The sequence below is a fragment of the Hypomesus nipponensis genome, chromosome 9, assembly GCF_054491055.1.
Source record: "Hypomesus nipponensis isolate SF chromosome 9, ASM5449105v1, whole genome shotgun sequence".
Classification (NCBI taxonomy): domain Eukaryota; kingdom Metazoa; phylum Chordata; class Actinopteri; order Osmeriformes; family Osmeridae; genus Hypomesus; species Hypomesus nipponensis.
This window is the reverse complement of record NC_140369.1, coordinates 11,634,869-11,706,328: the sequence shown is the minus strand read 5'-3', so window position 1 is coordinate 11,706,328 and position 71,460 is coordinate 11,634,869. Positions and strand designations below refer to the sequence as shown.

Genomic DNA, 71,460 nt, shown 5'->3' with positions numbered 1-71,460 from the left:
GGTGGTTGTTTCGGTCTTTATTCTTAAAATCCTCAACTTCCAAAAGGGGAAGTAGAACAACAAACTGTTTTCATGACAGTTTTACTGTTCCATTTATAGGGCACGTATTACTCCTTCCCATGTTCCAGTGCCAAATATGTTATTCCTTACTATTGTCGCGTGTGCTTCATGCTTCCTTATTCTATTTCTTCAGGTTTACACAAGGCAAACAAACAACCGGCTCCATACCTGGTACATGGTGCCAAAATCATTAACGGAGCCTTCAGAGCTTGGACAAAAAAACAGGTAAGCTTTCCTGCTGCATTGCACACTCATTCTTTCTCTAACTTCTTAAGCCCAAACACACCCACCCAACTGTCAACCAACCGCTCCTGAATTTTTTAATAAGTGCCATAAAAATTGGGTGTTCAGTCTACCTCTGTGGTAGTTAACACTCTTTGAGCTTGGACACAAGTGGTGCTATGGAGCCAGCTGGCAAGTCAAGCTACAATTATTTTCTGTGAAAGTTGGGTTGGAGTTGTTTGGGCCATAGATTTTATGTCACTTAACGTTTTTATTTAACTGAATGGATTTTTACGAGTTGGTGCTGCAATAATACGCTTTTTAAAAATGTCCCCTGACAACAGGCTCTTTTGGAACACGAGGATGAGCTTCCAGAGAATATGAAGCCTACACAGCTCATAAAGGATCTTGCCAAAGAGATCAGAATTTCAGAGGTGCGGTCACTTTTCAGCGTTTTATTGTAAGACATATATAGTGTGTTACATTACAGTACGGTGTTGGCCTGCATCCATAGGGTTACTCAAAATGATTTTCCAACCAGGTATTGTCATACCATTGATAAACATGGAGTAGAAGAACAATTCCTCATGGTATAATCCACTTTGAACGTCACTATATACCATCTTCTCTTTAGAATGCAACAAAAGCCATCAAGAGTGAGCCTAGCGCCAAGGTGCCTGTGGAGGAGCCTCCTTCAGCCCACTCTGAGCCTGAGGAACCTGTTTCTCCAGCTCACGTTCCCTCACCCCCCATGGAGAAACCAACCAGGAAAAAAGCCTCCAAATTCCCGAAACCACCCAAACCCCCAAAGCCACCCAAGCCCCCCAAGATGTCTAAGGCTCCCAAGCCACCCAAGGTACCCAAAGTGAAGGAAGGAGGCAAGAAGAAAGGAAAGAAAGCTAAGGAGATTGCTCCCCCACCAAAGCCCTCCAGCTTTGCTGCTCTCGAATCTCATGCTAAGGACATTCTGAGCAAGATGGACCAGCCAAAGAAGGGGAAGGTAAGTAAACCAGGGTGTCAGATGGCTGAGCGGTGAGGGAGTCAGCGGGCTAGTAATCAGAAGGTTGCCGGATCGATTCCCCGCCGTGCCAAAATGATGTTGTGTCCTTGGGCAAGTCACTTCACCCTACTTGCCTCGGGGGGATGTCCCTGTACTGTGCAAGTCTGTGCAAGTCGCTCTGGATAAGAGCGTCTGCTAAATGACTAAATGTAAATGTAAACCCATAAAACAATGAATAGCCTTCCTCTACCATTAGTGTGTCATGAATTGCAAGAAAATGAATATAAAATAAGCAATTACATGTAACAAGAAATTGTTGTTTTACTTTTAGGCTGCTAAAAATGTTTTAAGCATGTCAGAGAAGGAAACATCTAAGCAGAATAATTTGGATAAGTTTGAAATTCGGGAACAGAACAAGAACAAAACTGAAGCCAAATGGAAATACAAGGTAAGTCACAGCACAGGCATTCCAGATTAGAGAACATTGTCAGCATAGTTGAAATATTTTAAGATCTGATACTTAAGTAAGCAGGTCAATTATCCGTAACATGTTAAATGTTCTTTCAAATGAAATGCTACAAAGGATGCTTCAGGAGTGAAGGAGTTGGATCCTCCAGAAGGGATTCACACACTTCACATCAAAGCAATCAGCATAACATAGCACTGTGGCTTCAGTCACTATTTGGGGCCTGGTGCTCATCAAAGCTCCTCAAGAACATTTTTTCCTTCCAAAGTTTATCTAATGGAATTACACTGTGTCATATCCAAATTTCACTTAAGTATTTACATATGCCCTTTTTCTTCAAAAAGAATGTTGTTCTGTCATTATTTCTGAAAAACATGAAATAGTTTTGTAGGAAAGCTTCATTTTCTTGAACGGAAGACATTAAAAGGCTTTAGTTTCATGGAAAATTCAATGCCAAACTGCTTTGGAATGTTTGTAGTCACTCCAAGGATCTTGATCCAAGTGTTCCTTAGCATCAGGCCAAACATTTGCAGATGGGATGGATTTTCTTATATTTACCAAGGCCATCACAGACCACATCTTCAATCTATCAGTTTTGATCATAGTTGACTTTGGTGAAGGTTTATAGTTCCTCTTTTAGTGTGAAAAGCAATTAAATGCTAGTCCAGATTTGACAAACCAAATGCACAATTCACTTTAAAACATTGTCCATTAATTGAATTCATATTTACCAATTTGTAAGATGCTATTGTGGTCTACTTATTTCAAACAATGTTTGCAATGATTTTACAGAATAGTAAACCAGATTCCCTGTTAAAGATGGAAGAAGAGCACAAATTTGAAAGAACACTACTGTCTGGCAACAAAGACAAGTTTGCTTTTACCATGTCTCACAAGAAATTACTCGGGTATGTATGGTTACAATTTTAACTGTGTGAAAATAATTTCATGATGATGTTTAGCGTTTCATTGTCTTTTGTCGGTTATTTCAACGTATATATAATGTAGGCCTGTTGTTATGTCCTTTTGTTTTCAGGTCTAAGACGCTAAAACCCCAGACCAACTCAAGTGTTTTTGGATCCTTACAAAACTTAAAAGAAGACAAAGCCAAGCCGGTGAGAGACGAGTATGAATATGTCTCAGACGAAGGAGAGCTGAAGATAGATGAGTTCCCCATCAGGAGGAAAAAAAACGCTGTGAAGAGAGACATATCCTGTAAGTTCTGTAAACAATTTAAACGTATTGCATATTTAGAAAATATCAGTATTGTTTAAGATATAGTTTTATTCGTCCCACAATGGGGAAATTCGGGTTACATGTGACCTCTGCTAAAGCAGTGGCTAAATTGTAGTTGTTTTGATGAAGAATTATGATTGAATTGAAATTGTCACTTCTTGTGATTGATTTTCACTGTCCAATTTCTTACAGTTTTGTCAAACATCAGAGAACCCATTCAGCCGGCCAAAAAAACAAAGCTCCAACCTTCAATTCAAAAGGTATTTACAGCACAGTACTGATTTATAATAGTTTTCTTGAAAACTATAGATCAAATTGAAGTTAGCCTCTTTTCTGTCTTGTTGGAAAGCTAACATCCATAACAAATTTCTGTAATTACAATGTGATACTTTCGTTACCTTGTCTGCAAAAAACGAAATGATAGATTATTAGAAATGTTGGACAAAAACTCTGAACAATATTATTCCATGAGGTCCATAATGAATTCCCTATGATTGCATTAAAAACAATATCACAAATGCAAAAGCTCTGCCCTCAGAACAGCATACTGGGAGTGTGCTGCAATTGTCCCATAATGTTCCCACTTAAAACAACATACAGTGTGAATCAAAAGGATAAAGCTCCAAGATTGGGCCAAGGAACACCACAAACTGATTAGGGCAAAAGTTGCGGTGTGAATCAAGTAAGAGTGAGAAGCAGAATTACACCAGATGTCCATATGGTTGCTAACTGAGTTCATAAGAAGCCATATAATGACCTTGGTATACTGTTTCATTGCCTATTTTCAGCATGCGCTTAACTCCCCACTTAACCAAGACAAAATCTAGTGTCAGTTCAGAAATATGTGTTAACTTGGAAAATTACAGTGTATCGATATCATGTTGCTTATTTTATTGAAAGTATGTCATGCTGATGATGTGTGTTGTTTCATTGTACTCTTGCTTATTTAGAATGCTGACTCTTCAGATGAAGAGTCCCTTCATATAGACACAGATGCAAAACCAGAGGTCAAAGGTCGGAACTCCAAGGTCAAAAAGAAGGGTGGCAGTGCAGCAGGAATTCTTGACCTGTTACAGGCAAGCAAACAAGTGGGTGGGATCGACTACAGTGCAAACAGGTATGGTAATAAAGCTTTGACATAACATGCTGAAAATCAATTTGATGGTAATGTAAACAGTCTTTGAACACACAGTACAGTATACATACACTGTGCATGGTTGGTTCTTCTGGTTACTAAGCTTTATGGGATGGATTATTGGCAATCAAATACAATTAATCATGATAACAAAAAGGGTTGCCTCGTTAAAGACTCTTGACCATTTCTGAAAACACCAAAACTCCAACTTGTTAACAAAGGTCTTACCCTTAGACTACATACTGTATCAACTACTGAGTTGCGTCAAGATTTACTCAAAGTTTGTCACCAGTTTATTTTTTTGTCAGTTTTGTTTGATCCTCCTTCACTCACTATTCATTTGTCAAAAGCAGTCTGGCCTCAGGCTATCACTCCTCGCTTTGCTTTTTGCTGTTTTGGTAAGCTCTTGATGGTCTATTACCACCACAATGAAAGCTACAAATGAGCAATGAAAGAGAAAAAGAAAAGATTACTAAAATGTAAATTTCTCAAATAATTTTCCTGCTTTGAAAAGGGAATTATTCACATACATATATCTTAATGAATGTAGGGAAGGAAATGACCATGTCCAATTAAAACTACATTAAATAGACACTTTTCACATTGTTTCAAATTACCGGTTAATGACTTAATAGGTGTTAAAAAGGACATTTCGTTTTTATGGCAGCTTTCCTAAATGGACAGTCCATAGAGATTATTTTTCACTTCAGTTTGGTAAAAGAAAGATATGCCCTTACAATGCATTATTAACTTTGTTGATAATGATTCGTTAACGTTAATGGAAAAGCCTATCGTTAAAATCACTCCTTACTTTCCTCTTTCGATCTATCTTCATTCCCATTGGCTAATTGACTGATGTGTAATGTCTGTGTATTGTGTATTTCTTATTGACGTACTTACAGTCAGCCACCTGCATCCCCCAGCACACAGGAAGCCATTCAGGGCATGTTGTCCATGGCAAACCTGTCATCTTCAGACAGCATGCAACAGACCTGGAGCAACAGCCAGTCCAAGAACAATAGCCAGTCAAAGAACAACTCTCACAGCGCACAGACTGGCAAGAAGACTGCAGGAACCAACGGCGGTGGCGGCAATAACAGCAAGCGGCCAAACAAACGTCTCCCGAAGAAAACCCGAAAGAGCAGCAGTATTGACAGTATGGAGTTTGACGATGATCAGGATCACATGGATGCATGCTTCAAGGACTCTGATTATGGTAAAACCAAACCATCCTGTTTGAATTCCTGTGTAAAGCTTTCTACTACATTTTGAAAAATGACAGATGTCTCCTTTAAACAATGATTGTCTTGCCTATTTTTCAGATTCCTTTAAAAAGAAAATGTTGTTTTAAGTGTGCTAAAAAAGTGATTATAACTATAAGATGTATATGCCTTTTTCCTATTGCTGTTAACAGGTGTCTTTAAAAACAAATTGACCTCTGTTATATCAGCATGTGGTCCCTTCATTCTAAATTTAACCAGGAAGTTTTCATTAGGAGAAGATGATAGGGTTTGTGTTTACTTTTTGTACGTCCTTTCCAAATCCACCCTTTAGTGTTACTCCAATTTGGTATTTTTCCCTGAAATGAGTTCCTTGTGAACTCCATCCAAAAACAGCAGGATTGACCCTCCCAGTCTGTTAATATCCCATTAACACAAGTTTAGAATTGTTGTTTTAAATGTTTTTTTGAAGGGAAAATCTAATGAGTCATTAGTGGTATAAAACATTCCAATTCTTGAATCACACCACCAGGCTTGCATTTTATCAAATCAGTCAGGCACTTCTGTAAACACAATTTTTTTTATCTTGATCATTTAATTATCGGAAAATGTAGTGCATGCACTTAAATGGTTGTGTTCAAAATTGGCAAGGTGCAAGCAGAGAGAAAGGCGGCAGTTAACAGATGTCTAACAGCTGTTGAATAGGCTCTTATTCTTGCAAGAAAGCAGTCAAATGCAAAAGGAATGCACACATCATGTGACACATATTGCTCTATTGAACTTTCCAGTGTGACATCATTTTTCAGACGGGAATGTCTTCATGCCTAATTTTGGTGTGTCATCTTGTTTCTTGGGCAGAAATTTTACAATGGGGAATGATAATGTGGGGTGATGCTATGACAGCCAGTAGTGTTAAATCGCATGCATGCTTTTACCAACTAACTAGATTAATTGTTTATTTTAGTTTACCCTTCTCTGGAGTCTGAAGAGGACAATCCTGTATTTAAATCCAGATCAAAGAAAAGGAAAAGTTCTGACGACACTCCTTACAGTCCAACAGGTACAGTAATGTGGACCGTAGAGGTTTGTATTATTGTAATACCGGCATGCAATCGGAACTTTATTTTGAATAGATGTTCTTTGACTGTGTGGATGGTTGCAGCGCGTGTAGGTCCTTCAGTCCCCAGACATGAGAGGCCTGCTCGGGAAGGAGCACGAGTGGCCTCCATAGAAACTGGACTTGCAGCTGCTGCAGCCAAACTCTCCCATCAGGTTGGTTGGCTTACATCTCACTATAATTATCTTTACCTTTAAGGTAATATGCACACTATCGCTTTAACAAAGCTCTTAATATTAAATGTAAAGCCAGGTTGCTTAAGTTTGTCGTGGAGACAGTAAGTTGCTGAAACTCAACCCAATGTATTGATCAGGAGGAGCAGCAGAAGACCAAGAAAAAGAAGAAGACCACCAAAAAAAAGACAATAGTGATTGAGGAACCCCAGAACATCTCTCAGGACAGCAGCTCCCCAGAGCCCACCCTGGACTCTCAAGACAGCCTGGTAGATCATGAGTACAGCACTGGAACAGGCAAAACACCACCTGGAGGTCCCCAACCCATGGCTCCAGGAGTCTTCCTCAACCAGAGACGGCCCTCTACGTCATCCCAAAACTCCACGACAAAAGGAGGAGATCGTGGGGTCTCAGCCGAAGCTAAAGGTCAGTAGGATCTGGATCTCGTCTTGTCTGTGGCAGAAACGCAGTTACATTTCATGGTTTTCAAGTAAATTATTAAACAGGAATATGTTTCTTAAATATTGAAGTACCCCACCACTAGTTTAAGGGTTATTTACTGTGAACTTAGACATGTTGAATGGATCCGTACTGGTGGCTATAATTAGGCAATTATTTAATAATGATAATTATTTCATTCATAGTGATTCATAATCATGCATAATAATCTATAATCAACCCACTCAATCAGTTCTGCTTATATGTCCTTAACCCGTTATTGTTGACCCTCTCATACAGCAAAGAGGCTAAAGAAAGGCATGGCAACGGCCAAACAGAGACTTGGAAAGATCTTAAAGATCCATCGGAATGGGAAGCTCCTTCTGTAACACAAACTGTGTAGGACTGGGATATACTCCTGATGTTTTGGGGTCATGAACTGGCCCTATCTTGCCACCCCCCCCCCCCTTCCTCCTCCCATTCCTCTTCCTCACTGATCAAAGCCAACAGCGAAAATTACGGAAACACAAGGGAGGACGAAACAAGTCACACATTTTTCAATTTCTAAGAAGAACATCATTCAAATAGGTTTTTGCCTCTACTTATTCTTTATAACTTTCAGATATTAAAGTGTACAGAATACCTGCTATAAATATTTTTTAAGAGAAAACGTGTCATTTTACTACAGCTGTTTATCAGGGGTTGCTACATGTGAAATAGAAGTACATTGCAGTCATTCCAAGATTCTGAAAGTATCCCTTGCATGTATTCAGTTGCATGTCTGCATAGAGGTTTGGTTAGGGGGATTTACAGTTATTTTAGGAAATTAATTCCTACTATTTGGATGTGGCTTATCATTGCCTCCCAATGTTCAATAATAGAGGGGAAGAGCATAAAAATGCTTGAATGTTTTAGTAACGCTACTGGGCCAGTCATCTTAAATTCTCCCTTTATCTTCCCCAATTTTAAGGCTTAATTGAAGCATTAACTTCCTGGAACTTTTTATTATTTACTTTGTTTGCTAAGCACTATCAGTGATATTTATTGATGTAATGGTGTGTCATGTGATAGATAGGAAAGGAAAGCCAAAAAGGCACTTATGGAACAACTATTAAGCACAAAAAATGAAGTTATTACCTGAGTAAAGTAAAATGTTAGGATGTGATGACAGTTACAATAAACTTTTCACTTAGTTTCATTGTTTATTAGAGACCCGAATGCTAAAATATGCAGTCTTTGTATTTAAAGTTTTTTTATATTTATCAAAACATATCAGTTATCGAGGCAAAGACAGTCTTCAACTACATTTTTTGTAAAATTCTAAAGGTAATACTGCTGTTATAAGAAACTTTGATCGAACAGCAAATAATTTTGTTTTTGAAAATGCCATTTCCTAGAGTATCACAGTGGAATATAAATAAACCTAATACATGGGATTATTTTTCACATTGTATCACAGTTATTTGTGTTTACGTGTTGATATTCCCAAGTATAACATGTAGGAGACTGCTAGTAAATTATATGTTTCTTTCTTTCTCACATACTTTGAGGACTTTTAAAAGATTAACACTAAATGGGACCTAAAGACCTGATGATAAGCCTCATCCATTTTAGTTGCTATGGCTACATGGGGATACTTTCTATCTTCTTTTGTTTCACAGGCATCACCATAAACGTAGACTGAAATATGCATAAATATTGCTTCACAGTACATTATGTAGAATGTAGCTTGTACAAAGCCTTTTAAATGACTCCTTTTTTGTATCTTTTTCCCTTCATACCACATTATACATTTTTACTAGTTTTTTGCTAATTATAAACAAATATAATGTATATGAATAAATAGAAATAGCCATTATGTTACATTTTATTCGAGACATGATAGTCAACATTATTTTTCTTTTTTGACTGAGGTGTTGCCTGGAAAACAACTGAAGAAATAACATTGTCATATGGCCTTACATACAAAGCTAACCGTATTGTGATTTTTTTGGGAATAAGAGAGGAAGCTTTGGAGAGAGAAAAAATACAAAAAGAAAAAAAGCTAAACAAAGTTTCTATGACCAGCCTCTTGTTCAAGTCCTAGTTCAAAATTATTTTACTAGCACCTTGTGAAGTGTTTTCTGTGTCAGTGATGTAATTTATTAATGTTTGTAGCTTTTTATACTTGTACAATTCTTAAGAATTATGTTTTTGAATATTTCATCAGCCTGTAAAATCCCCCCGAGCAAGAACTAGTTCGTTTTGATCTTTTCAGGCATCAAGAGGTCACTACTCTGTGTAAAACATTGGATCCTTTTTGTTTTCACTTTGTCAATGTTATCATTGTCAGCAGTCAAAATGTTGCATACTATTATTATTGATGTCATCGTTATTGTCTCTATTATTATTATTATTATTATTGTTTTCATTATTATTAAGCAGCTATGTTTAACATCCATCATGCCATTTTCCTTTGGTTGAAAGTATGTACATTTTTAACATGTTTCTATGTGCTAATCAATAGCCGTGTTTTAGTCACAGATGTAAATCATGTATCCACATTGCAAGGAAATACACTCAGATCAAACTTTGTCAATGGAACAAGTTCAGGTTTTATTTGTACAATAAGTGTGTTGCTTTGTTGTGGTTTATTTTTGTATGTCCAACCTATTAAATGCGTCCACTGTGCCAGGGCAGTGAATTATACCTGTTGTAGCTGTCTTCCCTTGTTTTTGCATACAATACAATGGACCAACAGCCCTCTTCAAAATATTTTGAATGTGTTCAGATCCTTCTGTTATAGAATATGGCATCACCTTTTAAGCAAGACTTAAAACTAAGATTACATTTTTGTTGATCATCAACCTTGCTTGAATACAGTTTATAGTTTTCTTTGAAAATCATTTTGTTATGTATGCTGTGCTATTGCTATTGGGACATCTTAATTCTGTGGTATACTGTAGTAATTACTGCTACTGTTCTGCTAAATGTTACCCTGGCCTTTGTCTACAATTCCCACCATACAATCAAAATGTCTATAGGGATTTCAGAAATACCTTTCACTTTTTTTAATGCCAAGGTTCAACCACATAACTGTTTTAGCCCTGGCCTGAGGCCTAACACCTAACATAGACCAGCAAAGTCATTAATTAAACCCAATTCAAGGTCAACACCATTAACCAGTATAAGAGGGATTATAAAATAGAAGTGATCCATTCATATATTAACATTGTCTTAGATTTACCAGATTTGTTGTGATGCAAAATTATTTTTATGTACAAGATACAAATTCAGTGCATTGAGGTGATGTAAATACTGACTATTGTGAAATGGCCTCACTCTTTTGAAGAAGATAACCCATATGGTTCAACAATTGCGTTTTCCCCGTCATTCAAAATAAAATTGAATTGAGGCTATACCCACAGAACGTGCTGGTAGACATGAGGCAATAGCAAGTATGCACCACTAGATGGAGATAAAAAAGACTATCTTCTCAGATTATATGCAAGGAATTCATATTAGAAGCAATTTGCTGTTTATATGTGTTAAGTTATATGTGCGTGGGAATAAAGATCTCGGTTATCTCATGAGAGTTTGAGTTATTCTTAGGTCACATTTCTGAAACTTTCTGGAAGAAAAAAACATTTTCTCATGCTTAATAATAATTAATATCTGACATGTCTACAACAGCAATATATCTCAATCTTTTAGTTTATTTGCTTTCAAGTTTGAGTTTTTAGTAAACAATTATTTCAGTTAAATAGTTAAACAGTTAACTAATGGCAAAATGCATCCCTTCAGAAAATGGCCTATGGCTGATAAAGAAGAAATATATCCTTTGGTAGGAACATCTAAGCTGTCAAACGTTTTGTTGTCATTACTGTGTTTTAATCAAGTGCCATTTTAGTTTTCATGATATTGAGATTTTGAACCCCAAGTCACTAGTGCATAAAGCCTCGGACCCTCTTCACTCTGGTTAGTGTCAAAGTGAGTTGTTATTGTTACTTAATTGTTAACACAAGTCTTGAAGTGTTTCAGTGTCACTAAATGAAACAATCACATCATTTGTGATCCTAAGGTCTTGGTACTCAACATGAAAGAAAAACTGAAAGGTTTATGAACTTGAACTTAACATTTTGACAAAAATGTACAAATACTAAGCATGTGTATAGGAAACAGGGATGTGAGGTTACATTTATTTAGGTTGAATTATATTGATACAAATAACGAAATTGACAAGCCTACATTATTGTTTATTACACGGTATATTGTAAATGACAAATGACATGGATAGTGCACAACATATCATATTTATATTTAGGTGCTTTCAATTATACCCCTTACCTTTTGTTAATATCCAATGTATTAATATCCATATTCATATTTAAGTTTGGTGAATATTTCTTAGCCAATATACTGTAAAATCAATATACTGTTTGTTTTTATTTCCTTACTGTACATTTATTTTAAAGACAATGGCCATTTAGTTGCTTGGTCTTCAGATTTTATACCTTTACACTACTACAACACGGCTATTCGATCAATGGCTAATTCTGCTGAATTGTGTTTGTCCCCTTGAGGGGGCAAGTGGGATCACAGTTTAAACGTCAATACATTAAAGCAAATGCCTGCTGAGTGTTATATTTAAACTGCATTCATGGTCACTGTGTGCTGAATAGTGATCACAGATGTGTGTAGCTTCCATTGCTTTGAAAATCTGGTGCTTTATGTGAATCCCCTGTGGTCATGTGAGAGATGTCTTAATTACAGTGGAATGTCAGGTTAGACTTTGCCTTTGTGTGGCCATTCAACAATGCAAGCATCACTGCTGCTCGAGGGCTTTTTTCCATTACTTTGTTGGTGTCCGGCCTTTTATTCATTACATTCTTCAGAGTTCAAGGCTGTCACCAGTGATATTACATTCTAATTCTACTGTGAACAGATTAGTAAAGATAGACTCATAACCAAGATTTGCCTTCCAAGCAGTGATCGTCTATTAATGAGTTTGGAGTTCCCCTGTTTGTGCTGGTGATGAAAACAGTGAGGAAGAGGTTTCTGTTTTCTGAAGGACTCTACAGGGCTGTTCAGAGCTCATCCTGTCTGCATGGATTACTGTCCTCAGCAAACAGGAGTATTCCCCCACTCTGTGGGGCAGTACTGGTGTTGGAGAAAACTGAAACTAGGTTTGTCTTTTGCCAAACACAGTGACACTATTTTATGGCATATAAATACCACTATTTGGTGGCATATTTGTTAAACCTTTGACAAACTTTGTATTGGAAAATTACACTTCACCCCTCATTTTTCCTGTCCTTCAAGGAAACAACTGCCGTGACAGGAGAAAGCCTAAATGGAGAACATTATCAAACTCTCCAGGCTTCAGCCACAATACTCACCACTCAGTGTGTTCTGGCTTCAGCATTGTAGCCAGTTGAAGAGGTAAAATCCACTTTTTATCCACTGTTGAGTGATAAAAAATGATGTCTAAAAAGGTTTAAAAATCTCTTAGCAATGAAAGCGATAAAATAACAATAAAGCTTGTGGATTCAAAAATGAAGTATACACTTTTCAACAGTGTTTTGATAACAGTGACACAACAAAGAACAGAAAATGACCGACAGAATAATGTTAACAACAGATGTAAAAGTGATAGAGTGAAGTGTTTTAAACTGAGGTTGGATCAAATCTTACCAAGATAAACACCAATGATCTTCAGAGCGTGCTAGATATTTAGAAACAGGATCAAGCAACAGATGCAACATATTTAGATTTGCAATTCAAAAACGCAAACATCTGTTTCCTTGGCACTTTTTTGCAGTGTCTATAGAATTGGACCCTGAAGACAAGGGCAAGTACTTTATACTCAAGGTAATTCTTTAAACATGATGATTATGATTATTGTCATGGTTAGATTAGATGTGAAATTAAAATCCTTCCTCTGTTTACATGCAGAAATATAGGATCTAAAGTATATTTTGTTCTTTAAATAAGTCAATTTATTAATTGTTTGCCAAATGTTTACCTGAGCGTTTTAGGGAGATTCACCACCATGCCACTTATCAGCAAATTTATTTGATCACAGTACAAATGGTTCATTTTTTGAATAATGGAAGCAAAAGCTCACCTAATCCTCCAGGGAGATTTCTATGACAACCATCAGTCAAACAATCGGATTGTACAAGACCAGCGAACTTTAACACGGCGCAAAATACACTTAAGCACCATGTAAATAAACAAATAACAAAAGGAACTGCCATATTTAGTGGATTAAATCCAGGACACAATTGCTTCTATAATATCTATTTGCCAACATATATCTGGAACCCAAGTGCTCATCGGTGGTAAAATTGACAAAATGTGTCCAAATATTCATATCTCGTTGATGTGCTGCATTGCTGAGAGCATCACCATCCTTTAAATCAAGTGGGTTTCTTTTTGAAAGGTACGCTCTCTGCCTTTCCTCCACAGCCAGATTGCCCAGTAAGATTGCCTTTCTCTTGGCTTTGTAACAGATACCGTCTAAATCATTAGGGCTCATTCATTGCCATGTGCCACCCCTGGGCTCAGGTTCCTGTGACCCCTGGGTCAAGCGGCTGAGAGCACCCTGACCTCGAGCACTTCCTCTGAATATTAACAGGGTAGTTATGTAGTCAAAAGCTCTGATATTGAACATTGATTCATTTAGATAATAGCCAATCAGGCCCTGCAGCGAGGAGTTCTCCAATCTCCTCAGGATGGTTGGGCCATAATGTGGCTTACTGATGGCATAATGACAGCAAACAGGGGAAGCTTAGGCCTCTCCTGTTGAAATTATGTGGTCACATGCCTGCCGGCTGTAATGCTTCCTTTAACACAGCTAAGTTCTTCTCTTACTTTACAGCGGAAAAATGCAACCAGTCCCTATTATGAAGACGAATGTTGCACATTTATCTGAGAGACATTCAGGTATAAAACAAGATCATTCTGTCCCTAATATGTGGGAGTTGTAAGCAGAACATGTAAAAGGGCCATTCAACCAACTGTCATAGCATGCAACCTCTGCACATGCCAATAAAGTAGTGAAAATAAATCATAGTTGCTGTATTTACAAAAATATTACTTCAAAACTGTTTTGTTGTGTAATCATTTTTATAAATTATTGTATCATTAATCCTCCTCGCATTTCAATTTTTCCACCCTGTCTGGAATATTTCTACAAGTGTATTTTTTTTTTTTACCAGCCACAGTACTGTAACAGGCAGCTAATTTACGGATAAAATAATATAGTCACTGATTGTAGTGCTGAATGGAATAACACCACGTACAATTTGTCACACATTTTGAAGGTAATTAATACTATAACAAACTTGACTTGCCACCGGAAGAGAGTACATTAATAATGGACACACAATAGGTTGAGGCTATTGTGGTTTTAGTCGTACAATTGTCATATAGAGTCTGTGTTACTGTGTGACTGTGCTCACCAAGCATGGTTCATCCCACCCACACTATCAGACCTCTCATCATGAAAACACCCCCGGGCGTTTGTTGAGCTGAAATGGTGCGTGACAGTCTCAGCAGGCACTCTGGGGACTGAGAAGAGTAGCATTGCTGCCCTTCGTGTGTTATTGTACAGATACTATCGCACAGAGGTGAGGGATGAGTATTCAATTATTGTCTGCAGTGGTCAAACACTTGATGATAAGTGGTGGAGGAAAACAACAGGCGGGCCCTGTGAGCATCTGCTGATGTAGGTCAACTAAGTTGACTGATTACTCTCTTTGGACTTCAGCAGAATCTGGGGAAATTGTGGGACTACACACACAGTCTAGGATTCACCATAAACCTGTGTCATAGCTGGTTTTCTCACAAATTGTCTTGGCATAACAGTCTACTTCTTACAGGAAGGCAATATGTTTTATTTATTCTATTGGGAAGTTGACAACTTCCCATTCTATTGGGAAGTTTTTTATTTGTTGTTTTACACTGTTCTCAGTTAGACATTAAACACCTTCTTGCAAAAAACAATACATGTCCATCATTCAACAAAAAAGTATTGTGTTTGGAGTAATTTCAATTTTTGCTGTTGGGCACTCCTTGACCCATGCATATTCTAGGAAATATCTTTACTTGGGCTAAGCTTGAATGCATGTCAATTATGGCAATGTTCTCAATGGCCTCTGTGAAAGGAGTAAATAAACAGTGTAAAACCAGGGGATAATCATCCTTGCCCCTTTTGTCTTTGTGTGGAATATGGATGACACACGGAATCCGTTTGCCAGGCCTTCACGCGGCTCTCATCTATAAATAGTCTGCAGCAATCAAACAAAATAAATGAACTGTCAGAGCACAAGTATTTACAAGCATGGTAAATTTAAGTAATTATAACAAAATTTGTTGCATTTCTGAGTAAGTGGTAGCAGATAGGGCTCTGACAGAGAACCAGTGGTGTGTGACAGGCTGATTTAGAGAGGTAAAGCTGCCTGGGTCTCAGTCTCTCTGAGAACCCTCAACTCCAGAACAAAGAGACCACTCCACTTGCCTCTTTGACCACTTTTCAAAGGAGAGGAACGGTAAAGACATCTGCAGGACCGTAACACACAGTTAGCACTCCTGGGAACAGTGCTGTTGTGTCGTTTATACTAAGCTCTCCTCAAAATGCTTTTTTGTTCAAATATATTTTCCCTGTAGAATCATTTTAAACTGTGTCAATTTTGCATATTTTGTTGACCTATTGAAAAGTATGGCTGGTTATTTATGCATACCGGGTCACAACGACACCACCAGCACAAATGTAAACAATAGGGCCTTTTGTTATCTCATGCAAACAACACTTGATTTTGTCCATTTGCATCTTCATCCCACTGGGTACAAACAATGCATCCTTTGGATTGCATTGTTTAGAGTTGTTGATGAAAACTCAAAATTCTTGGTTGACATGAAAAAGTAAATATGGAAAGGAAACTATTTCTAACTAGTGACACACAAATGCAATGATATTTAGAGAAAGAATACACTCTTAGTGGGAAAACGTATGTGTCATCTGTCAAACAGCATAACTTCTTGTTAATGACAGAGCTATCTGAGTTGGTACAAAGCAAAGCATACAGCATCACGGCTAACATTGATAAGCTCCTTGAAATCAGGAGCTATTTTGAAACATTTTCCCCCTCTGGATCTGTTATTTCCTCTGACTGTGGTGCCCTTTCTTGGACCATTCCAAACCAGGTGCTAGAAAAGATCTACTAAAGTGAAAATAACAGAGAATGTGTGCACTTGCAAAGATTTGTTACCTGCTCAGAGTTAGACTGTTTTGTTAAGTGTGCAGAGGGAACTTTCCAATTATAGGGCCATGTGGTGGTTTTCTCTGGAGCTACCCAATGGGACAATAAGCAAATGACAGATAAGGAATGATTTGCTAAAAGCAAAACCTTGAAAATAAACAAACCATTATGTTGCGCAGCACGAGAGCTAGCATAGTGGTCTGGGTTAGCCTTTCCAATTCAGGTGAATTGCAGACAAATTTCTCTGGCTGGCATACTTACAGCTGTGATAATAGTGAGAGGGCAGCTGAGTGGCTGGACTGCAGACTGGCCTGCACAGTGTCCAGACACGGACCAGGTAGTACTAATACACCGGCCAGGTCTGGCTATCCATGCAACACCTCACCTCTCACTGCAAACCTGCCCTTGGTGCAACAAGAGGAAACTCTGGCTATGGGGGCTCTGTGCAGAAGGGGACAAAAGTGTTTTCTTTTCTAGAAACAGTGTTTATTTTTTGTTTCTTTGGTTTCAAAGCGTGGGCACCAGACTGCAAAGGAAACCAGAATAATTAAAATTAAAGTGCTTTGACTGAATACTGTTTTTCCAGCCTCTGGCACAAACATTTTAGATTTCTCCTTTTATAGTCATTCTAACAGCTATTTAAAACATTTCACTCTAAATGATGAAAACAATTCTAAAGATATGTTTTAACACTTTACCCTCCACAGATTATCTACATGTAATATATGTCATGTTAACAACATTAAAATGTTTTTAAAGATGGCAAATCTGACAACAATTGTATTTTTTTTTATGTAGTCTTAAAATGCTCAGATTTTTGTTATTGGAATTAGTAATTACCACTGACAAGCAAGAATGTGAACATAACACAAAACAGTCATTTTTAAGCAGATAATAATTCCTCCAAACATTACTTATGTGACAAACATAAAAGCCCCCCTTCCCCAGTGCTGTTAGTCTCTGGTGAGGAAACCCAGCTCATATGTGGGTTTGAACTGGTGTGTGAGTGTGGAGGGCAAAGCAATGACACGGTCCTGAGCGCCTGATTGCAGGCATCTTGAAAAGATCTGGCTGGCCCAGCCTCACCACAGGTCTCCTTTCAGTGGGCTGTCATTACTGCAAAGGTAAGCTCTCACACACGGACCCACACACACAGACACACGTGCTCGGGCCAGAGGATGAATGAGTACACTGAGGCCTGGGCCTGATCAAGCGGCCGGCGGCCGGGGGTTGGTGTAAGGAAATCCTCTAGTGGGACTATCAGAGCACATTAGACTGACCATGCCTGGCCCGGGGACACACAGCTGCTGGAGAAGCACACTGGGGCAGTATTTCACCAGTCCTAAATGCCCCACTTTAATCCTAATATAAATATGTTAGCCAAATTGGAAAAAGAGGTCTCATTTTCTTTTTCACAAATATTCTATGTAACGAGGATTAATTACTTATGCAGATGTTAATCATCAAATAGCAATGTAAGAGCAAGCAAATGAGGTGCAGACAGATGTACCACCTACTACCATCAGGCCTAATAACAGGAATATGATAACAACTTTGAGAGATCTTTGGTTACTCTAGAATTCGACCTAAAGAATTTTGAAATGTTTAACATAAACAAATGGATGCAGGTTAATTAAAAGGGCTGCTTCTTTGTTCCACTAAAGTGATGATAAGATTGATGTTTTACATGCACTTTCTGTCAAAATCCTTATCTCATTTTGCACCACCTTAGAGGAAACCTTCTGTTGAGTCATCCACCATGTTACCAGGATCAGGCTGTTTGACAGGTGTGTGGTGGGCTAGTGGTACTCTCCCATGCAATCAGAGCCTGTTTGTAAACAGTCTGTCATTTCTCAAATGTGCCTCAGAGATTTGCTTGAGGAAGTCAAATTGCTGCAAAACGACCTAAATTGGGACTGGGCTTCAAGTTCCATGCTTGAGTGAGTATAATTGCTGTGGGACCCTTACATTCATTTAGCTATCTCTGGACATACCTTTCCCTAATAACTTCAGGCAAAACAGAATCCCTTCTCTGTTTGCTTCTGGGGGTGATTAGTCTGAGAAGTTGGATTAGTTTTATTGTAAATATATGATTAATTATGGGTGGATATCCATACATCCATTCAGCTTCTCTGTAATTGTGTGCAATTAGAGCATTATTTGAGAACAATTGAACTAAGGTTTCATGATTTGTTTCTTCAGTGTAACAATTTATCATTTGCTATTTCTACGACTTTCAGCCTTTGTTGAGGAAGAATTTTTGGATTTCACACTTGGTTTCCCTGAATGATGTCATTTTCTGACCCCTGACATAAACCACAGTATGAAAAACTGAACTAAACATAAAAGATTTGATTATGGTTGTCAGACTCCCATCATGATTGCCATCAATTCTTGTTCTCACTTGTTCATACTAATGGAGCAGCTGGTTTGTCTGAGAGGCGTGTGTGATGGGTACGTTAGCTGACCCGATGCTCCGAAATACAAAGATATGTGGTGGTGTCAGACTGCTTCCCGAGTTTCTAGCTGTCAGCACAAATGTTTTATGAGGGCACTTCCTCTGGTGCTCTGACAGCTGCTGTCACCTTTGCGTGCAGGAGAGTTCCATCTGCCTGCTAACGGCTGCTGCTGTCAACATCAGCTCTGCAGAAAGTTGGAGTGGGACAGTGTTGCACAGAGCCCAAGACACAGCGCCAGACACACCTCTACTAACACATCTAGCTGTCAGCTTTACACAGCAAAAAAAAAACACAATATCTACTATTCTGTTGACAGAAAGATTCTATCAGTAAACTCTCTGAACTCCTACATCAATTTCATTATACATTATATGTGTTTATTTAACATTGATAACTTTTCAACTGACCCTGCAAAAATTCATCAGTTTTAAGGGTCTACTGTGTAGCAAACAAAGAGAGCAGATGATTCATTTTGGCAACGTAAAGTTGGTAGTAGTGTGAGAGGGTAAGTTTTACCAGGCCACAGGACCACCCCTTGGGGGACGGCAGACAGAGTGTTTGTTGGGTGTGATAAATTGGCTGCATGCTTGAACCTAAAGGTTGGCAAATTAACAGTTAATTAGCCGTTGATAAATGACAGATCAGCAAAGCACTCTGCTTCCATAGCCCTCTTCCCCTATCTCAGTAAGGCAAGTGTTTATGTGCTGGTAACAAGTGTCGGAGCAGACTGTTAGGTCTGCATTTTGTCACAAAGCGCGATTGCTCTCAGATGTGCCCCGCTCCCACTACCCCCCCCCCCCCCCCACACACACACACACACACACTCCCTTTCAGAATTGCCCCCATTTACCCATGAACCGCCTCCTGTGGCCTGCCCCTCCCTCCCCTTCTTGCACCCTGGTCGACACACACTTAAACTTGTGTGCTGTCAACAAAATCTGTTTGTGTGTTTAAGACAATACCTTTTTTAAATCAATTTTAATAAAATAAAAGATTCTCAAAAAAGATTCTCAAAAAATGCTTTTATTTCAAAAAATCCATTATTTTAAAATGTAATTATTTCAAATTAAATTCAAACATTAAGTGAAAGAGCCTAACCTATTTCTTGTTATTTACTCAATTACACTTAAAGCATACCCTCTTACCAAAAATCAATCTAAACACAATAATTTCAGTTTAGTTGGTAGATCCTTGCCGAACCATAACCAGAGGAAGATTTGATTTAGCGTTTAACAAGGTCAACTGAGGCAGATCCTATGTGCTTGACACATAGTATGAGTATGGACAAAGAAATAGCAACCTCATCTAACACTAAAATAATAACACATTTCTTAAACAATGGTTGTAAACTACATTTTAAAAAGTATGTATTTACGGTGAATATGTCAAATAAATCTGAAACGGCATCACATAAGCCTAAGGGAAGTAATGGAATTCAGTTATGTGTTTACCATTGGCGACATTGCCCTCCAATCATTTCAGCAAAACATTAGGAATTGTTCATGTTCTCCCTCTAGTTGATCTTTCTGGGATGAAGAAATTATGTTTAGGATTATTTCCTGTTTTTTGTTCTTTTGTAATGACTTTTGTTTGCACCGAAAATATACGTATTTTTATCAAACGTTGTCACTATCCAGTAACCATTAAATGAGCCTAAGTAATGTTGTGTTTTTGGACTATGACATTTGATAAAGTGGTGCTAAGAACTGAAAACTGTTTATGAAAAATATCCTGGGCTACTTTTGCGAGTCATTCATGTTTCAGCAAAGGAGGCGGGCAGAGGGTGAATGGAGGGCAGCTCAGAGGAAAAAGGAGCATGCATGCACATTCATTACTGTACGTTTGGCTTGAGTGGAGAAATAATGTGTTTCAATTCACCAAGTGACTGCCAGAACAGCTCCCTCTTTCATCAGCTCCCCCTGCTTTGTGTACACAGCTTCTTTGCCTATGCAGCTATACTTACTTTATTATGAATTAACATTAGCACTGCATGTGGAAGCATGTTTTAACATACGGTGTGGTCCTCAACAATATCATTATGGAGGCTGAATTCACTTTGGATGAAACCTTCATTTGCAAGACTTCTCTGACAAAGCTTCTTGTTTCTGAAAATGTATCCCTGCTCCATTATTTACCTCATTTTAACTTTCACACCTTTCCTTTATCTTTGGTCCATTTCTTTTGAACCAGTTTAGTGAAAGAGTATCAATCATCAACTCAGAAAATACAATACATAAGAAAACAAAAAAATACTTTTGTGCAAATTGAAAAAACTGCGGACCTAGAAGGTGAACGTTATCTAAAGTTCAAACTCATGTCACTCAAACTCCTTGGCTGAGAGTCCTGCTCTGGCATGAACGGAACCTGGGAGCCAAGAACGGGGGACTAGCAAAGAAAAAAGGGCCAAGCATGGATTTATTCCAGCTGCTAATGTTGCCAGAGCTGCAGCATTCAGCTAGTTTTGGTGCTGCCCAGTGCAGATGGCTCTGGAAGGGACTAGGAGAATCTGAGGCCTGTCATTAACACACTGAGAACCTAGTGCTCTCTGCCTGGTCGCTATGCCTGGAGGCATTGCATCTGAAGCCAAATGTCCAAATGTTTGTATCCCTTACCCATTTGAGAAGGAAACAATTTGGTTTAGAGTCCTATCGGCATACATCTGAAGTCCAAAAACATTGTTATACGTATGTTCTGATGCCTGTGCGCCTCTTCTGTCGTTAACATTCAGAACCCGTGGCGGTCAGAGGAGGAGTTTAGCTAACATCAGAAATTAATCCTAAAAGTGGACTTTCATTAGTTATTCTCTTGGTTTAAATGGTTGAATGAGTGCATCAAGAAATATGAATGTGCAAGGGAAAAAAAGGGAGGGAGGGGGGTGACATCTGGAATCTGCCAAACTATTACTGACAGAGTCATGCCTCTCTTAGCCGTTTCCCTCAGCAACAGCAATCAGGCCAAATCAAAGCAGCTGCTCTATTTCTGAATTCTCCAATTGCTCTAATCAACACCGTTTAACAGGATCCGAGTAAGGGAGGCAGGCAGGCAGGCTGAACTGTAGAGAACCTACTGAACACAGACAGACTGGGTGGCTTGGGCCCAGGCCGCCATTCAAAAGCCAAGTCAGGAATAATAACACTTATTAGGCCTGCTGGACTTCTGCCAGCAATGTTAAGAATCTTACACATTCATAAATGTATGCTGGCTGGAGGGCTATGCAAGGAAATGGTGAGCTGTAAGACTGGTAGATCTCCACAGATACAGTCATTTAAAGCCTTGGAGAACTATTAAGTTGAAAAGGGAATCAAGATAAAAACAGCAAAACGCAATAGTGCAGTTGCAGAGGGAAATGTTCCATTATTCTCTTGGGTCTGTTACTCTGCAACAGCTGTTGTGTCTATTGTACATGACAATTCCAGTCTAAACAACATGGCACTAATCCACCAATATCCATTCACTCAGATGACAACTATTCAGGTTAAAATAGGGTGTTGAAAGCCACAAAGCAATGATCCAAACATACGTCTGTGGGAGCTGGAGAGTACGCCTACCCTTGGATATTCTGATAAAGAAAATAGACTTAATTGTTCTGACTTGCCTTATAATCCCAGTTGTTGGGGAACCCAACATTTTGTTTTTTCTTTCCTGAGTTTGCTTGTTTCTTGCTATACTGTCACCACCATTACAGAAATCCTAACGTTTAATACTGTAGAGGAAGTGAAAGCACACCAAAAAGTGGTTCAATGTGGTGTTGCTACTCAGCCTTGGCCCTGTGAGAGACTTCCTCTGTGAAGTATTTAGTGTTGGAAGCGTTTGCTTTCCAAACACAGAGCACCTGGGACAACAGCTTTGGTTCCAGAGCCCAGTGTTAATCAAAGGGGGGCAGGCCAGTCATCAGCACAGACCGCATGAACACAATTAATACTTTAGGCGGCTTTTTAAAGCCTGTACTGCCTCACTTGTAAAAACAAAATACTGCAGCATAAAACTGTTCTAACAGTGGAGTGAAACTCTGTGGCATGTTTAAAGAAAATCGTCTTGATTGCTCAAAGGATTTTAAAGAATTTGGAGCAGAAGATAAATAATTAACAGGCCCTAATGCATTATTTGGCTAAATGCAGTATTCCTTTCTATTTTACTCAGATTAAACCTATTCTTTGGAGTTTGATATTCATTGGTTATCGTCATTCATAAAGCATTGAGAGGTTCAAAACGTTTACATTCCATCTAGGAGAGTTTCGGGATAGCTAAAGGCCTATCATGTAAATGATGGGATAGATCCATTTTTTCACAATATTGCTGCCTGGCGTTACATTTCTTAATCTCAGTGTAATTTATACATTTCACTTTTGACAGTTATCAATTTTTATATTACAAATCATTTCACAATCTCAGGTGATTGGTGATATAGAAATACTGTACGTTTTCATCCAGCCACTCAAAAAGTAAGGGACTAGCCTGTTAAAGAATGCATCCAGGCAGCGAGAGGTCAGTATTGTCGTTAAGTTAATGCCCGTCCACAGTTTGGTCTAAACACAGTGCCTTTTATGGAATTATCGTAATTAGTCTGACCATTAGCCTTAATGGGGAGTAATGGCCAGTTAGATGTTATTTGGTAAAACAACACGCCAGGGGCTGGAGGTGTTTTATTACGTCTCTATATTAAGCTAATTTCTGGAAGGTTAGGAATGTTTCCAGATCGAGGGGAAAACTGGCTCGGCGCTAATTCAGTTTCCACATCAAGTAGAGGAGGGACCACCCACTAGGAAATACTGCGTAAGTCTGCTAGCTGTATGCTAATAACTGGGCAGCAATACACTCCGTGTTTAGGACTTCAACATTCAGGGAACAGTTAGCTGGTTGTATCGTTCAGTGCAATAGTTCCTTAGCCGACGCTTTAGAGTTACACACGGACTGCCATTATCTTGAAATAATGTAACTGTTCAACACATGTAACAATGTTAAACCCTTTTTATAATAACATCATGGGCAATTTTCTCATGAATTAGTTGGTTGGTTATTTTAGGTTACTAAAAAGATGGGCCATGCATCAGTGCCTGTGAACAAAACAACCTCTGGCATTGCTCACATAGTTTTTTCTTTCTTTGCATAGTTGATTTCCTTGCACAGACCTAATTGCAATGTTTATGTTTCCTTTTCTTTTTTATGGCTCACGGGATTGTACCAACTTGAAAATATTTTAAGGCTCAATGCTGCAGTATCGTAGTCTCACACTACAAAGGCAATACAATTCGAATTAGCTCTGCTAAACTAGGCTAGATGAGATCCACTTGTTCATTAAACGCATTCCATATCACACTGTAGGTTACAGTTACAATAATCAATAGTCTCAATGGGACTTTGACTTTTACACAGCATTTCTCAGTTCAGCCAATAATAGGCCTAAGTTTAATTGCATACATAGCCTATTGAATGACAAACAGCTCAATGCCTAGCAGCAGCACACCCAAGTGTGAAATGTGGATGGAGTGTCACCGTGTTGGGTGTCTTAGAGATTTATGATTCTCTACAAACTAGTTTTATGCCAGCGTTTGGTGTTTGGGTTTTGCCATGGGCCATTTACTTTGCACAAGAACCATCTTTCTTCATTTGACTGCACATTGTCAGTCTTTATGAATCACATCCAGTTAAAATTGTGTTTTCAAAAGATCTGTCCTCCCCTTAGATAAACCTGTCGTTTAGGTGATGAATAGGAAAATAATTACATTTCCATCAAAAAATGTCCACCCAAAATACTTTATAATGCTGCTTGCAGTTGAGGTTACAGGTTGAAAATATCCATTTACCTTCCCAGTGTGTCTCTCGGTATGCATCTCACGATGACTACCAACCATCATAATGCTGTATTTAAAATTGTCTTTAGACTTTTGATATTTAGAAAAATGTATTCAACAATGAATCAACAATCATCAACATTAATATGTTAGCTTTTGTATACAAGTAGGCCGAGGCAAATTTTTCAAACTGAGTCAGCATTTTATTAGGATAGTGTGATAAGGAAGAGCAATAAGCACATCCATCATATGATTAATGCCACAAGCAGGCCATAATCATGATACTGTGACATCTATTAGCTACGTCTTTTTTTCAAGTTGGCTGTCGAGTGGTTATTGAATAACTGAAGCAATGTTTGAAAAAAGTATCTAAAATCGTAGGGGAGACTGGGTATAGTTGTAACACCGGGAGAGTTGTAACACTACCAATTCCATGAATCAGGGATAAGATAGGAGTCACGTGACAGTTTCAGTTTCCTCAGGTTTCCTTTACGATCCCACATGGAGGTTTTCCAGTCTGTGTTGGTATCTCTCCTGAAGCTACAGCAGAAAATGTTATTCTGAGGTAAGAAAGTAAAAAAAAACGGTACTTCTACCATTGTAGATAATGTTGTATGAGTTATATCAGGTCAGACTGGAGTTTCTCTAGTAAAGAATGGTGTATCAACCTCCTGCTAATTTCAAAGCACCATGCTGATACAGCTAGCTAAACAATGGGTGACCATGGCAGGGATGGTTGTAACACGTGTTTTGAAAGTGTTACAACCAAAGAGACAGGTAGGAGTAGGAAGAAGAGGCGCTCGGAAATCCTCACTGATACACCAGTGAAGCTGGTATTGGAAGAGGAGGAGCGTCGAAAAGGGAAAAACATCAGATATATACATATGGATGTGCACAAGTGTGCATGCACAAACACACACAATATGCACCTACACTCCCATAATCACACATTTTATTGTTGCAGCCATTCATTTAAAATAAAACTGTTGTTGTGGCATATCACTTGTTTTTTGTGCATTTTGTCTACCTGTTACAACCTACCCCAGTATGTGTTACAACCTACCCTGGTAGTGGGCTTGGTTGTAACAAAGGACCACCTTGTATTTGTCATAATCTCACAAGTCTGTGATATAGTTGAAGAAAATGTAAATGGTTGCCATTTGTAGTAGACAACTATGGGTTGATACTCAATACTGTAGACTTGTGCAACAAACGTCTCACTAATCTCACACCCCACCCTGCCACCTCCACCGAACCCATAGACATGGTGGATATTTAGGCTATCAACGCAGAATTACAGTAGACTTTACTGTCGGATACAAGTTTCCATGGAAGCATGCTTTTGTGCACCTGACATGTGCTGGCTTATCAGTGGCAATCCGTCTGCCCTTTGAAACGCATGAGCAAAAATTCGACTTGAAAAGTATGCAGATGTTTAAAGTCAGACATGAAATCCTTTGTGATTGTCAGGCAGGCTGGTTAATTTACCATGACTAAAGTTTCTGCTGCCATCCCTGTGTTTTGACTCGAGTTAAGCTTGGAGTGAGGATTTGCTTTCTTTTTCAACGGCAAGTAAAGGGGCGTTCATGTTTGTGCAATGATGCAATTAACACCAAGCATCTACACTCTCCTAAGAGAGCATTTGTAGTGCATTGTAAACATTGTGTGCTCTCAAATTCATGTAGTATTTGCTTAAATCTGAAAGAGGATGCAGGCTTTGGACGTGTACACGGTTGTAGATAATCTCAAAGGCATTTTTTTTAATAAACCCACAACTTTTACTTAAATACTTTTTGTCAAATGTATATAAAATGTCATCCCTTCCCATTTAGGCCTATTGTCCCAAGGGTGAATATTTGCATTCTACTGCTGGGGCTTAGTGATTGCTAAACATTCAGATTATTTGACAGCCATTTTAAACAACAGACTGAAAGAATGCCGCAATGTCCCTTGTTGCTATGTTTAAGTCTGTTTGATAGACACTATTATAAGGACTGTTTGCACTGCAAATGGTTGATGTTGAAACAAATCATTACTTTTCCTTCCATGTTGTGTCATGAAAGACTCTACACTCATTAGATCCCTTGCATGGCTGCTGCCAAGGTGCCTGAAGGTATTCATTGCTTATATCTGATGAATGTCAGCCTATTTGCTGGTCCTAGCCATCATGTCATGGAGATGACCCATTATGACTGTTTGTTCCTTTTGTCATGTACTAATACTGCCGCTTGCTTAGAACAGTTGAGGTAATGCTCATGTGCACGTGCCACTGTGAGGGTGAGTTAGATCCCATCTGGGATCGGTAAGAGTCTCTCCAGTTCCCCTAGAGACTTTAAGATCTTCCATGATTACATGTGGCAGCCTCTAACCTGCAGCATAGACCCTTTCCTGCCATGGAAGATTGACGATTATCGATGCAGAAACCTTTGTTAATTCAGCGTAGAGGGTTAGTATGCTTTCTGCAATGAGCCAGGCAGATGGCTGGCTAACTGTTTTAGTTTCATCTGTAAGCTACATGTGATGAACTCAATGATGTTTTGAATAAAAATAACTCCTGAGCTGGTAAAAGTTGTACTTGGGCAGACATACAATTTTGTGTGGAACGCATTGGATATTATGTATCAGAATAAGCAGCCTGTCGACTTTCACAATTAACTGACGTGTTTGAAGCAACATGTACTGTAATTCATACATTAGTTCATACAGTGTAAGAGGGAACTGCAACTGTCCAACTTTGATTGAGTGAATCACCTGCTATGTATGGAAATTATAAACACTGACAAGGAATTTACATTAGGAGCTCAGAGGAAAAGTGCACCATAGAGAGGGCTTTGTCTGAACGATGGAGTAATAAAATCTCTTTTGTATACAAGACATATCTCATCAGGGTACCTGCACTTCCTCACACCCGCTCTTTAAGAGCGCTTCATGAAGACCAGGAAGGGCCAAGTGTGATCCAAACATTATATGCAACTGTAAATGACATGTTTTTGGTGCTTTGTGGGTTTCTGAAACAGAATACACTTATTTATACACTTACTGATTTGTTGTACACTTTTCTGCTTTTGCTTGATTGGAAAACTTGCTGTTTGGACATTTTGGTTGGGCAAACAACATGTGATTACTATATATACCATTTGTAATAATGAGATGTGTTCTTATACCAGGAATTGGTCCAGATTTAACTGAATCATTCTAGCCAAGCTTTAGAATGAGAAACAGTTTCTCATCTACTAGAGCAGTTACCGGGGCTTGTTGCAGCGCAGACATTTAAATCCACTCCCGCTGTCATTTTAAGTGCACTTGAGGCCTCATTTATTGTAGAGCACTTGTAAACTTTCCCATAAAAAAAACAAGTGTAGCCCTATTGAGGATGTTAAGTGTAGTTTTCCATTCATCACTGCTCAGGGTCCAGCCAGGCAGATGTGCAGAGAGACATGCTTTGCCAAACTCTTTCAGGAGACATTAACTGTGCACAGTGAGAGCACACTCATCCCTAAGAAATTCAATGACGCGATTAATTGCTAATCTGCTTATCATCTTAACTAGTTCCACACAGGACAATTTTGGAGTCCTTGAAGACATTAATTGTCCAGCGGAAGAGAATCAACAGCAAAAAAAAAATCTGTGGACATTTAATACAGGTAGCATATATTACTAGTAAATGTTGTATGTCATATATTACTAGTAGATGTGTTTTTTTTTGCATTGTTGAATTATTTGCATATGTACCAGTAATGATTACACACATCACATGAGGTTTAAAAAAAGGAGTACACTCCAGGTGGCTCAAAGCTGAGGAGGAGAAGGAATATCAGAGAGAAAGAGAGAGAGAGAGAGAGAGAGAGAGAAGAGAGAGAGAGAGAGAGAGAGAAGAGAGAGCGAGAGAGAAAATAGACAGACCACCGGTAGTTAGCACTGGGTTGCCTACATGTACTCTCTTTGGTGAGAGAACACATGGACTTGGATCTGCTTAACGTCAACATGAGTAAGTCATGTATCACTTAGTTTCCATGATTTCTACACAATTAAATCATTAAGTGTCATTAAGGAACTTGATGTAATAGCCCCATTGGTGATGTTGGAGCTTAAGCCCCAAGGTGCAGCCAGAGAAAAATTATATGCATTCATTAGTCTGACACAATATATGAATTAACAAAATGACAACATTTCTGCTGAAATATTATAACTACTAATGGGATGTCTTGGTCTCTAAAAAAGGGGGAAAGCTTAATATTCCGTGTCCTGTCTGATAAAAGCGGCTTGTGCTACAGGGCCAAGCTTCCAATGTGGAAAATGAAAGAACCATTATGAATGGAAATGCCATCATTTACATCATTACTTCACCCAGTAATGTACATACAGAGGGCAATGGTTCATTCCAAGAAGATTAGCCAGTTAAATCTTGGAAAACAAAGCCGAGGTAAACAGTGAATGTACACACGATGTCCAGAATTATCAAATTTGAAGGAGTGTAATTTTTCATGGTTTATGTTATAAACATGAAGAAATTGAAAGCTTTTGGTTTTTGCATTTTAGACAGAATATTGCTGTCGGCCAACTCTGGAGCATTCCGTCTACAGGAAATGTAAGCTATGTACTGTATGATCCTGGTATATTTTGACACTTAAGACATTAACTGTAACCATTACAAGCAGAACAGCATATCAAAACGTAATGCCTCATACCACTCTAATGAATAGAGATGTAATTACTTTAACAGGCAGTTTTCAATTACAACCTATTGGAAACAAATGTGTTTTACTCACTGGAATCCTTCTGGACCTTTATACAGCTCCATGCAAATACCTTGTGTACTTGCTGCTTTGGGTAACAAATTGCCATATCATGTGTTACAATTACCTCCTCACTTGGCCAGCCAATACATCTTTCCAATGAAAAAGTTTGAAAGCTATGAATTATGGCCATATTTCAGTCTAAAAGAAACAAACCACTAATTGCGAGGTGGCCTCTCAGTAATTTCAAGAGAGAGCTCAGAAAGCCACTCCAGCATTGGGGAAATCATTTACTTCTGCTCCTGCTTTATTTTGGTTTCAAATAACAGACACTACTAATTTGATGTAGGCCTGACCTCTGGCCCCCTCCTCCTCTCCCCTCCCGCGCCCCTGGGGAACACTCCAATCAGCCCACAGCTCAATACTTTTTTTCTTCTTTCGCAAGCGCTCTTTGCTACCAGCAAACTTGAGACCGACTTTCCGAAATGTTTCTGCTAATTCCCATTTCCTTTATAATCACAAGCTTTCATGTGAGTGGCTGACCGGGCTGCTTTTGGGGGGAAGGGTAATTACTCCAGGGTCTCAGGCATTAACCCTACCAGGTGTCACTGGATGGGCTGTTTACCTCTGTGATTAATGAATGAACTGCTAGTCTGTTAGCCCCCACCCCTCTTTCTTTTCTTGTATTTAACATGGAGCGTGCCACTGAATCAATTTGCCGAGCAGTGACAGATCTGAGCCACACAAGGCCTCAGAGACCCACCTTCCCACCACGGCCCTTTCTCTTCTTACAATACTGGCTGATCTGTTAGGGGTGCAAAGGTAATTAGGACCGATTTCCATGAATGGTGAAACAGCGTGTGCCCTATGATAACATTTGCGTAAAGCAGCGGGTCTCACCGATGACAGATATGGTGCTGATTTGTCCTCCCAAATCAAACACGTCTTTTTTTTAAGGGAAAGTCTGACATTGTTGATAACTTTAACTAACAATAAAACTATTATGTTTTCATGTTGAATTTTGTAGTGTTTTCCTATACTTATAGGCAAAGCCTATCTTTCTTACTTTTTTTCAAGATAATACCTCCCACCGAGGTTGTGCTGTAGTGCTGATGTTAAGGTGAAGCCTCATTGGCCATCACAGGTGCAGGATTCACAGCACTGCTACTAATAGGTCTGTGAGCTCTGCCTGGCTTGCATTAAAAGATTAACTTTTCATCCTTTACTTTTTCATGATGATAATAGACCTAGGCAGACCACACCTGATGGCTCTTTGTTGAGATGGTAAATATGTTTTACAAATACATCGGCTACAGAGCTGTTATTCATTTAGTGATGAAAAGGGGGTGTGAAAACAAAACTGTGTCATCCACTCATGTCTGTCACACTGTGTAGAGAGAGGGGGGAGGAAGCTTTGTGTACACAGGTGATTACCTGATCAGCATGTCCTCCCTAAGAGGGGCCAACAAAGGTTCATGTCAGTCAGCCAGTATAACCAAGCCTCTGGAAGCTAAATACACCACTATTGCTATGATACTGCAACAATAACAGAAGCCAATATGCCAAAAAGACAGGTTTTACACAAATAGTGTTCACTCCCCCCAATGTACAGAAGATTTACTCCTAAAGTTTATACCAGCATACACTTCCATAAATTGTTACAATCTAGAATAGTTAAAGATCAGTTGCCTCAGGCTTTGTTTTCAGTATTAAAATATACATTTACTGTGTGTATACTGTAGATTCTACTGAAGAGGCAAGACATGTCATTTCTGAATTCACTTAGTAACCTGTAGAAACATGAAAAATGGATTCCCCAGTCTTTAATTGCAGCATGTCACAACAAACCTGATTGCTCCATATCTATTCATGTTCAAGCAGAACACCATTACATCACTATTCAGACTTCAGTGAGCATTAAATCCATTAAAGCGCCTGATGACAAACAAACGGGTCTGTTATCCTTTTGGAGCTTTTAATGGATTGCATTTTGATTATGTCATCCAACACTTCAACAGTCTTTACACGATGGCTTAAATTCACCCGGACACTTCCAGCAGCTGTTTGTCAGGATTGTCTGTCAAAACAACACAGGGGCTTGAGAGCGAGGCGGAGGTGCATGTTGGGGGGCATCAGGTGTTGTGACTGCCACAGGTGGGGATCCGAATGAGGAGAGGCGTGATGAGTCACAATCGACGCCCCAGACCTGTCACTGTGGAATGCTGCTATGAAAACGACAGCCTATAACAACATCTGAAAACTGTGATTAGCGATGAACTGATAACTCATATCACAGCATTTAATCAAACAAAAACATGTCTTCTAGAAGGGATAATTACATTGCATTTAAAATACCCGTGACACCACTCACAAGTTCAGTTGGACATCTTTGGAATTCCACAGTGCCCATACCTGTATTTCAGATTGTGTGTTTACAACCTCCTCTTGAAGGTGAATGAACTATAGAGCATAGAAATTACATTAGTGTGCAAAGTTATTGTTTGTTCTGTCGTGTTCTGTTGACTGCGTAAAACACAAGGTGTGACCTGAGTACGGATGGAAATCTGTCCTTTAGTTTTTTGTTTAGGAGAATAGTTCCACAGCTTAATGTTGAGAGATTAGGCTCATGACATGAAAACCTTCATAACAAAAATACAAGAAATACTCAAGTCCCATCTAAATAAGTAAATTAATAAACATTCACATTTTATTCATCAATGTTTTATTTAGGATATAATTGTAAATGCAGTTGTACACTATATTATCCATTACAACAGAAAAGGATTGGACATTGTCCCGATGGTAGACTTTGACAGATAATGACAAATGTTTTACTGAAAGGTATGGTGGATGAAAAATGACTGGAAATTCTGCCAAAGTTGATGATGCAGAGCCAAAAGGAAAGAAAGGTGCGATCTTTAAACATATTGTATGAACATTAAAAATGTATTTACAGGCAAAAAGGCTCATGTTTGTCACAAAGGCAAGTAAGTTAGCTTCATGCCTTTTAAAGGGCTGATTCAGGTCTGTTTTACTGCTTCCAGTAATCTCCCCCATTTCCATTCTCCATTTCCATTTTTCCCTCTGCCCAGGCTTAACCAAACCTTAATGTTTTTCCTTGATAGGAAGCTATTGACTTGCTTGTAATATAAGCACTAAAAGCACCAATATAAGCACTATGAGGAATAGTGAGTAAACAATAGTGAGTAAGGGTGGTCGGGGTTCTCACGTCAAGATCATTCTATCCTGTGGTGTTCTGCCTGTAGTAATAGAGGAAATTGAGCATTTAATACAAATCAACAGTTATTAATTTCAGTGTGACAGAAAACGTAACATCTTTTCAGCACTGAAGCGCATGAAGTTGCAGTAACATTGCCTTCACACCCCAGACTGACGGGGCAGGAGGTTCACTAATCTGCTGATGATTGTCTGTCTGAGTAGGTCCAGAGACGAGTCCAATCACTGCTCTTATACACAAATACGCACCAAACAATCTCACAAGTTATCCATCAGACGTATCCTTTGTAGGTCCAGGTAGTTAGGCAGAAGGGTCATCGGTCAATGCCTGGTCTCCACCTCCCAGTGTTCCAATGGAGTGTGGCTGACAGAGAAGGTCAAGGTATTGATCAGGCTGGCGAGGGGAGCCCTTGACCTGAACCCCTATTTAAAAGCCATAGAGGAAGTTCTGCTATAACCTAATGTTTTCCAAAGGTGCCAGCATAGCTTGTGGACACCTGCACTATGTCAATCTGTTTAGACTGAGTTGAGTCTGATAGGTCCAGCTGGGCCTCTTTTATTAGATCTAGCCACAGACAATAACAGTGGAGAACATGGCATGAAAACACATTAGATTAAACCTAATTCATGTCTTCAGATCACACAAGAACAGTTCAGATTCAGACTTAAACATTAGCTGGCTAAATTGATGCAAAGCACTTACGGAGCTCATCCACTGTCTAGTGCAAAGATGCTTGTCTTATATAAATATTATTTTAAAGAAATATTTCAACTTGTCAAAACAAACCACTGCAATGCCTTTTAACATCCTTAATCTTTAGTTGATTGTTAAAAACTAATTTTTAAACTCACTACACTACACTATTTGATGAAGACAAAATGATTACTTTTTTGAATTTGTATTTTATTTAGCAATTTCTGCTTTGAAAAGGAATTTCTGGATTGCACAGGGGCTGTGGTGGGTACCATTATTCAATGTAAATAGTGACTAATTGCTGGGACAAGATATTTTTTCATTGCAAATGTATTTTGCCACTTCCATAAACTCTGACACCAAATCATATAATAAAAGTCCTGTGTTCACTTTGTCAGGGATTATGCCACCAAGATACAGGTTATACATAGGTGTGACATGTGAGCAGTACTGTATACTGAGACTGTTTGCAGATGTCATGGTGGATGTGAACTTCAGTGCAGGCTTTCATATAAAATGAAATGTGTCACAATAGTGAGTTTTAGTCAGTGCCAGAGTTCTATTGTAGAGGAGGTGGGGGGGTGGGGGTGGGGGGGGGGGGTAGTGAGAGAGAATGTCTGTGTGACCCAACAGCCTTGGGCAAGGTTAAGAGAAAGGCACCCATCTGGCAGCCGTACATTTGAATGACATATAGTTAAACAATGATGCAGTTTGACAAATTTCAAACAGAGCTTATGAAAAGATAACATAAACACAATAGTCGCTCTGGGTTGAGAGTCCACCTGTGTGTGTCGCCCCAAAGTGTGAGGTAAAGGCTACAGCTAATGAGAGGAGCTCTGCTGTGCTCGTGGATTAAGGTCTATGTAACATAAATCACTGTCAGATAAAGGCCTGTTGTTTATGGGTACCATTAATATTTTGATCAGCATGTTTAAGAGAGTCAGCTCCTTAATGCACACAGTCTTGTGCTTTGGTGGGATGCACTGGCATAACCAGGCTCACCGTAAACTATGTTAACATGTCATAAATCTTGTGCCAAATAGATCTTGGTTTCCTTTACAAATTGTTTTCTCTCTCTCTCTCTCTCTCTCTCTCTCTCTCTCTCTCTCTCTCTCTCTCTCTCTCTCTTTGTCTCTCTCTCTCTCTCTCTCTCTCTCATGTTTCGTCTAAGGCAAGGTAAGATATTCTTGGCAAAAGGTTTGTTATTACGTTCTTTTGGGGGGCACATTAATGTCCAATTATCCATTTTTAAATGGCCTGTAAGTAACTGTAATACTAAAATGTGTCACTTTGGACCGGGTGGCCATTTGGAACAAAAAAGGTTGTTTTAACCTTTTTTTCACTTCAGAAATCACTGCTCAATTCAGAACTGGCTCTTGAAGTGTGGTTTGGTTTTTGGCATATTAGCTGGAGAATTCTTCATGCTACATGGCTTCATTCGTTAATTCAGCAAAACATTTTGAATTGCTGTAAGATACTATACAAAGGGTAAATAATAGAGTAAATACAATTATATTAGCTTAGCAAACTAACAAACAAATGTGAGTTGGAATAGATTAATTCAGGTGTCTCTTTCTCACTGTCCACCCAACAGTAAGTGTTATGATACATTTTGTATTGGTCTTGTTTACGTCAATTCACTAGCCTAAAATAACAAAAGCTTGATGAAAAGAGAATTTGTTAAGAATAAACACACAAATTGTCTAACCCCATACAGTAGTAATACATGTCGGCTAGGCTTTAGTCAATGAACAATGAACATTGAGAGTATCAAACACCAGTTGACTATTAAACGTAGTAATTCTCATGTGTGTAAATGTATGCATTTACATAAAACGAGTCCATATGAAAACACTGACTCTAACTTCATTGTGCACTACAGCAATTATAACCGTCACCATTACTTATTGTCTGAAAACAGATCATAGAATTACTTGCGGCGGCTGTGCCAAGAGTTCCTGATTGTTTTCACTGAAATCCACAAATGTAGGAAACTTCCCCACGTTATCCAAGTCCCACGTGAGGAACATCTGGGACATGACTAAGCCTGGGGCTCAGACAAACACAAAGGACCTCTGCTATTTTAATCCACAATGAATATTTCTATAGCCTGCAATCAAACAAAATTAGAAAGGATTGGACACACTTCGGAAGTTCTATAAATTTAAAACAATTGCATGAAATTAGGGAACATGGTTGCTTCATGCTTTTCTAATCCCAGCTAATGACCGACCACCATGCTTCTTACAGTAGAGCTGGACAGTATGAAATAGCAAGCTATGTTTTTCATTTGTCTTTCTTGTTCTCGATACACATTTAATCATCAAAACATTGAAACATTTTTCAAAATTGTTAAAAGATGATGAATGCTTGGTCCTTGACATTTCTTATAACTTCAACATGGCATGGACTTGTCATGTTGACTGCTACATGGACACTTTGCTTAGCACTCCCATCAGTGTTTCCAACAGACTTGCCTTGTCTACAGATCAAATCATGTCAATATTTCTAAACAAAACACCAATTAAATCTACATTTCAAATATGTGTTCACAGCTCCTTTCCAGACCACTTCTGTTTCAAAACTCATGGGATCAGAATGAGTGGAAGTATAAAAGTAATTCAAGGATGTGAGATAGTATCTAAGTAAATATACTACAGTGCAGAAAAACAGTAATGTATTATTTCATTGGTTGGCCACTAATGATGGTAAGTCTCTGGACCCAAACCACAGTCATGCTGACCCACACTTTGCTCAAACAATTGAAATATTTGGCTAAAAACAGAGCAACAAATTGCAGTATATTTAGCACATTGCCACCTAAACACATATCAGTCACACACTTAATGTTTAATTCTGTCATGATTATATATTAGAACATTATACTATAAGGAAGGTATATGTATGTATAATAAGAATCAGGTTAGAAAAGTACAAGTAAAAGTAATTGAAGTAAAGTAATTAAGTAAAGTAATTAAGACCATCTAGTGCAAGTCCACTTTTTGGATGAATCCACAGCATCCACAGATGACTTGGGTATCTGTGTGTTCTGTGTATCCTTCTAATTACAATTTGTTCATCACCAGCAGCACTGGGATTGGCATGATTTAAAGCACTGGTGAGTAACATATTTTAACAATGAGGGTAAATTCCTTCAATTGCTTGCACATTTTATTGAAACTTAGGGAGTAGAGTTGCGTGATACAGATGTCGGCACATTCATATTTTATAATGGGAAGCAGTAACGTAAGATATGATGGCTTCTGTTAGATTCAGGAAGGATTAAACCTATAAGATCGTCTTGAGATAACCAAGAAGTGTGCATGAAATATTGGTAATAAACAGCAAACTCTACTTATTGAACTTTTACTTGTTAAAGACAAAAGGCTTCAGTATGTTAACAAAGCTGCACCAAATATTGGGGTAACAGTACACTATCCGTCTAATATAAAAAAATATACAAAACAAAACGGTCTTAAAGGCCTCTCACAAGGAAATCATTTAAGAAAAGATGCATGAAAGGTCTGAGGAATAAGCTTGTTGTAAAACAAAAGAGCTGAGTGGAATCACAGAAAACAACACAAAAGAATGATTGGGAAAATCCTTTTGCTATGCACCATAAGTTCATCTTGAACTTGTTACCAAAGATACAGAAAAGCAGACACAGAAAAGGCATATCCTTTGCTCCCTTGTCATGTCTTACTTCTTAAAAGCCGTAGAAAGTGGGATTGACTTTCAAGCTGGATTTTGAAAGGAAAGGGTTTTTGTGCAGTAATTGCTATATAATGAGGGTTTCAGTGACCTCCTGCCACATCTTGGCCATGTTTTTTTATTTACTCGTCTGGTAAAAGCCAATGGCTCAGTTAAAGAGATGGAAAAAATATGTCTTTCCAGCTCCTGCAGGAATTTGATTTCTCCCAACAGCTGTCTTGCTTTATACAAGCATGAAGTCAGGGAATCGCCCATCTCAAATCAATCACACTGGTTGACGTTTCCTTCAAACTGTGTTCACAAGGCTAACAGGGGGGTGGAGGGCTAAAAGGGAACATCACATTGGCAAACTATCAGACAGAGTGATGTGTTCTTGTTTATGTGCTCTAATGCCTTTTCCCATTAGTAGCATGACTTTGAGCAGTCATTTCATGGCTAGGAAATCACCTGACACCTGCAGGAGAGGAAATAACATTTTTCAATGAAGTCCATTAACCAGGAAAATGAGGGGCTGCTAGATTAATGATTTTTCATTCATGATAATTTTTTATTTAATATTTTTCTTGAACTTATAATATTCAGTCATTTTAATGTTTTATTATTATCAGTAATATTACTTGTAATTGTTATAACACTGAAATAATGCATGCATATATATATATATATATGCATATATTGTGTTAAAGAACATGAGCAATTATCATTTATTGTAATCATATCAAGAAAACTATGTATTTTGGTCTTCATAAGAAAAGGATATGGGTATATTTTGTTATGTGTATATTTTCGTTGAGCCTCACAGTCTCCTACAGTAGGTGGATATGAAAGGTACAATGTGCATTTGGGTCATTACAAATTATAAAGTGAAATTCTGACGTCTGGGGACACATACAAATGGTGTTTATTTTAAACTGCAGCCTTGGGTGAGTGCCCACTCACTGGTATGGGTTTACGTGAACAGAGAAACAGTCAGGACCTTATTCTACAACACTTGAAAACTCAAACATTTTCCTCAATAAGTCCTGTCCAGTTCACTGCCTCATAGAAGTGGTAAAAGTTCAACACCATTATGAATGGGACTTTCATTAAAGTGGATATTATGTGTAAAGCTATAAGATCAGCAGGACTGTGTACGTGTGTAAGTGTACCTGTCAATAGCAAGCAAGGTGGATGTATCTGTCAGAAAACATACAGGGAATTTGTAGTCTGGACTCAACAATCATTTGGAAATGGATTTGAATCAAAACCTCAGTAAAAATAACGATAATGGCTGTATGCCTTTTCTCTCCTGTGTTGGCCAATACAAACTGGATTTAGGAAATGTTTGTAGCCCTTGTCAACACTCTGCATGCATTCCCATCACTATAATACAGAGTAATGATAACATACCTTCCTTAATCTCAACATCATTCAGTTGGAATTACTGCTTGGAATTTCATTTACAACAGTTTGACAAAAACGGCATGTTGTCAGGGGACCTCCAAAGAAAACAACAGGAGAAATGGCAGTGCTAATATGGAACTGGGCCTGGTCAGAGTTGGGCTTCAATCTGTTTGGGATCATACACTGCAGTTATGGCACATTTGTTTCATTAATCAGGGAAGCTTTAATCTGAGTGAAATCCTCCTGTGTAGCTGGGTGGACGCTCAGTCACAGGCCCCCTGCCTGGGCTCTGTTTAAGCAGCCACCTTTTGACTCCATAAACACCCACCTCTAAAATTGGGGTCAACCCCTCTTGCTTGCACCAAATGCAATCATGCCACAACAAAGAGTAGTCCCTTTAGTGATTAAACTACAATGAGCATGGATGTTCCAAATCTGCAGATTTCTGAAGGCCAACTGTTCATCTGATTGTAACTTATGTGGGAAGTCAATGCTGTCACTCAGAATGGTCTAAAGCCATGAGAGAATATGTGCTTACGCATAATGCATATATTACCAATAATTTACTAGAAAGCGTGGACTTACACATTATATGAGATCTGTTGATATACAAGAGTTCAGGCAGGGAACTCTGGGAGCGCATTTTCAAATAATACTTCAGTACAGCTGTGTTCAGGCTCATAGGGCCTTACCCCATGGTGACAATAAAGAGCAGCACACACTCACACAGGGACGTGCAGAGAAATTTGGAGGGGCTATTGCTCTAACATGAACCCCCCCCCCCCCCCGCCACAGTCACTTTCTTTCTCATCCAAGCTCAAAAAGGCGATCAACATTATCTCCATGACTTCAAAAAGTCACGTGAAAGTGGAAGGGTTTTCCCTCTCCTTCACTCGCTGTGCACCGGCGTGAGAATACAAACAATGTCATGTGACTGGGGGCAGAGGGCAACTCTGACATTATGGTAAAATAAATTAACACAGAACTGGATGATATCGCAATTTAATTTAATTTTACTTTACTTTACTAAGTTAATTTAGGCTCTTTCTCCAGAGGGGCAGATCAGCCAATCAGGACAACGGGCTGTTACCCAGGCAACAATAGCCTGTACCTGTGCACCTCCCTGCACTCACACACAGTTCCATATGTTGCTATGTACTTGTATATTGTGTTAATTGCTGCCACCCTCCACTATTTCCTGCTCCTCCACACTTAGTCTATATTGTTCCTGTCCATCGGGGGAATTTATACCATGTGCTCTCTGCCTTGTTATTGTATGCACGTATGCATCACTAGCTGCTCCAAGGCAGTTCCACCTTAGTTTGAACCACTCCAACAAAGTCAAACCTATTTCCATTCCCAAAATTGTTTTTATGAATACGAGTGTCCTGACTCAAATGTGGTAGAGCTTTGTGATGCTTTCCGTCCTTTCCAGGAGGACCTTTACCATTCTTCAGTCTGATATCTGGTTTGACCTGTCATTAATCTGCATATGATTAGGCCGTGACATGATTTTGACATGCCGGTGAACATTAAGGACTGATTATCCATTTGCTAGAGATGGAGGAAGTTGAGGGAACTACAGATGTCCATGTCAGACAGAGCACTTCAGGGTGAAATTGAGAACTGTTACATCGGGACCACCAAGCTATTAGGAGGTGCTCTTTGAAAAATTTATATTTTGGATGATTAGCAGGAATTTCAAACATCCAATTTGAGATGATTGAGTATATTTTTAAGTTCTAGTGAATATAAATACAAGGATTTTAAATTGTTTAAATGAGGGGGGGTTCCATTGATGCACTAAGCAGAGAAGTAATAATTATGTTCATGTGTCTGTTAGATTTAACATGTATAGCACTGTATGACTACATATTGTGTGTTTACCACCCATGACATTTGATTAACAGGATTGACACTTTTGACAAATGTTTTTTTTCAGCTCTAAATGGTCAAGACAAGGCCATGTCTCCAAATAGGCCATGTATAAAATGTATTTCAACTCCTGTATATTGTTTTTGAAGCAGAAATAACTGAGCTGATCACAGTGTTAAATTGTGTTCATAAACATAGGCCATGGCAACGATAAGTAGCCTATATTAGTATTGAAATTAAGGTGACAGTTAATCTGGGTGCGGGGTATTATGCTATTTTATTTGGGAATTTAAGATTATTGTCGATAATCTTAAATGCCTAGTGGTTTAACGTGCGCTATAAAAAGTATCAATGAAGTCTTTCACAAATTAGAAACATGTATGCGAACTGAAAGCATCTGATGTAGAACAGTTAGAACAATATCCTACGTGTGATGTGCCTGGGTTAGGCTTAAATAAGGTTGAATGATGCTGATTTCCTCCACTCATCATCTGAGCTGTGAAACTATAAAACTACTTCGACTACGACGAAACTACAACTAGCCTTCTTAAATTTTGAAAGAGCCAAAGCTGAGCCTTTATGGCTCAAGAACCGAAAACGGATCAATAACCAAAAAATCTATAGTTTAACACACACTTTTGTGCGTAAATTACTGGGCGGTTAATTGCGTTGATAGGGCAATGTAGGCATACGAGACGCGCAATAATGGCCTTGTTAACTGACACCTGCTTGCGCATCTATTTCGTTCTCGGAAATATATCAATATACATTGAGTGTACATATGTATGTTTAGTCATTTTAAAATAGTATTTATGTTGACAGATATTTGATGTGGGAAATAGGTCTATGTCAACTATTATTGCACTTTGCGACTAAAAGGCGGTGGACAAAATGTGCATAGAAATTCCGTTTGCATGTAGTCTCATAAAATTCGGTCTATACTATTTAATGAAGCATCTTAATAGACTACCAAGCCTAAACATGGACAAAATAGGCTAACATAAAGTCTTAAGATGTTACATTAAGGCTTAAGGCTAGAAGACACGTGCTATGTAAAACTCACTGTTACACTCACATCAAGATTTTAAGATCCTCATGAATTACATTATTATTAGGCCATGAGGCTTGACGTTGGGTTTCGGAGAGATAGTTTTCAGATTAATCTGTGTCCCTTTGGGATCGAACAAAAATCAGACCACAGCCAACGCTGTTCCAACTCAGGCTACAATCGTTATAGAATATTTAAAGGCTGTATACCTATTTGTCATGCTCCCATTTTGTCGAAGGGCACATATGCATCAAAGCACAACATGCTTGTTAACACTGAGAAATCTTGATATATTGTTCTTTCAGCATGGACCCGGCGTCTTGCCATTGAAAATAATGCTTTCAGGGCTGGAACCGCAAATGCACACCAGTTTAGGGAGGCGTCGAAAACGACCATGGTCATCAAAGCCACATGATGGATTTTTAGCTTATTAGGTTATGTAATTATTTGAAGCAAATAGATGTTAAAGTTTTGGGTGGTTTCCAAACTCTTTGGGTTCACGTTTATATAAGTTATTCTGAACTTGGCCTAGCTCTGTGGACAAGGCTTTTTGGTCCACACACTGTCCTAACAGTAGGCCTACGTTTATCCCTCTCAGTCACAACGCATGACACCATATGGCCTATAACTGTCTATAAGACAATAAAAAAGACCACATTTTGTTTTCTTTGACTTAATTAAAAGCACACAATCCTTCCACGTAGGCACGATGATGGTCCATATGTTTTGACATATATTCATGTTTTGTTTAGAACAAAAATGTGTTAATGTAACTTAATTAACCTAAAGCAATTGTGTTTTTATAAGTGTCTAAATAAAACGATGCTCAACATATTGAGAATAAATACAATACTGGCATGACCTACAGTGACTTCTAACTTCTATTAAACCATCCAGCCACAACTAGAACACACCAAAATGTATGGGAAAGGATTATCTTCCTCCATGAGCGTTAATTCTGTTATTCCTCACAGAATATCGTTTCTGCTGTGCCTGACCATACTATTTAAGCATTCTGTCTGGTAACTTCTGTATATTTTTATATGATCCCCTTATAAAGGAATTACAAACATGTTATTTTTAAGAAGCGAATCCGGCTACATTGGGCCTATGCGAATGACTTGTGCCCTCTCTTCATTTGAAGTCTTATTCAAATAACAATATTATATTTGCAGGACATTATCGCGCTGTTTAAACTGAACATGAAGTTACGGTATAGATGTTAATTTGTATGAGGCTATTGTATAGGAGTATATATATATAAAGTATAGGACAGTGATCCAAGGCATTCGTCACTCATTCAGTATATCCCCACAAATGCCATAATTATTACACAGGCATGACTCATAGTTTAAATTCTGTGATGAGAAAGATTTTTGTAAATATTTATGCAAAGCTTTGAAAATACTGTGTTACCACATATTTACAGAACACTGTAAACATACCATTACAACATTCTAAGATAAAGTAAGCTCTCCCACAACCAACCAAAATTATTCGTCCAATGAGACATCCTTTGATGTGGCTAAAAGCAACTTCTATATTTCAAGAGTAATCAAGAGCTTATTTAGGTAGCTAGCTATAAACTGTACATGATTCAGTAAAGTCTATAATCACATAAAACTTGGCATGAGGGTTGCACGTTTACTAGCCAATAGCACCGGAAATCAGCACCTCGATGGCCTCCAATCAAGCATTAAAGTAATAAATAAGGCTATATTTAGACAACGGAGACTAATGTTTTTTTTTTTTTTTTTTGTAAATGCAGGCTGCCATTACAGTAGAAAGGAAATACCTGTGGGCTTTATTTATTTACAAATGAGCTGGTGAGAAAATTGTGACATAAACTCAAAATTGGGCTTAGACTAAAACGTTTTTCTTCGACGAAAATAAATTTAGGCTACAATAAACTGTTAGTGAAAAAATATTTAATAACTCCTCGATGTATTTGATAACATATAGCCCAACAAAGCAAACATACAGAGTCCATCAAATTCAATGTAATGAAAGATGAGTTGACCTACTGATCATTGTTTCTGTTCCTTCCTGTAGCCTACAACTCGACAGCGTTGGAGTCGTGACGCATTTGATGAACATGATAGCTATTCGGAAGACCAAGGCCAATAGGAGTTCACAATGTCAAAATGTCGAACTTCAGTCCATGGACGACAATTATGCATCCGAGAGTTTATGCCTAAAATAGTCGGACAGACAACATCTCAAAGAGCCACATTACTCCTCTTGATTATTGTCTGAATGTGAAGAAGTAGAACCGTCGGATTGTCGGTCAAGGTCGCGAGACCTTTCTTGTTCAGAGAGCTGATCACTTGAAGGAATGGAGTTCTTTTTAGGACGGCCTTTAGGTTTGGTTGGTGATTCCAATCCTCCTCCTTGTAACACCTGTATAGCATTGGCATTATTTAATCTATAAATCTAGCAAAATTGTATTTTTTATATCATTAATGTACAGTTTTAGGTCTGCCAACAAGATGTGCCATTGCAGGCTGCGTCAAGACTTACTATTTTTTTCCACTTCATTCTTCTGTTCTGGTACCACGTTTTTACTTGCAGTTGACTTAGGCCCAACGACTCAGCAAGGTCTATTCTGTGACACACACAACATTTTATTTGAATTTATTATTTATATGTCTGTCATGTTCCAATGTTTATACTTTGAGAACATCAACGAGGCCTATTTGATTTTTTTTTAAACATGGATTAGTCAACATAATAACTGCAGACTCAATCTATGGCCCATGGACAATTATATATACCTGTCTGGTGTAGAGAGATACTTCTGCTTTTCAAATCTCTTCTCCAAGCCCATTAACTGCAACTCAGTAAAGACTGTTCGACTCCTCCTGCCCTTTTTAGTCTTGCTGCCACTGTCTGCGCAATGCTCCAATTTATTGCGGAGGTGAAGATCTAGCGGCAGGTGATGAGACGCCGAGCCGACTTGCAGACCTGGAGCACCGGATAATAGGGAAGATCCTAAAGGCGCCCCCAGTGAGCATGAAAGTGGCGACATAGGGAACTTCAGGATGCCCGTCTGGTCGGCCTTCAAAACTGCAGGTATAGAGAATATTGCATGGAGGGTATCAATATTTTTGATAGGACAAACGATACACTCGATTGAAATTGCCCTGCGCTGATATTTGAATATAGCCTATGACTTCAACAAGAATTGGGCACAATAACGACTGAATTAGCAATGGCCTAAACACAAAGGTATTAGGCTTTATGATAGGCTTAATACATTATTATTACAAGTCATATGATCAATAATAAGTCAATAATTTACATTTAGCCTATTTATTTTGCAGACAGAAATGCACATAGAGGGATAATCAATTAATATAAGTTAAAAGTGTTCAATTTAACAGTGGACCTATGACAATTAGGAACAAGGCATAGTGCAACAAAAACATCCTTTCAAGTACAACATCACACAATTTCAATAATAATAATATAATTCTATACAATATGGATGATGCAAACAATATATATTAGGTCCATATCGTTGTATGCGTAATATGCGTAATATGATAACATGAACTTAATACAGGCCTCGACTAGCCAAAAGGGTCAAATATAGGCGAAATAGTGATGGTGAAACTACAGCCACGAAATAACATTTTAAGGGGAGTCACTTGGAAATCTCTTCACATCTGGCCTATCAGTTGTGATAGCGTAATGCTGAAAGACATTTAGGCCTAACTGGATGCGGCCAACATCCATTGTATTATATTGATACACAAGAAAACGTTGTGGCATGATAATAATTGTGTTTCACCTTTTTCTCTGAAATATACGTTTTTGTTGAACAGGCTATCAAGACGTAACGTAGAAATGCACACGTTGGCAAGGTCGGAAGCGCGTAAAAGAAAAATCTAGCCAAACAAGAAAGACGTAGTCTGATTTCACAAACCAAATAGGGTATTCTAATCCTTTTTGATGACCATCTACTTAGTTTCACACATAATTAATGGTACTTTAAGCAGTTTAACAATGTTTCAAATAATTGTACCTACATACTAATCGACATAATATCCTATTTCGGTTTCAGACAATCATTATTTGGAGAAATATCCTAGGTTCCTATTCGTGTCTAATATTTATAGCTTATAGCCTACCTTTTCAGTTCATTTGGAAACACATACTAGGCTAGGCTACAAAAGTTAGATTACAAAACATTATTCCAATTTGAAAGATGCAGTACAAAATGTTAACGCACCAAGACAGTCCTAAATCTTTTGAGATAAATATTGGATGCCCTTTCTGCAGACTAGAAACATAAAGCAAGGTAGTAAGTGTGATAATTAACATGTGACCGGAACATATCTAATAGTATAAATTGAGTTTGGCTGAATGCAGTTTCGGCCTATTGTTAAATCCGAAAGTTATATCAAAATGACCTAAACTTACCCAAATGGCTGTGGAACGGACGAGTCGATAACAGAGCATGTACTCCAAATTTGAGTAGCTCACCGGCCGGGGCAGATACCTTGTGATCCGGATGATCAGTCAGAATCTCCTCTATCATGAAACTTCTGTAGCGATGTGATCTATGGTCAGGATGTGCCTCCGGGGGATAGTAATGTGCTCCCATGTCCAAGTGATGCTGCATTGTATTTCAACTTCAGTGCAAAACAGGTTCAACGATTCTTATAGTCCGTTGTTGTGAAAAGCCCCCTGATGCGTTCACATCTGAAGGTTCTTTAATATTTTCAAATTGACTGGGTCTGCGTTATATCTGGGCTGAAGGGAAGCATGGTCAGGGTTGGTCAAATGAACTCATATTTAGTCTGAACGATGTCCTCTTCGTCTCGAGGTGTTCCAATGGCGTTTGATCAGGTACCAAACCTCCAAAAGTTTTCAGCAAGTAGACTACATGCGTATGCAGTGTAAAGAAACAGCCCAAATCAGTCCGTAAAGCGTCACCGTGCTTCTGAATTGAAGAATGAGATCATGTCTTTTATGAGTCTCGTCAGCCTATGCCCCTCCTTTTTCCGAGGCTAGCTACACGGCTCTCTCCCAGACAAAGTCAGATGCAAAACGTCTTATTTCTGCATGAATTTGTTTGTCTGAATACTTAATGACCTAAATTAGCCTAGATTATACCTGCTATTACTTAAAGAGCTCTGAAAAAAACACACAAAGAAAATCTGTGTTTTAATAGGCTAGTCTGGGCAAAATGTGTCAGAATAGGCTACGACGTTTTGTGATAAACTTAAGGGACTGTAGGTAAAACACCTGTAGCTAAACACACTTTTGATTGGAAATATGCCATTTTATTTCAAAACAGTAGGCCTACTCTATAGGCTAACTTATAAAGTAACAAGTTCATAAAAAGGTTACAAGTAGCCTATTAAAGACTAGGCTAAGACTACTCTTCTTCACAACCACTAGAATGCACTATTAGACCGCTCTTCGATATCTGCCGAGCCGACGTGCCCATGCAGTGTGCATGGCGAGGTAAAGGTGATGGAGCTACGAGAAGTGACTTTAGCGTTATTTTGGCATGAAAAACAGGTCTTTGTTTCATTCCATTAAAACATTGTTAGAATGTGAATGCAAGCCCAAGGGATAGGCTACGGCAAGTGGATCTATTTCCCATTAATAGGTTATAAAATGAACAGCCTAAGGTACTATGTGGTGTTGATATTTGCTGACATGTGAATAACCCAGTCGCTGCAGGAGCAGGACTACTAAATACAGAAACCTTATTTGTTGTGTCTCCTACTAACAGTTCAGGATGGATTGCGATGAATATAAATTCTTATTTCGCGCTGAAGGATGCTGACCAAACTGGGCGTAGCCACATCCATCGGGATCAGCCAATAAAAACGATGCATTTCATTTGACAACATGTCAGGTTGCTGGCTTAGTTTGCTAGCAACTATGGAATAGCTAAGAATACATTTTTTTAATTACAATTGTGATTAACACGTGTTGTATAAAACATGGCATTGTTGCAAATACAATGTCGCTAGATAAATCACCGCTGTCCAAAACGTCCCAGCGAAGGCAGTACAATCAGAAGAAGAGAAGAATAAAGGTACTGTACAGCTAAGCTATTGCACTAGCTACAGTCAGTATCTAACGCGGTACAGGAAACTGAATGCTAGCTAGACCGCTAGCCTGTAGCTGCCTCACAGAAGAGACATCATGCCAAATCTAGCAAGAAAACATCGGCATTTCTCTAGCTTTGTATGCCTTTATCATGCCTCTTTAGCTTTATAAACTGTTGACGCAACAAATTGGACAGCAATTCAAAGAACATATTATCACGAAATATAATTAAGACGTAGTATCTTAGTTACATAGATCGCTACATCTTCAATGTAGACATTGGGTTTAGTCTACAGCCACTTGTTGTAGCCTAGCTAGTCTAATACTATCTCGTGAGCGACATGGATGTTAGTTAGTTGCCATGGGTAGTCAGCTAAACTACATGATGAGTCACGGAAGTTTTTGTTGATTGTGAGTCGACACAATGGTGAGCTGTGCTGAATGGGCACCATATCATAAGAAGAGCCATAAAGCCAGTGTTGGCGTTAGCGGGCATTTCTTGCACAAGCTAATGAAGGTGCCTAGGATTAGGAAAACTATGTGCTCATTGTGCTGCATGCATGCTTGGATGCAGCTCTTGCTCTGACACAGCATCTAGCCAGGCTGGAAGACATAGCCTGTAAACTTTGGAGGGATGATTTAGATTTAAAATTGTCTGGCTTTTAAAAGATGCAATGGCCATAACATGTATTTTGCTGTGTAAATAATTATGTTAAACTAACTAAATCTTAGCATAACTTAAATCTAGTAAACCCAACTAGCACACGTGTTAGCCTCTGTTGCTTTGTTTTGAATAATAGATGAAGGGGTCAGCTCCAGTTCTTCAATTATTTCAAGGCATGATGTATGCCTACTCACAGATGAATGTATCATAGTGTAGTGCAAGTTGCAACACATTTTGTCATTCGCATTTGAATGCACAATAAAACATTTTCACTGCTGATACTGATTCTATACTGAAATTGAAGTATTCAAATGACTAAATAACTCTAAGACTTGCAAACTGTTAGACATCTTTAATGTAGGCCTATTCAGTAGAGCTCCGTTTTTATTTTATAGGTGGTAGTTTTGGTTGACCAGGGCTGTAAACTAAGATTGTTAGCCTAATTGTTCTTATATCAAAAGTAACCTAACTGATATTCTGCTCATGAATAGTGTAAATATAGTCGTATTGAGATTGTATGTTAATCCCCGGGCATAGAGTTATAAAATAGAGGCATAACAAAAGAGCATTGTGCAAAAAGCACTTATGGGGCATGTTTATTAAGCCCGGTGGTGATAGCACTCACCTCCCACGCTTTATTTGACTCATTGGCAACTTCTCACCAGAAAATCTCTTCACAATATCCTTCACAAAGTCTCTCACATGCACATTTAACTTCACAATGTACAGTAACAACATATTGGGCAAACAGAGCATGTGTAAAGCATGCTTTTGGATGGTGATGTGGTAGTCCATGAGTAAGACTTTATTGTGGAAGAAGAAAATAATGGCTTCATTATTATCAAGGACAATTTGGTGTCGAATTTCCACTTGGAAAGACTGACAGTATTTTAAACAGATTGAATGTTCTGAAGTGGTGTTCAACCACTGTCCATCTCAATGAACTGAAGTATCAGTTATCCGTATTAGTGTATGTTACAATGTAAATGAGGTCTGAAAACTCTGCTCTACACCCTTAGCGTTCTAGCTTTACAGCATGAATTAACCATTTGCTATCCAATGCTTGTTTCAATAATAATAAGTAGGCTAAACCTCAACCAGCTCTTGACATGTGAAACTTTGATTCAAGGCTTTAGCATAGCTGTCAGGTTGATGTAGATTGTATGTGGGCGTAAAGTAAAAATGCATTGGCATGTTTGACTAGAATAGGCCACGGCTACATCATGCACCTGCTTCCCACTCATCTAAATTGTTGCCTATAATCTTAGTCCATGAATCTCAGCCTGTGCTTTTTTTCCCAAGGAACTATCCTCAGCAGCAAAGTTACATTTGCAGCATTTTACTTGTGTAGCAACAACTGTCAGTACAAACAACAGGTGTATGGTAACATCTGTCCATTGATATAAAGAGATTGCTGTTATCCTAGACAGTAAACATATGTCACATAGTTTCCAGCTGATGGCCTATTTTGGATATCTATGTAAAGGCAAAAAGTGTATGTAAAAATAGAGGATGGATAGTGTGGAGACATTAACACTTGATTAGCGTAGCGTCTTCTTAACTTAAGAAATTAGAATTGAACTTAGAATTGTCTATTGGTGAACATAAGTGGGAACTTATGTATGGCTTCACCAGTAAACTGGTGTGTGGTTTTGTAACACAGCACTTCAACCTCACATCCACTCCTCGCTCCCACCGCCCTGCCATGCCCCACCCTCCTCCAGTCCCAGAGGTGCATTGGGACAGGCTGTGACACATGAGCCTATGACATGGTACCTCACTTAACACATTTCTCTTTCCCCTGGGTCTTCCTGCCAAGCAACAGCCTTCATGATCCTTACAACTCATTTGTGTGCATCCTTCATTGTTTGCTGTTATCACCAGTAAGCTCCTTCTTGCTTCAATTTCTTTGTTGGCTTCTTTTGACACCATGTTTATTCACACTTTCAGAGCCTGCCATGGCAGCTGGAGTCAGCCTGCTGAGTGACCTGCCTTACTCTTCCAGTGGAGCCTACAGTGGAGAGCTCAACATTGAAATGGAACCAGGTAACACAACTTTGATTCTAAACTATCTGTCTATCCATATTATTGATGTGTTATAATGCTATATTACACTTGATGCCTTGTTAAATATAAACAAAAGCTAGACTGAGCAATTAAAGATAAGATATTAGCTCAAATAGACCAGCCTTATTTAGGTTATGCCGTGTTTCAGTGAGCTAGACTACACAATTATTATTCATTTTCACCGAAAAAACTAGTTGTTATGCCTCTGAACTCTTGAAGTTTTTAGATATCTGTCTGAACTGCATGTCATTGTGCTCTTTGAGTTACATAAAGCACTTGATCTAATTGTTGATCAGATGGAATACTGAGGAAAAAAGGCTTAGGTCTAATTAGATGCCCATTTTGTGTTTAGTCAGAGTGTTATATAACTACATGCCCTTTAGAGAAATGGATCTCAGTGTTATATCCCCTCATAATGAGCCCATCAGGGTGTGTATGCACGACAAGGTCCCACACAGCCACCCACTGATGACTTAGAAGTTGGTTGTCATGGAGACACTTCAAAAGCAACTGCTGGACCGATGGACTGTATTCGCCTCTTGTGCTTCTTTTGTGGCAATAGGCTATTGTCTCTGATGATTCACTGCTGAAAGAGTGCTCTTGGAACTAGTAGATAGATTCGGCGCTGTCACAGTCAGAGGTAGGACTGGAGCTCAAGAGAAATGCAGCAACCGGGCAGAGGCTCTTCAACTGGAGTTGTGTTGAGCAGCATCAGGAAGAGCCGGAGACACTCTGCGTCAGATGTCCTGCTGAAGGTCCTGCAGCGCAGACGGAGCTCGGCGGTGGAGATCCTGTCCTCGTCCTCTCAGAGGGTGATGGTGGCCGTCAGCATAGCCGGGGCTCGCACAGACCCCAAGGGCAGGAGACGTAATGATGACATGACATGGAGCTAATTTTCTGTCCTTTTAATCTATTTAGATTAAAAGGACGTGAAGGTGGACAGGTCCTATAGGAATATTGGAAAAATGTGTTGCGGTTGTTTGTGGTAACATGCGCTATGCTTTTGTTTTTGTTCTTCAGTCAGCACAAGGGTGCCCACAGCCAAGTACACCAAGGTGGGAGAAACCCTGAGACACGTTATCCCTGGTCATATGCAGTGCTCAATGGCATGTGGAGGGAAAGCCTGTAAATATGAGAACCCCTCTCGCTGGAGCGATGAGGAGCAAGCCATTAAGGGCTTGTACTCATCCTGGTAAGATGCACTCTTCATATCCTGTATAGATGTTATTCTCTGTTTGGCATGTGTTTGTTTTATGTGATTGTTTTACATTGCTGTGCTTACTATACTGCACTTGTATAGCAGCCCGGGTGTCGGGGCTCATATGTACACTGAAGCCCTGATCAATAAGTAAACAGAAAAAAGTCAATACCTGCCTGACAAAAACCTAATTAGTAAAATAATGTGTCTCTAATTAAATCTAAGCTACTTTGTTTATCATGTTACCACTGTCTTTTGTTATAACAAGGACTTGAAACATTCCTATGTTATGCTTCCAAATGCACATCTTTAACCATGTTGTTTCTTTCACTTCAGGATTACTGACAACTTGCTTGCAATGGCAAGGCCTTCCTCTGAAATAATAGAAAAATACAGCATCATTGAACAGTTCCAAAGGTATTTTCACCCATCTTGTTATATCTAATATCTAAATAACTGTTCTCTGTGAAAACTCAGATATAAACCCAGTTAATATATATATATATATATATATATATATATATATTACAGTGTGCTGAGTATTTTGGCCCCTGGATTGTTCTGGATTTAGCCAGTGACTATCATGCTGACATTGACATTTATCTGTGCTCAGGTGTAGCTTGAGGACGGTAATTAACCTCCAGCGCCCAGGAGAGCACGCCAGCTGTGGTAACCCCTTAGAGCAGGAGAGCGGCTTCACCTACAGACCTGAGACCTTTATGGAGGCTGGCAGTGAGTAGCTCTCTCGCTTTCATTCAGTTTATTTTTCTCTCTTTCTTTCTCTCACCGATACAGTTTCAAACATTTTATTTTTTATTATTTCTCAAGGTTCACACTGAGTACTTCTTTTATTTGACACACCTAGGAATTATGCATGTGCTTGTTAGTCCTTTGTGGCATCCTTGATATGCATCCTTTGCTTGACAAGCTCTTTTGAGACCTGGTGAATGACCTAACTATACCTACTTTAACGAGGCTTCTTGTCACTCTTGAAGGTTAAATATATTTTCCTTGGATGGATTACTATTCATAATCCCTCTTCAATCAATTCATCATAAATTCCTGGACCATTATGAAACACTTATGGGTAATCTTTGTAATTTACAGTTTATTTTTACAACTTTGGATGGAAGGACTATGGAGTGGCATCTCTCACTACAATCCTAGACATGGTAAAGGTGATGTCCTTTGCCATCCAGGAAGGTAAAATGGCTGTCCACTGTCATGCTGGGCTTGGAAGGACAGGTTTGTAAAATCCAGCGCAATATTGTAATTGTTTTAAATGAGAAATGATAGTCTTTTGATAATGGTTATGTGTAGTGAATGATGGTATGGACCTTGTTGTAGGTGTCCTGCTTGCCTGTTACTTGGTCTTCACGTCCAGAATGAGTGCTGATCAGGCCATCCTATTTGTTCGAGCCAAGAGGCCAAACTCCATTCAGACCCGTGGTCAGCTGCTTTGTGTCAGGGAGTTTGCCCAGTTCCTTGTTCCCCTCAGAAGTGTTTTCTCCTGTGCCGAGCCCAAAGCCAATGCTGTCACTCTATCCCAGTACCTTACTCGCCAGCGCCACCTGCTGCACGGTTATGAGGCACGGCAGATGAAGAACTTGCCAAAGATTGTGCAGTTGGTCTGCAAACTCCTCCTGGACATTGCAGCTAACCGGCAGGTGGTGGAGGAGGAGGTGTTGGAGATCCCAGACCTAACGGCTGAGGTGGAGAAGACGGTGTCCCAGCAGGCCATCCAGCAGCTGGGGAAGGAGATGAGAGGGAAGGGCATCCCAGTGCCTTCACCCCGCCCATGTGGCCCACTTGCCCTCCATGCACTACACCCCGAAGCCCTCCATGATCAACCTCTATTGAGTGACAATGATCTGGACCCGCTGTGGAGGAAGCAGAACATAGGCAGGGCCCTGACACCTCTTCAACCCAGTAAAAGAAGCCTTAGTTACAGCGACTCAGCACTGTACAAACAAGGCCCCAGACGGAACCGGTCTGGGAGCCCTCTGACTATCCAGAAGGCATCAGCCAATCTCACAAACAAGCGCTATCTATCTCAGAATAACCTGCCATCTGTTGACTCATCCATATGTCCTGTGCAGCCCCTTTACAAAATCCCAAACCAGGATCCTCTATATCTATCCACTGGCTCTGTCACTGATGAGCAGAATTGCAAAGTCTCCCAGACCACCACATCCCCCATTCAGCGTAAAAAATGTCTTCGCAAAGGACAGTGCAGTCTGTCCTTGGGTTTCTCAGAGGAAGGCCGAAATGCCAACTGTAATGCTGTACTGTCCGCCTTAAGAGCGGAGGGTAGTGTGGAGGCCAATGGGAAGACCTCTGGTGTGGATTCATCTGTGGTCAGAGCTGATGATGAAGAGGACAGACCGAGGCCAGCAGAAGTGCCTCTCTTCACACTTCAAGCAGAGTTATCCCTGGAAACAAGACGTCTACTGGTGGCCAAAGCTCTAGCAATGGACTTGACTGATGACGACCTCAGTAACAAGGTTGCAATGTGGCAGGTAGGGTAATTGTACCAAAGAAAATCCCAGTCTCTAAAGATTTACTTTGTGTAGTAGGTGTACTGTAATGTCCATTTATCATCTTGCAGACTGAACTTAACAGCAGAGAGGGGGCATGGGAGAGAATGTGCATGGAAAGAGATCCCCTGGTGCTCTCCAGCCTGATGTGGTCTTGGCTTGAACAGCTTAAAGAACCCATTATCACCAGCGAAGATGTCCAGGCCCTCAGCGACAAACACTACAACCCCCTTAATTCGCTTGAAAAGGTAGACAACGCCATGTGCACTATAAATGCATGTTGATTGTCTTGATTTTCGACATTTGACATCACATTTTTGGGTGTCCAGGTCCACAGACTGACCCTGCTGTGTATCCTGGACTGTATGGCCCATCTACTGACAATACCAGAGGACGTTGAAGCTGGTTTTCTTAACCGTACAATTAAAGTGTTTACTAAGGTGGGTTTGACAAAACACATCTTACAAACTAGCATCTGAATATAATTGTGGGAGTCATATCCATTGATAGATGTTGATTTTGCTCTCTTTCTCCAAACAGATGCACACTGCCTCAGTGAATGACCAGGCCTTATATAAGACACTGAAAGAAATTCTGGTGCCAGTCCTGAACGAGCTGCGAGTGAAAGCCAAGGAGGAGATGGAATCTTTAAGCCACTGCACTAAAGTGTCCTGATCTTCCCTAATTGGTTTATTGCCACAGGAGGGACATAGTTAAAAAAGAGATTTTACTGTCTGGATGTTCAGAAAAACTTCTTAAAAGAGTTTGGTTATGACTAGATAATGATGGGCATTATTGTTAATCAACAGATTTCTCCGACATTACTGTGCTGTTTTTATGCTTTATGTTTTAAAAAGTAGTGATTTCTCCATCACGCTGTGTATTTGTCTTTGTTTACCTAAGAACTGCCATAATGTTTACTGTGCCACAATACTTACTTCATAATTGTATTTGTCATGTCTCCTGATCCAATATGTATTGTGGGATGGAATGTTACACTTAATATACTTTTGTTTTTCATAAAGTTTGATTGGAAAGAAAATCTGAAGGAATATGGAATAAGATTGGGGAAAAAATTGTATTCTGAAACTAAGTATACATCTAATTTATTTATTTTTAAAACGTTAATACGTTTTCTGTTTCATTGTGTATGAGTTGTCTTATTTATTGATCTCTTTTCACTTGAAACATGTGACAAATGCAAGGTTTGCATTGTTTTGATAGTCAGTGAATTTGATTTTGCTCGATTAAAATGCAAACATGACACACATGCTACTGTAATGCAAATAAGATGGCCAATTTTATCTGTAAAACAATTCCGACTAAGCTTACTATACACCAAAAAAGGAAAATATCAGATTGAAAAGATGGAACTATGTTTATAACATCAGCCTGCCTCCACTAAAGCATTTTCCTAAATGCTTTCTGCCTCTACTTTAATGGCCTGATAAACTAATATAATGTACTGCTGTCTGTTTAATAATGTGTTAATTATTAGTAACTGTTGTCATAACTGTAGTGTATGAACACTGTAGCCTTGAAGACTCAGTTACCCTATTCTGACCTCATTTTATCTCTGGACAACACAATGTCATGTAGGGCTGTTGACACTGCTAATGTGCAGAAATAACCTAACAGGATCAACTTAAACAAAGAATTCATTCGAGTTCCATGTCCTATGGAACTTTTCAAGAAGAACTATTTTTTCATTGTTACATTATGTAAATAATTTACAGACAAAATAAATGTCCTTGATGTGCTATGTGTGGTTTGACATTTTCTTTTACATTTATTATGTCACCATTAAAAAACATTTAACATTTCATTCATGTACTTTTTGTATTTTATTTATTCAAAACAATTTCTGAAAAAAAACAGTTTAATTTTAAGATGGAAAAAACCCTGAAGAGGTCACCATGTCCACTTTCAACTACAGAGAACTGCAAAGTCATTCAGCTTAATATACAATTCAAGATATCTTTCATTAAACTTTGACTAATCAGAAACAGTTAATTCTGTGTACACCAGAGGGTACACATATTCATAAGAGATATCACACATTTGAGGTGGTTTGGGGAATTTGATCGGTATAGTAATTAAATAAGCAGAGACAAGTAACAAAATAAGCAGAGACAAGTAACAAAATATGCTGCTTATGTATTGAATGTGTTATTGAAAAGTAAGTGACAAATTTGTTATTTTCTTTATATATCCTCCTCGTCAGAGGAGCTCTGGATCTCCCAACTCAAACTGCAGTCTTCATCACAGTTAGAGTCAGACTCAAGAGAGGTGGTTTTAATGAGCATTATATCCAGACTCCTGTAGGCAGTTAAGTCAAAGTTGGTGCGGCCAGATTTCCATGCTTTCAGATCTTGAGATATTTTCCTAATAAAGCTGCTGCTTTTCACAGTGCCCATCTTCTTGAAATCTATGCCCTTCAGGAGGTCTTCCACATACCTGCCAGGGGAAATATTTTCTCTGTAGTTGGCTGACAGATCTTTAGGATCAAGAATCTTCGCAGCCTCATAGAAGAGTCTTCTCTCTTGTTTCATGAAGTCAGTGGGGCATTTGTTGACATCTAGGTGCTTCTTCATTTCTGCATAGATCTCCCGAGGAGCACTAAGCTCTTCCTTGCCATCCTCCAAACTTTTGCATCTTATTGAGTACTCGTTGTGAACCTTGAGAATCATATTAGCCACTTTGTTCTGGATCTCCTTGATCATGCTATTGCCAAGTTTTTTAAGAAATCCCTCAATATCCTTGGTGTTTGAATGCAAATCCGCTTTTTGCTGCTCCAAATTCTGAAAATACGTTTCATTATCAATTAAACATGAAATAAATACTGACCATCTTACATACATTTACATTTAGTCATTTAGCAGACGCTCTTATCCAGAGCGACTTACAGTAAGTACAGGGACATTCCCCCGAGACAGATATAGGGTGAAGTGCCTTGCCCAAAGACACAATGTAATTTGGCACAGCCGGGAATTGAACTGGCACTCTTCAGATTACTAGCCCGATTCCATAACTCAGCCACCTGACGCCTGACGTACACATACGGGGAAGGAAGGGGGGGGGGGGGTAATTAATAGCGCATTACACAGTATCTTTTTGTACCTCAATGTGTTTTGCATTGACATTCAGTTTGTCTTCCAGACTCTTCATCAACTGAATAAAGCCCTTCTTTCTCTGTTCATACACATCAGATATTCTGGACACTGTGTGAGTGCTGTGATCTCCAAAAAGCTTGCAGGAGCTGCAAATAAGTGTATTTTCCTCAAGACATATCTGGAATTAAAGAACACATGACGATACAATGTAGCTGTTTGATGGTGTACTCCAAATCTGTATAACAACTGTTAAACTACCAACATGTTGAGATGAAGTGTAGCGTATCCAAAACCTACTAGTGACATCTTTTCATTATGCTCAGGGCACATTTGTGTCTTTGGCACATTTGCCTCCTTATTTTCCAGAATCTTTCCCTCTTTAACTTTATCCAGAACATTCTCAGCAAACATATTCCTTTTCATTCCATTGATTCCTTTTTGATCCAGAGCAAATGCCTAAAAGTCAGTACATTATCAGAATTGACGTATAGGTATTTGTAGAATAATTCCATAATAAAATGCATAATCATGTTACTTACCTTTCTGCACATTGGACAGGGAAATTTGTGGTTTGGTTCAGTAGATTTTTGAGCGACAACTGTCTCTTTTAAGCACTTTTTGCAGTAATTATGTCCGCACGGCAACTCTATGACTGGTGGGGTGAAGAGGTCCAAGCACACCGGACAGGAAAGTTCCTTGCAGAGAGCTTCCATTTTCTGTTCCTTTCTGTCATCCATAAACATCTGAGTAAACAATGTACACCTTATAATCAAGTGCCTTAGGATCCAGAATATTTTTGAGTAATTTCAAAAAGCATTCTTTACCATAGCAATGTAATGTTCAAATCTAAATGTTTTACTACATTCGTAATCAGCCATATGCTCCGCCCATATTAAACACATATGATGGAAACATGTTATATGGTAGCTATACAAGTAGTTTGGCTTTTGTGTGACTAAATAACGTCTAATTTTGCCTTCAACTTTAAAGCGAATAATTACCCAACCTGTTTAATTCCAAATACCGTAGGCTATTTCTTTGAATAAACTCCGCCCTCGAATAAACGCCGCAAAAAAAGTAAACGTTTTGTAATAAACGCTGCCCTCGAACAAACTGCACCAAAACGGTTATTTAATTGTTTAAATTCAACCCTAGTATTTATTACACATGTACATAACTTTCGGCACAGCTTTCTGTTTGAAAGCTAATGTGTATTAACGTTCCAGCATGCTGGTTCAGATTTCTACACAATGTAGAACACTTGTATCTGAGATAGTTGTAGCCTAAATAACTCAGCGCACACCGAATTGATAGCCAATGAGAAAGGGAGTTGTCGAACTCAACGACGAGAATAGGAGGTCAGCAGCGGTAGTATTAGTAGTAAATGAAACATACGTTTTTAGCTGCATAATTAATTTATCACAATGCCAGCAACAAAGTTGTATATGGGGCTGCACTGCAGCTACAATTCACAAAATCTCTCTTACTAATTAAACGCCGCCCTCGAATAAACGCTGCACCAAAAATGAACGTTATTTAATGAACGCCGCGACGTTTATTCGAAGAAACTAAATCGCCACAAAAATCAGTAAGTGCGACTGCGAACGTTCACTTACTAGCTAGTCCAGATGTTAGCACCTACGCTAGCGCATAAAACATGCTAGCTCACGGTTAGCACAGTACTGTAGATTAGCTAGTACCAAAGAGTAGCATTGGAGTACGTAGATGACTTTGCGTCCTACAAACTGATACTGGGCTGTCGACATTTACTTGGGTCTGCTTTACTAGGGCTGCCAGGAGCTGGTCAATAATTATGGGCCGGCTCTTCGCCAAAAAACAACACAGTCCCAGTGCAGCTCTTTTGGCGGGATTTAATTACAGCCCCAAAGTGGAATCCTACAGTGCCAAACTGGGTGTGTTTGCTGGGTCATCAATACAGTAAACAACTTATTGTATACGTGTGCCTATAACATTGCACATCTAAAATATGTGTTAAACATGTGGTTAAAATAATGCAATGCCATAAAATAGATCGATAAATCGCTAACGTGCGTTGTCATGCATGTAATGGACAGCTCTAATAGGGGGAGATAACATCACACACCTGGCAACCCTGCTGATGTTTGACTGGGACGAGATTGTTTTTCTGGGAGCTAGCTAGTTTTTTTTTAACCAGGTAAGCAAACAGGAAAACAAACAGTAATTTCTTTGCTGGGTAACATGCTAAATAGTCTATTGACCTTGCGTTGCATCATAATTATAATCTGTACTCTCCGCAGATACAATTATCCTATCTTTGTTGTTTTCTTTATTAAAGCACACGTGAGCTAGCCAGCTAATAACATTAGCACGTTAGCAGGCTATCCAGCTACATGTATTGGAATGCGATTGTGAAGTGAACTAGCCCGATTACAGTTCCAGCTAGCTAGTGCATAGAATGCACGCTTAACTAGCTATGCCGCGTAGCGTGCCAAGTTTGCTTCAACATCATTGTAGTTTGGCGGAGGATACCATAAAGCTACTAAACTTTATGCATTCTGGTATGTAATCCCAGTTCAGAGACACTTTAAAATCAGTATCAGAACTTTGAGATATCTTAATCTGCCTGCAAAATTCGCTTTTTTTTTCGCGCGCCACATGCTGCTCATCTAGGAATCCTGTGTGGGAAACGGCCAGGTGTCTGCCAGTTAGCCAGCCCACCTAATTTAGCTAATTTAACAGTCAAGCAGTAGCACACATGTATAACTAGCTCAGTCCTAGGCACTGCTAGTATAAACCATCTTGCTCTTAAAGTTAAGTACCTAACATTCGCGCTGTCGCAGTATCGTTCGGATGCAGTTAACTAAATATAGCTAAACTAATTAAAATGTGTGTTTGTAGGCTAACGTTGGCAGCCAATGGCAAGTCGTTTGTAGATAAATTACTAGTAGTGACTTTGATAGCCTGTAGTTGCAATGCGCAGAAAATTACCTATTGTGTTATGTCGATTAGAGATCTGTAGATTACAGATCAGCATACGTCTTCGTTTTATGTGATTGCAGCTCAGCATAGACATCACCAGGTATGATAACGATTAATGGGAATTATTTGTCACATTTTAACATGTCTTATTTTTCTCTACTCACAGATTATGACCCCAGTCCTTGTTTTGTAATGTGGACAGACTTGAAGACCTAGTGGACTTGGGCCTTTAACAAAGGATGGGGTTGTTGCACTGTGGGATGAGGTAGTAGGTTGTATAGTTTTAGGGTCACACCCACACTGGGAGATAACTATACAATCTACTGTCTTTCTCAACGTGACACTGATGCTTCTGTCTCCAACTTGCTTATAGTACCTTTGATTTAGAATAAGGATGTCCAACGATGAACTTTCAAATTATATTACATCCCTTGTTCAACCTTCATTTTTATGAGAAAAGATTTTTGTGACAAAATAGATTTTGTTCACCTCTGAGAAAGTGATGTGGTGTATCGTCTGCTTACAAGTCAGTTATTGCTTAAGCAGTGTGAGGTAGTAGATTGTATAGTTCAAGGGTAGGGATTTTACCCTTTTTAGATGATAACTATACAATCTATTGCCTTCCCTGAGAAGCAGAACATCATCTTTTCCAAACCATTTGAATGACTGCTTTTGTTCTCAAAGTTGTATTCAGACAGACATGTTTATATTACAATACCATAAATGCATCTCTTGCTGGTCAATGCTGATCTGCAACAGTGCATGTAAATTGGATAATTGTAATTTATAAATTGCTTGCATGCTAACCATTATGCCTGTAATGAGACACATTTCAGATGGCCTAAAATTGGTAGTTGTAGCTGATTTTATAGTTGGAGGAACAACCTGAAAACCGAATGCCTTACTGTGAAAATGTACTGAGTCAATACAATATAAAGAAATGCTGATCTTTGAAAATACTTTCTGCTTTGTTTGCCGTCATTGCATTTGTTCATGCTTTTTTAAGTAGGCATTTTTTTTAAATACAGTTTACTTCATAAAATACAGCTGATTAATTAAGTACATTTTTTTATGTATGAACTCAGACCAATGCAGTAGGTCATTACCACCTGCAGATGGTGCAATTGTAAAATATATGGGACTGCACAAACAATTTAAAGTCTTGTTTGGACGTTCCACAAATATAAAATAATAATACACTCACAACAGGTGGCTAAAATAACACAAAGTTACTATAATGCATTTGAGTGCAATTTGATTAACTGCGGTGTAGACCATATGTCTTACGATGTGAATATATGCCACATGTAAGAATTGACACACTGATACAATAATCATTTTGATTAATGATATAAACAAACCTCTTCAACTCAATACAGATGCCGTTGACCTTTTGTAAAAAAAATTAAGGTCCTGATGGGCAAAAGTTTGTCTTTTCAGGCGAGCCTATCAAAAGTCAAATTGATTATTTTACTCGGGAGTGGGAGGGGCCTTGGTGAGATGGAGAATAAATAAACGGTCTAGATCGGCGGAGTTATGTCCTGGTAGATGGATGCGTATTTTTTTTTCTCTTCCAAAGCAACATATCCAAACAGATATTTTGAAGTACATTTTGATATATACATGTATGAATTCATACCTTTTAAGAATCCATACTATTATATTGATATGGGTGTCTAGCCTACACTTTTCAATGGGGGGATTCTGCGAATCTTTCTACCACTTATTCTTAAACAGGTAAATGCACCTCCAAGAAAGGCATATTTATTTGGGGAACACGCCCCAAAGACAAGGTAGATAGACACCAAGAACCTGCAGAAGTGCAGGCGAAAGCGCGCAGGTTTACCTGAGACAGACATCCAATGCCACATGAACTCGAACTCAAGACCAACTCAAGGATATTTCGCGTCTATTTCAAAGGAACTTTTATTTGTCTCAAGGAATGTGGTCGTTCCGCTAATATTTTATACTGGAATTCCTGCGTGTGTGACGAGCAAGATACCGGTGGAGCATTGCTTAATAGAGCAAAGCATAATTATTGCAATCATATTCAAATCTAGTGGCTGAACACCATGAGTAGAAAAACACGCCGCTGGATTTTTCACATTTTTCTTTGCTTGGGAATTGTATATTTGAAAATTGGGTGAGTAGCCCGCATATTCGTACATGTTCAGACCTGATAGTGTGTAGAGCAAGAAGGTAGAAGTTAGATGGAAAACTTATTTTTGTGAAGACATTGGTAAAGGTTGGCCTCACCTTTAAATCACGTTTAGGCTTATCATACCCATACCCTGCAAGGTCTGTATAGGAGGATATGTTTTTTTAAATATATAATAAATATATATAGGCTATATCAAAATGATAGACGAATGATAACCTCATTAATTTGCGTATGATCTTATTCATCAGTGATCCATTATAATGTATTTATTTTACAGGGGCTTTTCGTCTGTGGTTGCATTGGGAGCGAGTATAATCTGTAACAAAATTCCAGGTTTGGCTCCTCGTCAAAGGACTATCTGTCAAAGCCGACCCGATGCTATCATAGTCATCGGAGAGGGGGCTCAAATGGGGATAAACGAGTGCCAATTTCAGTTCAAACATGGGAGATGGAACTGCTCTGCCCTGGGCGAGAGAACTGTCTTTGGAAAAGAGCTGAAAGTGGGTATGTTACAGATTAATTTACGATAACCGTACATCAAATAATTACACCAATTAATTGATACACGTAGCTTGTATTTCCAACCTATATTTAATAAGTTACTGAAACATTTGAAGACCTAATTACATTGTATGCCACCTGAGTCAACTCAAAACCAAAATGCATAGGCTATATTTCTATGAATGATCATTCTTTGTTGGACATTGTTACTATCTACAAAGAGTTACAGAGTTGTAAATACTTAATCTTAACAAATGAATCAAGCAGTAAAGAGGCCAAGCTATAAATGGGATCCTTATTAGAACTTGGTGGAATTTGTTACACTTACTGCCTCTTGGTTTTCTGTAAAACATGACTTGGGGGAATGGTTTCTCAAATTACCAGATTGTCCCAGAAATAAACAAGAATTTTTCTCTTTATGCAGTGCAATATTCATCATTGTCATCACTGTAGTCATTTTACATGGCACAAAGAAATTCTCTATGGAATTTGCCCACATTGACTGCATGTGTTTTTAGTCCTCTGCATCAGAGACCCAAAGGATATTACGTCTAAATCATGATCTTGTGAATGGATTCAGCATGGTGTAAAACTTAGATGTTTTTCATTAGAATTGAAAACTGTATACCTTGTATATTCTGACTATACAAGGTAACATTTTAATGTCCATGCTACTGATTCAAATGGAACAAGAAAAATGTCCAGTTCTTCAGGTTGAGATCTGTCTGAACAAACTTTAACAAGGTTGCCATTTTGGTTTAAGTAGACCCGATACACTTGAAGAAGGGCATGCTAAATATTATTGTTTTGTGATGGTATGTTGTCCAGATGGAGGTATTTTTTTAGATTTTGAAAGATTGATCCCACTTTGGGATCAAAAGCATATAAACACATCACCTTATGTTATTGGTGCTTGTGGATAACATACTATATGCATTTAAATGCTTTAGCAAAACTTAGAATGTCTACTATACCTATATCTATAAATCTGTATTCATAATATTGTTGTTTTATCATGTAGAACACCCCTTTTTAGTTCAGCTCGACCACTACAGTATGTGCATAAAATACTTTCCCCCTAAAAGCATAAATGCCTCAAGTCCAGACAAGTAAAATGTGCTGGGTTTATACATTAACCTTTTGCATTAGCACATTTTGGCAAAGGAAGTTTGACATATCATTTTAAGCCACTGATTCAGATACCTTTGGAAAAGTAATGAAACTCTTGTCATAACAGAGTAGTTTTATAGCTTTTTTTATCAGTTATGTTTGTGCTGTTATCTTGATAAAAGTGTACATTTCTGAACCAACACACCAGGGAAAACAACTGTCTGACTCATGGATGGGATGTTGAAGAATTCCGTATTCCAGCATCCAAACTAACATTAATTTTAGAAAAGAACTCTGTTGATTGACATCAGGTCAATCTTAGGTATACACATAACTGATGTGTATAGTTGGCTTTTTGAAGACTGCTATTGCAAGCAGGTCAGCACATACAGTTTTGTACCCAAGCTCCTTTGGATACTACTTTGTACAAAAACCTTTGTCCTGAATGTATTGACATTTCTCTCAAAAAGAAAATTAATTATGCTTGAATCTTTATCCCAATGTGTACACATTCTGACTTCATACAGAAGCGTCACACATCCTGTTTTCCAAATGGCGTCTTTCACTTTGAAAAACACTTAAATACACGTTTTCTTTTCAGCACAATATAGTCACTGCACTGTATTGGTCATCCAAAATGGAATGTGCAATACATAATTAACAGTGATAACATTGACTATGGTCTCTTTGGTAATTATGAAGTGAGATACTGAGTGAGATAAAGTACCTAACTTCGGGTTGGCTTGACATGAGGTGCCAAAATTAACAATAGAAACCACATCCATATTTTTTGTCATTAAGAGTGTAAAATGTACAAATCCAGACTATTATCAGTTACGTTATACAGGAAAATCTCCCCACAAAATTGTACATTGTAATCTTTTAGAGAATGCATGTGATGTAATTCTTTTGAAAACTGTTCAGCTTTTGACCTGTAAGGGGTATCTGCATTTTAATTAAGAATGCTGTTGACCTGGAAGCACTGATTTATAGAGTGGAAATCAATTTTATCTGCCAGCCCATCTAGGGAGGGTCTGCATGCCTCTCAGGCTCACCTCCACAGGGTGGAACCTACTTGTGACGGAAGCTGGGACAGGGGCCAGACTGAAGTCTAAACATATACCATAGAACTGTATAACTCCTCTGGGTTATCTCTTGAGTCACATTTGGTCATTGTAGTCCTTCAAGATTGACTATTCCTTGAAATTGCATCCCTGGATCAGAAGGTCTCTTCCTTGTCCTATGTTTGATATTAGAATGAAGGATTATACAGTGTGTTCCAGTTTATTTTCCACAATGTGCAAACAAAACCACTTCTGATTGTATGTTTTAACAGCACAATGCTTAGAGCCCTCTTGGTGCCCTCATCCCCTGTTATCATTAATCTGTTTAAGCATGCATGATAAATGAATAAAACTTGGCTCAGCTCATGTGTTTTATGATTTGGTTTGAAAGAGCTATGTCAGGTATGTAAGGAGGCTTAATACTGCCTGAATAAGAGGGTCTTGTTGTCAGAAATCATTATAAATAATTTGTTTTCTCTCCTAGGCAGTAAGGAGGCTGCGTTCACCTATGCGATCATCGCTGCTGGTGTGGCCCATGCGATAACTGCAGCGTGCACCCAGGGCAACTTGAGCGACTGCGGGTGTGATAAGGAGAAGCAGGGCTTCTACCAACAGGGCGAGGGCTGGAAGTGGGGCGGGTGCTCTGCTGATATCCGCTATGGCCTGGGCTTCTCCAAGGTGTTTGTGGATGCTCGGGAAATTAAACAGAATGCCAGGACACTGATGAATTTACATAACAACGAAGCGGGGCGTAAGGTAGGTGTGCTCTATGACTGTACTTATTGGTAGTTCTGCAGTCGTTCTAATTGTTTGAAGTTAGTATACTGTATTCAATATATTACCCTATTTCTTAGAAGATGTAATTGTAGCTCATCCTCATCCCTACAGTAATTGAATAGCTTATCCCACTGTTTAACCCTCAGCATAAAGCCACTTGGTCAAGTCTGGAAGTAGAGTGTAGGGGATTGTGATGGCACGGGTTAACAATTGCACCACAGTAACCTTGGTATTGTGATTTATAATCCCATGCACACTCTTGAGCAGATAAAATTGGAGCTTGTCAGATGAAGATTAAAGAGGCCTGTAATGAAATTACAGGTGGAAACCACAGAAAGGGAAGAAGTTGATTGCACCTTGAATTTTTGTACTGCTAACACATTGTTAGGAGAAATATCTAATTTATGTGGTGTTTGATATTCTCCTCCTTTACATGGATTTTGCCCCCTTGTTTACATATGTATACGCCAGATAGGAAATATGTCTGAGTGGTCTGGTCAGGGGATATTGGATTAATTACTGTCAGCAGTATGAGTTTTGCAGGGTAGTTGGCAGCCTGTAATTTGTTTGTTGTGACACCTTTAATAGTGTTCCAGGTGCCAGTGCTTTAATGGCAAACTTGATAAGTGTCTAAGAAGAATAAACAATGATGTAAAAGGTGCCATGCAAACAATGTAAAAAAAAATGAACACTTTACTTCAATAACCTCTTTGAATGAAATGTTTATCCGGGAACAGAGGCATGACCAAACTAAACTAGATATGCACCCAAGGCTTCTGACAATTACCCAGGAGACTCCAGAATGTCTGAAGTCACAAGAGAGCGAGAGAGAGTGGAATAATTAAAAAGCTGGGTGAGGCTTTTGTAACATAAGAGTTCCTGCTCACTAAGAGGGTTAGCTGATGTCATTCCATGTGCTGCAAGAGATGCACCCTACAAACACTTGCCAACCAAACCTGTAGATATAACCTTGAAATGGTCATTCAGGGCTGCCAATATCTTAATTTGAACGACACATTTTCCGAAGTTTATTCTTCTGTCCTTTTCTTGTATGACGTTTTTGTTTACGATTTGAAAAAGGTTTTTCTTTTAGTCTACGTAGAAAGGCAGATATACAGCTGACATGTTAAAACCATATATTTATATAGTAAATCAAGTACATAGTAGACATGGGATTTATTTTAAGGATACAGCACATACAGTATAGGCAGCACAAAGAAATTGAAACATGAATCCCTGGGTTTATCTGTGTACACTGCACACAAGACTACTGTTTTAGGTACTCGACAATCTTCATTCATACAATGTTTATATCATATCCATTCTTAACACCACTCTGTATTATGTAGAACAGTCCATACAACGGGCTAGTCAGGAATGTTTCAGCTGAGACCACATACCAATTGAGGCTTTGTCAATGTTTGATGGCCATTTGTTTGAAATAATGCCATGAAATATGCAAAACGACCTTCACTTTAAATTCACACTGTTCCCATGCCATGAAAAGTATTTTATGATTCCCCAATTCATTTAGAAGTTCTTATGCTTTATATAATAATTTTTAACATAGATAGGTCATAGTAATAGCCAACAGTTTCAGATCGTTTTAAATGGTCAGTTTCCCTTGATTGTAGATATTGGAGAAGAACATGAGGCTGGAGTGTAAGTGCCATGGTGTCTCAGGCTCCTGCACCACCAAGACCTGCTGGACCACCCTGCCCAAGTTCCGTCAGCTGGGATACATCTTGAAGGACAAATACAACCAAGCAGTGCACGTGGAACCTGTCAGAGCCAGCCGCAACAAGAGGCCTACCTTCCTAAAGTTCAAGAAGCCCTTGTCCTTCCGCAAGCCCATGGATACAGATCTGGTTTACATAGAAAAGTCCCCTAACTACTGTGAGGCAGACTCTGTGACGGGCAGCACAGGAACTCAGGGCCGCATGTGCAACAAGACGGCTCAGCAGGCCAACAGCTGTGACCTGATGTGCTGCGGCCGGGGCTACAACACACACCAGTACTCACGTGTGTGGCAGTGCAACTGCAAGTTCCTCTGGTGCTGCTACGTCAAGTGCAACACCTGCAGTGAGAGGACAGAGGTGTACACGTGTAAATGAAAATATTTATTGAACACCTATTTATATGCACATTTATTCCTAGGTTTGTGTATTTGTGAGCACTCTATGTGAATGTAGTGTGTGTGTGTGTGTGTGTCTGTGTGTGTATATGTATGGTTTGTGTGTGTGCGTGTGTGTGTGTGTGAGAGAGAGAGAGAGAGGTATTTTACTTTTGACAGGGTTCTCTGTGGACATACAGTAAGAACAAGAATACCTAATACCTAAATATTATTCCTGCTCTGATCTTTGGCCTGCATCAGTCAGTGGATGTCCTATATTTGCAGTGTTTATGGCCCTCACAGGCATACACCTTTTCCGCCTGCAAATACCAGTTTATTTCAGAGAATACTATTAATTATTAATTAATTATTTTGTGCTGCTGCCAATGGACATCTACCGTGACATTAAACTGGACAGAGTTGCCACTGAAAATAACTTTGACTTGGTCCATGGTTCCAAAGACTGCTCTATGGACCCATTTGTAAACCATTGTTGGTGTGATACCTTGCTGATGTGTGGCCCATTTGTATTGGATGTCTGTATAGATTTCTGTATCATAGTTCATCGACTCTTTGGATAATTGGACCTTCGGGTATTTTGCCTTAAATCTACTGAGATGTTAAAGACAGTCATGTTACTTTTCAATCTAGTGAGTAGACTAATATTAATTTATTTAATGAAACTACTGATGTAAATCAGAATTAATTGTTGAATTAATAGTTAAAACTGGTGGAATGTACAGATGACATACACATTTAGATACAAATAATACCCCACCTTACTCCTCTAATTCTCATACAATATGTGCACAACTTACTTTTTCCAAGATAAAACACTGGAGATGCTTAAGATCGAACAGAATACAGAACAGAATACAGAACAGAAGCTGATTATCAAGTCAGTAACAAAACTTAACTTGCCAGCCAAGTCAAAGGTCAGATCTGAAGACAATTGTTTGGAACAAAAATGGTTTCCATTGTTAGAAAAAGAAACACATACTTTAACTACTGAAATACGGGGTCAGAATAATTGTGGTATTAGATATTTCTGTGTTGTTGTTTTTACCCCTCTTGTTGCTGCTAGTTGTCTGGAAAATCATAGAGGTTGTAAATGACAACCCTAGTGATTCTGTTTAACTGACAACAGTGACTTAAAGCTAATTCTCTCCTACACAGCCTTAAGTGTGTTTGCGCATCCAGACATTGTCCCATTGTTGACTTGGTTGATAGGATATATTTTATGAGAGATTATTTTTATATGAATTTTTTATTTATTTTGTTTCTTTGTGTAAAAAACCCTTCTATAACTGAATTCCATATCTGTTTAAATATTGACAATAGGGGTAGAGCCAGTTATGTTATGTTGATACATGCCTGTACACAGAACTCGCTTGGTTAACTGCATTGACAGAATAGGATGCTGTTACATCAGTTGATTTAAAATGTCTTCAAGTTTTACATGTAGCCCAATTGTTACCAGTGATTAGCTGAACAGATTAAGTTGGTAGAAATCACTACCAACAGCCTTCTTGCAGCACCATCTTGTCATGGATCATGACATAGAGACACAGCTTTACCAAAGACACATTTAAATTGTCTGTCTTTATAAAGCCTATTTTACAATATGATGACACAGAAACCTTAACGCTCAGCACATATTTGCCAAATATGTATTAGTACATATTTGTGTTGTCCTATCTGATTTGACAGAATTTTGAGTCATGTTTCAAACAGTGTTAATAAATGTTGCCTCAGCAGTTTACTAGTATTGTGTGTGTCTTCAATTGATTCCCAAGTTAGACTGCTGTGTAAAATAATATCTACCTCTTATTTACCATACAATGTCGAAACAGTAGAGGAATCAACAAACAAATGTGGTATTAAAGTCTAGACTGTAGGTCAGTACTAGATAGAGTGAGAGGGAGCAGTGATGCAAGTGTCCCAGTCTGGGCCTGCTCCTTCAGGAGGAGTGGGAGCTGCAATGTGATGGATTACTCTGACATCTGCTTCATTCACTACTCAGCCACGTTGCTACAACAACTGCACTGTGCCCCCAAAAAATGCTCCCCAGTTTCTCAGAGAAGCCAGGCTACCCATTAGCAAAATGTTAACTATGCAAAACCCAGATAACTTTTGGATGCTGTTTATTTAGTCCCATAGGCAAATGGGAAGAAAGAAAAAAGAGCTTTACAATTGTAAGGGATGATATTTTATGGAATTTCAATCCACATGATAGTGAAGGTCCTAAGTCCCTGAATAATTGACACGAAACATTCCACAGCTAAACTTTGCATAAATAGACTGGCTCTTTAAAGGGCAGCTGGCCAAACAGCTCTGGTTAGAGTAACACCAAAACTGTTTCCCTGGGGTAAAAAACATGTTCTCCTTGTTTCACAATGGGAAAGAGATGGATGCTTACCACTACTTAACCCATTTTAGTTCTCATTTTATGTGGCCTGTTACTTTGAATCTCACAATGACACATTTTAAAACCAACACCATGAAAGGTTCAGGGTCAGACAATTTTTCAATTGTGGGGATGAATTATTTCAATTATAACACCTAATCCTACAGTGGTTTATAAAAACTCATATCTGCATGATGTGGTAATGCTACTGTATGACCACGTGCTAGACACAGCATCATACCTTCATGCCAACAAACCCTGATGTTTCATCACCAAAGAATTCAGTGTTTAATGTATCAACAGAGTTGCTGGGTCTGACAATTTTCTTTCACTTCAACTCTTTTGAGGCCACTCTGGATGACCTACACTGTGCACACCTGTATGCAGACAGTAGCCAGTGATTCATGACATTGCCCATCTCATAGTTGTTGTTGTAATTGTGCCTTACCACTACATCTATCTTTGTGAACGCTGGCCTCAATGCCCAGCCTCTTAGCTTTGAATCTGACCTTTTGCTTACAAATTAGAACTGTATTTTTACAGCACCAATCTTGATTCAGACATCTGTTCTGTGTTATGTTTTAGATCAGGATTCTAGAATATACATTGTGCATTAAATAGATGTATTTAAGGATGAATCCACTGGCCATGGAGCAGGTGGGACTAACTCAGCTTTCCCAAATACATGACAGAACATGTATAATAACTGTCATTATTTCAGCACCTTCATTATGGGGGAATAAAGTCCCACAGAGCCATACCTCACTGAGCAATGACATGGTAACAGACGGGAGCCAGATACACAAGAGGTATCTCAGAGGCAGTATATTGTCTGATTCACATTGTTTTGAAAGTAATACAACATTGCTTTTGGAGGTATTTTAGTAAAACATCTGCATTGTTGTTTAAGCTGTGTTTTTCCTGTAATAGAATATTCTAATATGATATTAAATATATGTTTATGGCAGTAGTCGGTGTATTGCATTTGTATTTGGTTTGTCTGGTGGTCCCTCATAATCCGTTCACTGCTCATTTGATCTGAACTAAAAATCCCTCTCCGAAAAGGATCTGGAAGACTAGTTTAGGATTGTAAACTCACCTGGATATGCCAACACCAAACTTGAAGGCAAACATGTACAGTAGACATCTTTGATGACGACTACTTTGGACAGCTGAACAGTTTGTAAAGAAATGTAAGGTACAGTTTCTTGCTAACTTGTTCCTCACCATAGGGGTGCTTTCACCTACAGTAGGTCTTCAGTTTTTTCCCCAGGAGTGTGTGGATCCATGATGTGCTGCTAAGGCAGCCTAAACACTGGGAGGTACAGCAGTACAGGAGGTCCTAAACAGCTTTTGTTTCCTTCGATGATTGACAGCAGGGTTGATCCTAAAAAAAGCCAAGGGAAATATTATAAAAATGCCCTTAATTACACATTTCCCTCTCGAGGGCCTTTCTGCAACATGTGTG

At 38.8% G+C, this 71,460-nt stretch overlaps 5 protein-coding genes across 9 annotated transcripts in view; 3 read left to right on the top strand and 2 right to left on the bottom strand.

Moving 5' to 3' along the window:
- The window catches only part of phf2 (PHD finger protein 2), an 18,119-nt gene extending 8,364 nt beyond the window's left edge, over window positions 1–9,755 (top strand). The window contains exons 10-22 of one of the 2 annotated variants that reach the window (XM_084705302.1): window positions 194–285; window positions 627–716; window positions 917–1,282; window positions 1,614–1,730; window positions 2,541–2,656; window positions 2,785–2,963; window positions 3,177–3,244; window positions 3,935–4,101; window positions 5,043–5,335; window positions 6,304–6,399; window positions 6,502–6,611; window positions 6,770–7,055; window positions 7,368–9,755. In XM_084705302.1, coding sequence (XP_084561428.1) covers window positions 194–285; window positions 627–716; window positions 917–1,282; window positions 1,614–1,730; window positions 2,541–2,656; window positions 2,785–2,963; window positions 3,177–3,244; window positions 3,935–4,101; window positions 5,043–5,335; window positions 6,304–6,399; window positions 6,502–6,611; window positions 6,770–7,055; window positions 7,368–7,456 — 2,069 coding nt within the window. In that variant the 3' untranslated portion in view covers window positions 7,457–9,755. Of the gene's footprint in view, window positions 1–193; window positions 286–626; window positions 717–916; window positions 1,283–1,613; window positions 1,731–2,540; window positions 2,657–2,784; window positions 2,964–3,176; window positions 3,245–3,934; window positions 4,102–5,021; window positions 5,336–6,303; window positions 6,400–6,501; window positions 6,612–6,769; window positions 7,056–7,367 lie in introns of both variants that reach the window. The other variant, XM_084705301.1, reaches the window with a different exon arrangement.
- A 33,436-nt stretch (window positions 9,756–43,191) lies between these two features.
- On the bottom strand, window positions 43,192–46,104 carry barx1 (BARX homeobox 1). Its single transcript, XM_084705668.1, has 4 exons — window positions 45,673–46,104; window positions 44,022–44,313; window positions 43,768–43,852; window positions 43,192–43,647 (listed from the first exon to the last, which is right to left on the bottom strand). Exons 1-4 carry the CDS (start codon window positions 45,872–45,874, stop codon window positions 43,480–43,482), a joined length of 747 nt encoding a protein of 248 aa, XP_084561794.1. The 5' UTR covers window positions 45,875–46,104; the 3' UTR covers window positions 43,192–43,479.
- A 1,006-nt stretch (window positions 46,105–47,110) lies between these two features.
- ptpdc1a (protein tyrosine phosphatase domain containing 1a) lies at window positions 47,111–55,547 on the top strand. 3 transcript variants are annotated; one of them, XM_084704336.1, is made up of 11 exons: window positions 47,111–47,305; window positions 49,934–50,029; window positions 50,613–50,917; window positions 51,071–51,242; window positions 51,585–51,665; window positions 51,862–51,980; window positions 52,356–52,493; window positions 52,596–53,767; window positions 53,857–54,033; window positions 54,115–54,225; window positions 54,326–55,547. In XM_084704336.1, exons 3-11 carry the CDS (start codon window positions 50,713–50,715, stop codon window positions 54,458–54,460), a joined length of 2,310 nt encoding a protein of 769 aa, XP_084560462.1. In that variant the 5' UTR covers window positions 47,111–47,305; window positions 49,934–50,029; window positions 50,613–50,712; the 3' UTR covers window positions 54,461–55,547. The 3 variants fall into 3 exon arrangements, with proteins under 3 accessions (XP_084560462.1, XP_084560463.1, XP_084560464.1); XM_084704337.1 differs by lacking the exon at window positions 50,613–50,917; XM_084704338.1 differs by lacking the exons at window positions 47,111–47,305; window positions 50,613–50,917 and adding an exon at window positions 49,602–49,755.
- A 56-nt stretch (window positions 55,548–55,603) lies between these two features.
- LOC146272937 (tripartite motif-containing protein 60-like) lies at window positions 55,604–58,746 on the bottom strand. 2 transcript variants are annotated; one of them, XM_084704341.1, is made up of 5 exons: window positions 58,515–58,746; window positions 57,438–57,641; window positions 57,196–57,354; window positions 56,906–57,076; window positions 55,604–56,586 (listed from the first exon to the last, which is right to left on the bottom strand). In XM_084704341.1, exons 2-5 carry the CDS (start codon window positions 57,639–57,641, stop codon window positions 55,990–55,992), a joined length of 1,131 nt encoding a protein of 376 aa, XP_084560467.1. In that variant the 5' UTR covers window positions 58,515–58,746; the 3' UTR covers window positions 55,604–55,989. The 2 variants fall into 2 exon arrangements, with proteins under 2 accessions (XP_084560467.1, XP_084560465.1); XM_084704339.1 differs by having other exon boundaries at window positions 58,599–58,745.
- Window positions 58,747–61,931: 3,185 nt separating this feature from the next.
- On the top strand, window positions 61,932–69,244 carry wnt7aa (wingless-type MMTV integration site family, member 7Aa). Its single transcript, XM_084704342.1, has 4 exons — window positions 61,932–62,002; window positions 62,298–62,524; window positions 65,180–65,451; window positions 67,107–69,244. The coding sequence occupies exons 1-4, from the start codon at window positions 61,932–61,934 to the stop codon at window positions 67,584–67,586; spliced, it is 1,050 nt and encodes a 349-aa protein (XP_084560468.1). The 3' UTR covers window positions 67,587–69,244.
- The last annotated feature ends 2,216 nt before the right edge of the window (window positions 69,245–71,460 follow it).

Coding starts and splice junctions, on each gene's coding strand:
- barx1 (XM_084705668.1), bottom strand. CDS start 45,874: ATGCAGCATCACTTGGACATGGGAGCACATTACTATCCCCCGGAGGCA. Junction 43,853..44,021: donor TATCTCTCTACACCAGACAG/GTATATATAATT, acceptor TGTGTGTCACAG/AATAGACCTTGCTGAGTCGT. Junction 43,648..43,767: donor GAATGAAGTGGAAAAAAATA/GTAAGTCTTGAC, acceptor AATGCTATACAG/GTGTTACAAGGAGGAGGATT.
- ptpdc1a (XM_084704336.1), top strand. CDS start 50,713: ATGCAGCAACCGGGCAGAGGCTCTTCAACTGGAGTTGTGTTGAGCAGC. Junction 50,918..51,070: donor AGACCCCAAGGGCAGGAGAC/GTAATGATGACA, acceptor TTTGTTCTTCAG/TCAGCACAAGGGTGCCCACA. Junction 54,034..54,114: donor CCCTTAATTCGCTTGAAAAG/GTAGACAACGCC, acceptor TTGGGTGTCCAG/GTCCACAGACTGACCCTGCT.
- LOC146272937 (XM_084704339.1), bottom strand. CDS start 58,664: ATGTCGACAGCCCAGTATCAGTTTGTAGGACGCAAAGTCATCTACGTA. Junction 57,355..57,437: donor CCTGTCCAATGTGCAGAAAG/GTAAGTAACATG, acceptor ACTGACTTTTAG/GCATTTGCTCTGGATCAAAA. Junction 56,587..56,905: donor TCAATGCAAAACACATTGAG/GTACAAAAAGAT, acceptor ACGTATTTTCAG/AATTTGGAGCAGCAAAAAGC.
- wnt7aa (XM_084704342.1), top strand. CDS start 61,932: ATGAGTAGAAAAACACGCCGCTGGATTTTTCACATTTTTCTTTGCTTG. Junction 62,525..65,179: donor TGGAAAAGAGCTGAAAGTGG/GTATGTTACAGA, acceptor TTTCTCTCCTAG/GCAGTAAGGAGGCTGCGTTC. Junction 65,452..67,106: donor ACAACGAAGCGGGGCGTAAG/GTAGGTGTGCTC, acceptor CCTTGATTGTAG/ATATTGGAGAAGAACATGAG.